The 72,089-nt window shown below is 42.4% G+C and overlaps 1 long non-coding RNA gene across 1 annotated transcript; it reads left to right on the top strand.

Annotated features, from left to right (window-relative positions):
• Positions 1–29,048: 29,048 nt before the first annotated feature.
• LOC140515381 (uncharacterized) lies at positions 29,049–50,483 on the top strand. The gene is made up of 3 exons (XR_011970995.1): positions 29,049–29,204; positions 37,256–37,346; positions 50,430–50,483. It is a non-coding gene; the product is annotated as an uncharacterized lncRNA (long non-coding RNA).
• The last annotated feature ends 21,606 nt before the right edge of the window (positions 50,484–72,089 follow it).

Genomic DNA, 72,089 nt, shown 5'->3' with positions numbered 1-72,089 from the left:
CGTCCTGATACCCAAATTAGGGAAAAATTAAAGCAACAAAACGAAATATAAAGCAAAAGAAGTAACGAAAATTGGTTAAAATGATCAATAAAATACTGGCAAAGAAACTAAAGTAACATACAAAAAAGAATTCATCTTATTTTAACCAAGTTGGATTTATACTAAAAATTCAAGTATGGTTCAACAGGAGGAAATCAATTAGCATATTAGATCACATTAATGAAAACAGTAAACACAATTCAACAATTACATGAACATATGTCAAAAAAGTCATGTGTAAAATATGTAGTTATTAATGTCAAAATACTAAAAATCATAGGAATGAAAGAATCTTTGTTTAATGTGATTAAAAACTCATCTACAATGTCTAAAATGAACAGTTGGTATTATCTGTAAAGGTAAAACATTGGGAGTTTTTGCAATAAGATCAGGAATGAAGACAAGATATTTATCACCTTTATTATTCCACAAAGTGCCAGAAATGTCAGTTTTCACAACAAGACAAAAATTGGCAAAGAACAGATAAAATTATCTCTCTGGGTAAATGATAAGATGGCTTACTTAGAAAAGTCCAGAGAAACAACCAAAAATTAGGATGAGACCTTCAGCAAAGTAGCAGAATGTAAAAAAAAAAAATGAAAACAAAAACGAATTCCCAGTTTTCACCTTATTACAGATTTCAGAATGGCAAATATGGGAAAAGAGGGGGGAAAATGTCATGTTGGCATGGCTGCAATTCACTGTTTGACCATTTGGGTAAGAAATATGATTCCCCAAAGAAGTTATTGACAAGAAGAAAAGGCCTAACTTTAAAACGTTATCTGTTACAGTTTATATTAGCACTGTTTCAGAGAGCGCTATAATGACCTCTTATTAACTAACATGCCGTAACTTTAGCCATGTCAACGAATGAAAGCATCATTAAATGGTGACAAAACTCTGATTAACAGAAATTTCTGGTGCTAGTGTTGCTTTCTTAAAATTAAAGCACACAGCCAGCCTTTTCCTAAAACAAATGATAAATTGGGAAAGTACACTATGGCATATTAGTTACAAGATTGATTAATTAACTAATTAATTAAATTTAACCTGTTAATTTTCTTGGTGTATTAAGTTGTGGAGATAGATGTAATTGTTGTATCTCTGATGCAGTCTCACTTTTGGGTAGTGTTTGGGGGAATTTATGACACTAGAGAAAATATCCAGTCTTCCATTTTGTTAGTTACAAGTCCCATTTGCGTTATTTTCCTTAGTCGTTTTCAGAGAATATACTAGGTATTGGTTTTGTATGTTTGTGTTTGCTTTTGTGTGTCTGCTGTTAGAGTAAGATTAATAATGTTCCCTTACATATTTCCCTAGTCTGGTTATCGAGACAATATTTTTATTGGTACGGTGGATAAAGCACCAGTGCAAGAATCAGGAGGACCTGAGTTCAAATCTCACCTCAGACACTTGACACTTACTAGCTGTGTGACCTTGGACAAGTCACTTAACCCCAATTGCCTCATCCTGGGTCATCTCCAGTCATCCTCATGAGTATCTGGTCACTAGATTCAGATGGTTCTGGAGGAGAAGTGAGGCTGGTGACCTGCCCAGCCCTCCCTCACTCGAAACAAAGTCAAGTACAAGTCATGTCATCATTTCTCTGATGGCATGGTCTTCTTTGGCAACGAAGGATGAACACACACCCAGGAATTTGGTATGGTGCCTTCTTTGTTTTTAAGCATTTATGTAGCATAGGGATTACTTCTTTTGTCAATGTTTGTTAAAATTCACTTGTGAACTCTTTGGTCCCGGAGTTGTTTTTTCCTCTATGAGAAGAAATGGGTTTTCTTGATTCTATTCTGTGATGGTTCTTGTCTTCCGGTGTGATTAATCATCTTCAGTTGTCTTTGCAGGATCATCTATGTCATTCCCCCATCCACCCACACACACACATCCTTGCAGGCTTACATATTTCCCAGAACTCTGGCCTGAACCCTCTTCAGAGGCAGCTGGTGACCCAGTGGACAAATTGCTGCTTCTGGAGTCAGGAAGACTCAAGCTCCAATCCAGCCTCAAACACTTATTAAGCTATGTAAACCTGGGCAAGTCATTTTATCTTTGTTTCCCTCAGTTTCCTCAACTATGAATGGGGGGGTGGGTAAAAATAGCATCTATCTCCTGGGATTGTTGTGAGGATCAATTGAAATAATATTTATAAAAGTGCTTAGCATAGTACCTGATTCATAGTAGACTCTATAGAAACGCTTATTTCCTTCCTTTACCCAGTTGTCTCCCTATATTCTCTTTGGATGATTTCATCAGTTCTCATGGTTCTGGCTATCATCCCTATGCAGGTCATTCCTGAATCTCTGGCACACTAGTTCTCATCTTTTTCCCCAGTTCCACTTCTATTTGGATGCCCCATAGGCATCTCAAACCCAACAGAAAGGAAACAGTGGTACAGGGGGCAAAGCACTCTAGGTTTGGAGTCAGAGACAAAAGAGAGTTCAAAGCTTGCTTCTAATGCCTACCAGTTGTATGACTCCAGGCCAGTCATATGAACTCTGTCAGATTCAGTTGTCAATCTGAAAAATGGGGATGACAATAATAGGATATACTTCTGATGATCAAGTGAGCCAACATAAGGTGCCTGGAGGTGAAAACATTATAGAAATGGCACCTATTTAATATGTGGCCCAAGAGTTGCTTCTAGAATGCATTTGTTTTCTGCATAGGCTGCTTCCATTTCTAAAACCTTTTATTGACCTTCTCATTAGGTCTGAATGATTGAAAATAAATCAAAACCACCTAGATCTTGAGATCTTTCAGGGCAAATGAAGCTCCCAGGTTCAGAAAGATATCACCATGATGACCTTTTAACTCATGTCAATGTTGTCATTAACATGTAGCCAGGGCGTAATACACAGGAATCCCAGGCCCAGAAAGATGAGTCACAGTGGGTAAGGACATCTGAAAAAGTCCACACACATGCTTTCTAGTTCTGTCCTTTCAGCTTTGGATGGGGCAACAAAGCTTCCTTCATTGCTGCTCTCTGCCCCTGAGCCTGCTCTATTCTTAGCATCTTTTGCCCATTTGAGGAACATGAATCACTTGCAGCTGGTGGCCAAGTAGTCCAGTTTGTCTGAAGCACAGAGTTCATATGGGGGAGGGGGAAGGGAAGAAAGGGATGAAAAGGTGGGAGGGGGCACGTTTGAGAGCCTCGAATGCCAAGCTCAAGGGCTGGGGAGGTAAGGCATGAGAGTCTGAAATGTTCCCTCATTACACAGCACATTGGACAGCTGCTGGACCAGCAGGACCACACAGGATAAAGCTGTCAGGGAGTCTGCCTTAACTAGCCCTTGTCCAGCTGATCTTCCTCCAACAGTGGAAAGAGCTCTAGATTTGGAATCAGAGGACTTGTATTCGAATCATAACTCTGACTCTCATCCATGTGATCTTGGGCAAATTACTTATCCTTTCTAGGCCTCAGTTTTCCCATCTAATGTAAAATGAAGGGGTTGAGCTAGATGATATGACAGAAGCAGCATAGTGCAGCGGGCAGGGTCCTTAATTTGGAGCTAGGAAGACCTGGGTTCAAATCCCATCTTAGACACTAACTAGCTGTGGGACCCTGGGCAAGTCACTTTATTTCTCTGTACCTCAGTTTCTGCATCTGTAAAATGAGGAAGTTGGGGTTGACAGTCTCTAAAATCCCTTCCAATTGTAAATCTCTGATCCCTGAACCACTAAGGTCCCTCTCACCAGTTCTAAAGCTGTAATCCTGTACTCCTGTCCAAGATGGGCAGTGCTGAGGGACACTCAATCATTTTCATTGGCCACTGTGTAGTTTCTGTTTCAATAAAAAGGGCAAACTGTCAGATCGTGTGCCTCACTGCTTCAGGAGATTTTTTTTTCAGCAGAGGGGGAGGCCAGGATTGGAAGCTCTTTCTTACCCACTCTAGTCAAGGCCTCTCAGAATATCCACCTCAGGGCAAGAAGGATGCTTCCCACCTCTATCACATTCTAGAGCCTCATTGTGGCCTCCTGAAAGCTCTTCTCTACATGATTCTAACACTGGGCTTCTCTTGCCCCAGGGGAATTATGGGAAGGATCTCAATCCTAGCTCTCTGAGCAAGATCCTGATCTCTCACTGAAACGGGTACAGTGCTAATTCTATTGTGATGTCACTGCATCAGAAGTAGGACTTCCTCTTGTCCCTCTGAAGAAACTGGCCTAACCAGCCACACAGGAAAATCCAAGTGAGTGAAGACTGTATATTTCCCAGAGTCTAACCCACAAGGGGAAGGAAAGCCTACTGAGGAACTCCAGCATGGGTACCTATAACTCAGACAAGCACTACAGGTGGTCTATGAGTTGTGTACAGAATTAACATGGAGGAAGAGGGTGGGCCAGAGTGCATTTGGGGAAGTGTACAGCTAAAGGAGTTTGTCTGAGAGTAAAGAAGGAAAAAATGGGATAGTTTGAGGCTAAAACAAGAATCCATACAACACAGCCAGTAATTCTTCTCCAAGATAATAGTCCTTGACATTCTATACCACTGAGAGGTTAACATGGTAAACTGTACACATGATCTCACTGAGCCCCACAATAGCCTCGTAGTCATTATCATCCCCACTTTACAGATGATGAAACTGAGGCTCAAGGAGGGTCAGACATTTGCCCATGGTCACATAGCTAATGACCATCACAAGCAGAATTTGAACCTGACTCCAGAGCCTCATAGAAAAGTTATAGAAGCATATGAGGGAGAATTGCCACTCAATTCAATTCAATATTTATTAAACACCTATAAACTAGAGCAAAGCACTGTGCAAGATTCTATGTGATACAAATATCCTTGCTGCCAAGGACATGACATTCTACTGGAGGAAGAAAATACTATCCAACATTGATCTAGTGCTTCCTATGTGCCAGGCACTGTACTGAGTGCTTTATAATTATTCTTTTATTTGATCATATATGAGGTAGGTGCTATTACTGTCCTTATTTTACAGATGAGAAAACTGAGGCAGAGGTTAAGAGACTGAGAAGGTCGAGGACACCAATGGGATATGAACTGTTCTCTCATCAGTGACATCACTGGCCCATCTTCCATTGTCTTCAAGTTGTACGGCAATGGAAAGAAGTCCAGGCTTGGATTCAGGAGACCTGGGTTTGAATTCCACCTCAAATACTTGCTAGATGCAAGTCATTTCAGGTCTCAGGACCTCAGTTTCCTTTTTGGTAACATAATAATAATTGCAGAAACTACTCCAAAGGATTGCCGTGTAAGGAAAGTGCTTTGGAAAACTTCAAGTGCTCTAGGAAAGGGAATGGGAGCCAGTTGGGGTTTGGATTATCTAGGCTGTGGTAGGGAACCTGTGGCCTTGAAACCACATGTGGCCTTCTAGGTCCTCAAGTGAGGCCCTTTGACTGAATCCAAACTTCATAGAACAAATCTCCTTCATAAAAGGATTCACTTTGTAAAACTTGGACTCAGTCAAAAGGCCACACCTAAGGACCTAGAAGGCCACATGTGGCCTTAAGATCACCTGTTCCCCATCCTTGATAAGCTCAGAGAATGAGGGTAGAACATGGGAATGGGAGGGCTGGCTCTGGAAACTCCCCCAGGAACCATTTGACTGTGAGCTCCTTGAGAGCAGGGACTGTTCTTTCACCCTGTTTTTGTATCCCTAGAACTTAGCACAATGTCTGACACATAACAGGTGCTTAATAAATGCTTAGTGATATGACTTCATTTGATCAGTACAAAGGGAGAAAACTGGCCCTGCGGTAGGATAGATACAGGTAAGACTGATGGAAGAGCTTTCAGAAAGTCAGTGTTGGGACACAGATTAACTGAGAAAAAAGGATGTGTGTGTGTGTGTGTGTGTGTCTGTGTGTGTGTTTGAATGGCGGGAGAGGAGGGAAAGGATAAACAGATCCCAGACCTGGCCATTGTACATCACAGAGACTGACCTTTTGGCCCATCTACCCTTTAGCCCTCTTTTCAGATACCTCTGGGATAATGGAAAAGGTCAGTCATTGGTGGTTAGGATATTTATTAATATTTGTACACTGGATTCAGAGGTCCTCTGCGGAAATGGGAGAAAAAAAAGGCCTTTGGGATAGTGACCACATAAGGCATAGTGATGCGCTCTGATGTCACTATGGTAACTGGAACTTTAAAAAGATTGGTGCTACGTCTGTGATTTCACTTCTGGGGGAAGAAAGAACAAGGATGGAGTCCACAGCAGATGATGGCTTATCCCTTCTCTTTCACTATCAAGTTAGTCTCTCTTCCCCCCAGATCGGGGAGTCTAGTCATCTTTCTACCTTAACCATGCCAAACTCTGAAAATGGGTATGTTACACGCAAGGAAGAAATGACTCCAACAACTGAAGACCATGAGAAAAGCTTAGTTCCAACAGTAAGTAGTCTACTGAAATTCCGGAAGAAAAAAAGGTGTGGTCATGGGAGAAATCGAGCCATTGGGTCAGAGGAAACCAGACTTCGGGCACTCAAGAAGCCGGGCTTTGGACACAGAAGGAAGCAAGGAATGATGTGGGAAGAAACTAGACTGAGATCATGGAAGAAGCCTACCTTCAGGAACAGAAGAAACGATTTTGTGACCATGGAGTGAACCAATTTAAGAGAAGGGGGCATGAGGAAAACCTTGGTTGTAGTCCTAGAGACAACTGGGCTACAGTCATGGAAAAAGCCAAGTTTCCAGAAGTCACACTGCGAGCACATACGAATTGGAATAAACATGGAATTCATTAACCCCCTATCACTGACTTGTATGTGGTTTTTTTTTTTGGTTTTTTTTGGTCATTACCAGGGAAGATGGCCAGGGTTGGGGAAGGCAGCACTGCGGGACTGGGGAAAAATGATTCTTTTTCTGGGGTGCGGGAGAGGAGTGGGAGAAGAGGAAGGAGGATACTGAAGTTCTTTGTATCTCCGTGTAAATGTAGTTGATGTACAAGATCATTATTATAAAGCCCTCAGGTGTCTATGCTCATTTTAGGAAGACCCAGGTAATCTAAGGCCAAGAATTAAACTTCCAATACTAGAGTGCTTTAAGGTTGGCAAAGAACATTCCCCACAACACTCCTGGGAAGCAGGGGAGGGTGGCATTGTAACACAAGCTCTGGTTTTGAATAGAGATTCAGTGAGAGGTCAATCTGGCTATGTTCTCAGAGGGTTATCACCAACCTGGGCACAGTGAGGAATTTTGGGACCCTGGGCACAGTCTAGTAAAGTTATCAAGGGATCAGAATTGACATTGGTAGATTGAGGGACCGCTAGTGAAATCATGATTGTTGGGAATTATTGAGAGTTAAAGGCCTGCTAGAATGGGTAAGGGTTGGTTGCTACTATACCAAATAACCAGTCCAGAAGACTTCAATGCTTGAGTTGTTCCCTGTTTGTGTTGTAGCTGGTCCAGAAAACCAAGGCAGTTTAGAACCCTGGATTTAACTGCCTCTCAGAATGTCAAGAATTACACAGGCTTCCAACTGTCATTACTCAGCACTTTCAGTGTGCCTGTCTCTAGCAATCCTCCTGTCTCTTACCCCCATGCCTAATTTTCTGCAATCATTAGATGATGTTGTGAAGAGCCTAAGAATCCCAGAAGATCATGATAACTTTCTCTCGAATAATTTATTCCCGTAGAGATGAAGTAAAGCTGACCTTGGGCATAAATTATATTGTAAGGGAGAACAAAAGCATCCCTTTATAGGGATAATGCTGCCAATTTCTGGCACTAAGATTTATGGAAAATCATTGCTGTTAATCGGAAGCTGATCAAACATTCAGCCCATGTGTTATGGTCATTTCCACTGGTTCATGCTGAGCTGCTGGAGACAGAACTCACAGGGCTCTCTCTCTGTGTCTCTGTCTCACACACACACACACACACACACACACATGCACACACACACACACACACACATGCACGCACACATGCTGAATCTCTTAAGCCTCCTTAGGCTCCCCTGAGAAGTATGCAACCCTTACACAAGAGCAAAAAAGAAGACAGAAAAGTCTCCACAGAGAATGCGCCGCTTCTCTTTCTCCCCTCATCTCTGGGCTACGTTTGGGTGTTTGCATGCCCAGGGACAGGTGACTCCTGCTTATTAAATCCCTTATCTTAAGGAAATTAAGATCCCAAATTCCCTGCAAAGTGCTTTATCTGCATTTCCAGAAATAACGTGTGCCTCAGGGGGAAAAGGTCAGAGAACAGCATTCATTATCAGGAATGGAAGACTGTAAGAGAAATTCTTGCATACAGCCCTACTCTGAAATGGAGTTTTGAGCCAAGCATAATAATTTCCCACCGTATTTTATCACATACTTAAAACACACCTTAACTTCTGGATAGCAAAGGGGGCTCGGTGGACAGGGAAAGGACACACAATGGGAAAACCATGTTCAATAATACCTTCCTGTGGTTCCAGTCTGGTCTAGTCATAATACAGATTTTCCGAATCTTAAGAGTCAGAAGGGGACTTTGAAGTCACCTAGTCCAGCCTCTTCCCCAGAATCCTCAAGGGGCTTGGATTGAATAGTTTGAGTGATGGAACACTCACTACCTCCCAGAACAGCCCATGTCCCTGTCAGACAGCTTCATCCCAAATCTGTCTTCAGTCTGACCCACTGAGGCTAATAAAGATTATGGCAGTGGCTGATGTCATATATCAAGGTTTACAGAGCACTTGGTGTACACTATTTTGTTTTTCTCCTTACAACTCCCCTCCCCCAATCCCCTATCTGCCTGACTCTAGAATTCCAGCCCCTTCTTTAAAGTCTGACCCTGCCGCTTCCTCCCATGAGAAGTCATGCTGGTTCCCCAGTCACTAATGGCCTTCTCTGCCTCAAACCTCCCAGAGTGATCAGTCTGCATCTATCACTCTTAAGAATTTATTCTTTTCTAATTGAAATCTTCGTGTACATAGACTACAAATTCCAACAGGACAAGGACTGTATCCTAGAGACTTTGCACCTCTTTCTAGTGAGTGCTAAGTCTCAACACTCATGAGGCACTAGGTACTGGATAGAGTGGGGGACTTGGAGAAAGAAATCCATCGGTTAAATCCTGCCTGAAACACTTACCAGTTGTATGACTCTGGGCAAGACACTTAACCTCTCTGAGACTCAGTTTCGGCATCTGTAAAATGGGGATAACAACAACAGCTATCTCACAGGGTTCTTGTTAGGATCAAGGAAAATAAGGAAATGAAGGCTCAGCTAGGTTAACCTCCTTGCCCAGTATCACATTGGAGCTGTGATTCCAGAGCAGATTGTCTTGACTCCAAGAGTCTGTCACTCTATGAACTCTATCACAAGGCCTCTTGGGTTTGCCTTTGGCACATTGGAATATGCCTCATTCCTCTTCCACAGGCCAGGACTTCTGGTATTCAAAGATTACTATTACATCACTGCCCTAAATCATCCCCTAAATCAGGCCCTTCATTTGATCCTTGTGTGGTGTGGTCCCAAATCCCTTTAACACAGATGTCATCTTGACTTGTTCCATTTTGTCAGTCTCTCCTCAAGCGTAGAACCAACCTGGACAGAATTCTCCGGACTTGACAAGGACACAATCATCCTTCCAATTAAGAGGTCTTGGGTTGAATTTATGGGTATTTCTTACATTTTATGTGACTTTAGGTAAGTCTCTTAACTGGGGCTCTGTTTCCTCATTGGCAAGGTAAGAGAGTTGAACTGAAGACGTTCTCTCTGTTCTAGGTCTTATAATCCTATGCATCATGTGAGTCAGAAATGCTCAGGGTTTAAAAGTTGGGAGTAGGGATAGTGGGTGCATAGAAGATGAACCTGAAAATTATGTGGACTGCACTTTGTCACAAGAAACAAGCAACCATGGAAACGTGTCTCTCATCTTAATTTGATATTGACTAGGTCAGGTACAAAGTGAGAAACAGAGCAGTCGGGCTGATACATGTCAAAACATGGAAATCAATAGTTTCTGATTTGTGCCCTCCTTGCAAGGCCAACCCCTTTTTACAGCTCAATATCCCCAAAGGTCTCTTTCGTCTTTTGACTTCATTTTTTCCCCCTAACTGAACAAAATAAGTATTCATCACTCACTAGTACTTTAGAAGAAAGAAAATACTAACAGACTCCCACCCTTCACCTTTTCTGCCCTATCTATTCAGCTGAGATGCCATTGCCATGATCTCTTTTGATTTAAGAAGTTCCCAAGAGCTTGGTACAAATCATCTGCTGAAACTTCAGGTTTCCCAATCACTTTGTGCAGTTAAAAGCCCTGCAGTGGCTGAGGAGGGGAGCCTGCAGGGAGGAGACACTCTCAGAGAGCCTTAAGTGCTTGGTGTGACCTCAGGACCTTAGAGAACCACAGATTTAGAGGGAGAAGGTCCTTACTCCTTTGTTTTCCAGAGGAGGAGATTGGCCCGCACAAGTGAACTGACTTGTCCAAGGTCACATCAGGAAGGTAGGAGGGGAGTCTGGTTGCAGCTGCCTTTTCATGGAGGACTGCTCCATGGATGCCTTTCACAGCATTTGTCATAGACAAGTCATTATCCTTCTTATTAACTGATGAAAAAGTGAATCAAGCTTGCCCAGCCACTGTGCTGATGAGGTAAATATAGTGCAGGGAAATAGGTGCAAACAGCAGTGACCAATAACTCTAAGATACCTTTCTCAAGGAAGAGTTTCACCCCTGGGGGATGCCACACTGACTCGCTCTGGTCATCTCAAATCCTATATGCCCACTGAGTGAGGGCTTGCAGCAAAAATGGGCTGATTTGTCCAGTGGTCCCCTTGGGGCCTGAAAGAGAATGCAGAGTACCCCTGAAAGTGCCCCCCTCATTATCTGCAGCAGCTGAAAACTCCAATGGATCTGGGATGACCTCAAGTTTGGAAGACCCTTCAACTATTGAGATCAGGGTCCATCCCTGTGGGACTCTTTTCTGGGTATTCCCATGAGCTTGTTACTTCACCATTTCCAGATCTGCAACACGCTTCCTTGGAGTCTCACAACACTACAGATTCTCTATTTTACAGGGCGTGGGGTAGGATTAGAGTGTCAGGTGAAGTGACTCACCAAGGGCCACACAGGTTAAAAAAAGATCAGAGGGGAAGGGGGAGGGAAGAGAATAAGCTTTCATTAAGCTCTCACTGGGTCAAATACTGTGCTAAGCACTTTACAAATGTTATCTCCTTGGATCCTTATGCCAACAACCCCGAGAAGCATACTGCCTGTTATTATCCTTGGTTTACAGATGAGGAAACTGAGACACACAGAGGTAAAATGACTTGCCCTGGATTACACAACTAGTAAGTTTCTAAGGCACCATTTGAACTCGGATCTTCCTGACCTTCAGATGAGATGATAATTGTAAAGCGCTTCATAGAGTGCCTGGCACACAGGATGCACTATATAAAGTTAGCTATTATTATTATCAGTGAATCTGAATATTTACCCAAGTACCTCATGGCCATACTCCATTAACATTTCTGTCAGTGAGATCTGAACTGAAAAATCTGCCACTCATTTTATGAAAAATATGTTTGTTGCAGTGTCTCCATAGTGGGGAATAGGTGGCAGGCCTCTGAGTCGGAAAAATCTGGGTTCAAGTACTGCCTCTAACACATACTAGCTTTGTGACCCAGAGCAACTCACTATACTTCCCAGTGTCCCAGTTTTCTTTCTGTGACTACAAGTAACAGGGAAGGTAATCAACATTAGTGGAGGGAGTTTCCACCCTGGAAAGTGCCCAGACTGATGAAATCACAAGTGTGGACCAAAAGGAGAAAAAATCCATAGGTAAGGTTCAGTATTAATAATTGACATGTCTATCCAGCATTTTACATGCATTATTTCACTGTAGACTCCCAACAGTCCTGTGGAGGTAGGGACTACAGGGATTTTCCCTAATTTATAAATGAGAAAAATGAAGCCAAGAGGGCTTAAGTGACTTGCCCAGGGTCACACTATTGGTTAAACTAGGAAGAAGGAATTAACCCTAGGCCTTTCTGACTTCAAGCCCAGCATTCTAGCCACTTCCGCATGTTGTCTCTCTGAATAATGCACCTTGGGATGCACTAGGCAGCTAGTGGTGGAAGTTGTATGAAACACAAAGTATTCAACAAAGTATAAATATGGAAATGAAATCCTGAGTGAGGATTTGGCTTTGGTGTGGGCGGCCCCAAAGCTGGGAGAAAGGCCAGCTGAGCTAATGCCTGGAGTAGAGAGAACTGATCTCTAAGGGGGAGTGGGATTTTTGGAAGATTGTATTTAGAAGTATTTACACAGTTTGGATCGGGGTGAGGTATAAATTTGGAAGGGGAAAACAAGGGATGAAGCATATGGTAGAGAAAAAAAGTGGCTTAAAGATGGAGGATCTGAACTCAAATGCTGAGTCTTGCCTCTGAGTACTTACTAGTGTGACCTTGGATAAGTCATATCTTCTCTCTGGCCCTCAGTTTTTCCATTTGTAGCTCTAAGTCCTATGATCCCAGGCAGTCTTGTAGGTATGGGCATATTCTGATCAATCAGAATCCCTCTTGATACCTATCCACCTGAATGACAAGAAACTACGTCCTTCCCCTCACCAATTGCTGTCACTGAGACTCCAATTTCCTTGTCCATGAGGTCACCAGATCTCTTTTAACAGGACATCGAATCCTGGAGGAATCTTTGTCCCAGGATTGAGTGCCAGGTGGGGGTGGGGGTGGAGAGAAAACTGCTAACACTGAGGCAGTGACTCACCAGCAGGCCTAGCCAGATGGAGAGCATACTCCTAAGCACAGAGTAAGACTTTCTTGGGGGGCACCAGCTTTATTCTTCTATGTGGGTCCTCTCATTCTGAGAATGAGAGTTGGGGACCTCTGCCCTCACCACTTTAGCTCCCCAAGTCTAAAATGCACTCACATAAACATAGATTTCAACCTGGAAGAAAACTTTAGAGTCCATTTAGTTCAACTGTTGCATTTGGGTCAGAGAGTTCAAGTGACTTTCACAGGCCATTAAGTGAATGGCAGAGCTAGGTCTAGAACCCAGGCTCTCTGACTTCCATGAATTAGGCCCTCTTCCCACTCAAACAACTGCCTCTTCTAGCACGTTCCCAAGTTAAAGACATAGTAATACTTTCCTATTATTGTTTTATATTTTTGTAAAATAAGATTTGAGAAGAGATTTGGAAATTCGAAGTTTTGGGGGTTTGTGGCTATGCTGCCACTGACCCTGAGTATGACTTTGGGGGGGGGACATCTCTTTCCTTCCTTAGGATTAATTAAGTTTATATATCTGTAAAATCTTTGGTTTCATTACTTACCATTTATCAAGTGTTGGGCAGAGACAGTGTTATAAGAAAAGCTATTATTCTGCTTTGCTTGAAGCAGCAGGCACTTTTATTGAAATAATGGCAACCCAATGCCAACTTCCCCATCGTTAATTATCTCTGTCCCTAAAACAATGACTGCTGGCATAGGATGATAGATTGAGAGCTAGAAAGGACCTTAGAGGTCATATAGTCGAGAATCTCCTCCTTTTGCAGAGGAAGAAACTGAGGCTTAGAGAGAGGTCAAGGGACTTGACCAAAGTCACATAGGGAGCTTCCCAAGAAAGCTGAGGGTATATTATAATGTATATGTATATGTGTGTATTTTTTAAAAGGCCTGGGGCTTTTAGGCTTTGGGTAAGGGTGGGGTGGGGAGGTAACTGTTCATCCATATGAGAAGAATTCAATAATTTGGAAGGAAGACAGTATAGTCTTACGTCAAGATGACCAACCTTGGAGTCAGAATATTCAGGCTCCTCTACTTCCTAGCTATGTGACAATGGGAAAATCACTTGACTTCTTTGAGACTCAGTTTCCTAACCAGTAATCAGGAGATGAGGGATTTTCCCTCCTCCCTTCCCTTCCAGGATTTTTGTGAGGCTCTACTGAAATCATGTACATAAAATGCATTGGAAACCATAGTGTGCTAATAGAACTGCTATAATCAAATGAGAGAATGTGTGCAGGGCAAATCTATAAGCATATCTAAGTGAGGGTCAGCAACCCGATGGGATATGGATTCCTGATAGAAAGGGCGCGCAGGTAAAGAGATTAAGAAGGAAGACAAATAGGAATGTCAAAGAAGATGTGAAATGGGGCATCTGAGGAGGGAGAGGAAAAAAGAAGAAAAGTAGGTGATTAAAGAACCAAGGACTATTTGTAAGGAGAGAGGCTGACACTCATATAATGGTTTCCAAAACGCTTTGAAAACATCATCTCTTTTTTGTCTTATTCCAACCCTGTGAGGTCAGACCTATGAGTATTTCCATTTTTCGAAAGAGGAAACTGAGATTCTCAGAAGTGAAAGTACCGGTCCAGGGTTCCAAATAGCTAATTAAGTATGGAAGGTGGAATTTGAACCTGGGTCTTCCAGGCTCCAAGTTCAGCAAAAGCAAACCACTCAAAGATTCGATGGGAAGAAAAGGAAAAGAAAAATGTGATCATTAAGCTATAGGAAAGTTAACAATGGAGCCTGAAAGACGCAGTCTGAGTGTGACAGAGGGGTCGCTAGTAACAGATTTTTCTAAGTAGCTGACAATACAGGAAGTTACTGAAACTCTGTTACTGCTAGAGAGAGCTGGAGAAGAATCAACAAGGTTGCAGAAGAAAAAAGGTGCTTTGGGGACGCAGACACAAAGCCAAGACGATCTTTTTTCTTTTTTCTTGTTTTTTTTTTTTTGCCTTGCCCAGCCCCACAGGGGAAAAAAAAAGCCCTTCCTTTTGTGGAAGCCTCCTGTAAATTCCTTTTTTTTTCTCCCTGTTTTCTCCTCCCCTTTCTTTTATTTGGAACAATGGTACCTCTGGGCTCATGCTAGGCTTCGTCCTCCTGCTGCCTGACCCCATTGTGTCCAAACAGGCTGCGCTGCCTGGCCTCATCTACACAGAGCCTTATTCAAAATCAAACATCTCCCAAACCAAGAGGCAGCATGCTGAATGAAAGCCAGTTTGATGTTCACCAGGGATTCTTCCCCGGGCACACTTTCTCTAAGCAAGTGGACACGTATGTTTGCGAATTTAACTGGGTATTAGTTCCAAAGAAATACATAACTTGGATATCATCAATAAATTAGAAGAAAGAAAGAAAATACCTTTCATATTTCTGGACAGGGAAAGAGTTCATGACCAAACAAGGCACAGAGAAGATTACAGGAGATAAAGTAGACAATTGTGATTACACAAAATTAAAGCGTTTTTACTCAAACAAAATCAGTAGAGCTAAAATTAGAAGGGAAACAAGTAACTGGGGGGGAGGGGAGAATTATAGCAATTTTCTCAGACAAAGGTTTCACATTCAGATACATGACGAACTGAATCAACTTATTGGTTCAAGAGCCATCCCAAAAATAGATGAGTGGTCAAAGAACATGAAAAGATAGTTTTGAAAGGAATACAAGCTAGAAACAAATATGAAAAAAATGCTCAAAATCTCTAATAATTAGAGAAATACAAATCAAAGGAACTCTAAAGTTCTACTTCATATCCATCAGATTGATTGACAAAGATGATAAAAAAGAAAAAAAAATATGATTGTGGTAGGGGCTGCTGGACAACAGGCACACTAATGCACTTTTGGTGGAGCCATGAATTGGATTTGGAATTATGAAAATATGCCTATCCATTGACCCAGCTAGATCACTCCTAGACCCTAGATATAACCCAAGGAAAGTCAAGAAAGAAGAAAAAGTTTTATAAGTATAAAAATATTTATAGCATCTCTTTTTGTAGTGTCAAAGAACTAGAAACTAAGGGGATGCTCATCCACCTGGGAATGGTTAAACCAAGTGCAGTATGTGAAGGTAGTGGAATATTATTACACTGTAAGAAATTACAAAAGAGATGGTTTTAGAGAACATTGGAAAGACTTGGATGAACTGATGAAGAGCAGTGAGCAGAAGCAGAACAATTTTTCCAGTAACAATATTACACATGCAAACAACTTGGAAAGACTGAAGGATCAAATTAACGCAATGACCAACCATCATTCCAGGAGACTGATGCTGAAGCATGATACACATTTCTTGTCAAAGTGGTGATGGACTCAAGATGTAGAAGAAGAAATACATCTTTTAGACAAAGCCAATGTGAGAATTTGTTTTACTTATATATACGTATATATGTATGTGTGTGCATGTGCATATATATATATACATATATATGTATATATATATATATATATGTATATATACATATGTTTCAGAAAGGCTTTGGTTTTTCTTTTTCCAATGAGGATGGAGGAGGCAAAAGGGGAGAATAACTTAAAAAATAAAGAAAAAATATAAAAAGAACAAAGAAAAGAGGGCCATTAAGTCATCTTTTTTTTAATGTACAGAAGAGAGTACAAGGAACAGTCAGGCTGGACAGTCAAATTTATTATGTAATTAAAAAAGAAAAGTAAGTATATGTAATAGAAATCCAGTTTCTTTTTCTGTTTTCTGTTTCTATGTATATGTAAATGCTCATTTTATCTAGTGTTTGTTAAGCTCAGAATAAAAATAGACATTAAAAAAAAAACTTTAACCGTTTTTTTTTTTAAAGCAGGTTTCACACAAGGTCAGACTCCCTTTTTATTCCATCAAATTTATTCACAGTTGACAGTTTAGTCCATGACTCCAGTCAACAAACATGTCTGTATGCTGGTCTACCAGGGGCTCTGAATGGTAGCTTTCTAAACCCATGAGAGCCTCATAATGTGAACCCCAAGGGAATGGAACATGGCACAGTAATGGCACTACCAGGCTTGAGAGTCTGGAGAATCTAATTCTCATTCAGTTCTACCTCTGACTCCAAGTATGACAAATTATTTATCCCCTATGGACCTCAGTTTCTCTATATGTAAAACAAGGGGAATGTATGTCAGCTATGATGTCCTAGACTACAAGATTTTTGAGAGGTAGCCATAACAGAGTAGATAGAGCGCTGAACTCGGCATCAGGAAGATCTGGATTCAGATCTCACCTCTGACACTTAGTAGTTGTGAAACCAACCATGAACAAATCACTTCATCTCTCTGAGCCTCAGCTTTCTCATCTGTAAGATGGGGTTAATACTCTAGTCACTGATCTTACAAGTTTGTTGTGAACTCAAATGAGATACAAAATGTTTATCAATTTTCAAGTCATTGTTAGGTGACATTTGTTAGCATTCTATCTCCCGTTATGATTTCTGTTCTTTGATGACCAGGCTCACTACTTCATGAAACTATATAGACTTATCATGACATTTCCAAAATTTACAGATTTCAGATATTTTCCCAGTTAGGAGCCAATAACTTCATTTACTCTATGATGTCTGATTTATCACAGAAAACTTTTTTTTAAAAAGGCCTAGGAGGAGATCTCTTGCCACTAGGAGTGCTCCAGATCTGCCCTGAGAGTTGGGCCTAGCCTTTGCCAAACTATTTGCCCTAATGAACTCTAGAGCTTCAGATACCTCCAGATGGGCACCAAGTGTGCCTACCCCGTCTTTGAAATGAGAAATCCCTCATTATCCCAAATTACAGATCCATCACCCTGCTGGCATTCCTTCAGGATTCTGTGCCAGCTTTCTCCTTAACAATTTGAAGCACCCGATTTTCCAAAATAATGCCAAGCATAGTCGTTCCACTCCTGGCTACTCTTAGGATCTAGTCCCTCTTACTATTAAGACAGGCTTTAGCAAGGAATTGTGGAAAGGATGCAGGCTTTAGGAGACTCCAGCTGGAAAGGTTCAAAACCAGACTCTTGGATGAGCTATTTCTACTCTTAGAGTCTGTATCCTCACGTGTCAGAATGAAGTTGGGAGTTGGGAGGAAGCTCCTCCGAGGTCATCAGATCTAACCTCTTCATTTCACAGTTGAAGAAACTGAGTGCCAAGAAGGCTGGCTGGCTTGCCAAGGGTCAAGGAGCTAATAAGTATCTTAAGTAGGATTTGAATCCAGGTCTTTGTGACTCTAAGTCAAACCCTCCAATCACTATAATATTCTGCCTCTCATAATAATACTTGTCCAGAATAACAATTCTTTAACAACTTACCTCTTAAGGTTATTATGAGGAAGGGGCTTTGTAAATCTTAAAGCAAAATCTAAGTAGGAGTTGTTATTCTTATTAGCTATTATTGGCCTTGAATCCCCAAGATGGGAATTTCTTATGGTCACTGATATAAAGCCCTGGCATAGCTCTTTCAAATGTCTCTTCAGAGCCTCAGTCACAATACTATAGCTAAAGTCAAATTGAATCTATAGGATTCAATTGAATTCAAGAAATCTTTATCAAGTACTTACTACATGCAAAGCCCTGGGCTAGGCACTGGGAAGACAGAGAGAAAGCAAAAGTTGAAAGAAAGAACTTATATTCTATTGGTGTCTGCAGAGAGGGATACAAAACGCAAACACATAAGTAAAGAATAACCTGAGGATCTGGAGAGTTCCAACAACAAGGGGAGGGGTGAAGTGGAGGGGAAGGAAGAAGTAAAGGCCTGTTGTAGGAAGCTGAGACTTGAAGGGAGGTCAGGCTTCTAGGAGGGAGAGGTAAGATGGAAGGGTTTATCAGGCATGAGGGACAACTTGTATACAGCCCTAGAATTCAGAGACTGAACACCAAATTTTCCTAGGAGTCAATATTTTTTATGTCCAAAACACTGAGTAAGTGAAGGGGAGTAATATGAAATAAGTTTAGAAAGTTAAGATGGAACCATATTGTGGAAGGTTTTAAATGCAAGGCTGAAGCACTTCTATCTCACCCTAGAGGTGCTAGGAAGCCACAGAATGTTTTGGAGCAAAGGAGCAACATGGTTAGTGACAGAGTGTAGGAAGATTACTTTGTCAGCTGAGTGGAGGATGGAACAGAGAAGTAAGAGCCTGAGAGCTGGGAGACCAACTAGGGGATTTACAATATGCTAGGCAAGAGCTAAAATCAGTAAGTCAGCCTAAGGAGGGTGAAGGAGGTGAAGGAAGAGTCAGAGCTAATTCTGAGGCTATGCTTTCCTTATTGGTGATACTTTCCATACAAGTTTGGAGGGCAGGGTGGGGAGGTGGGAGTGAGAATAAGTTCCTTTCTGGATTCATTTAGGTAGAAATGCTGATGAAACAAACAAGTGGAAATTCAATTGTAAATTCCAATAGATGATAAACTCTTCCATTAGATTGTAAACTCCTTAAGGGACTGTCCTTTGCTTCTTTTTGTATCCTCAGTCTAAGCACAGTGCCTGACAGATAGCAGGTGTTTAATATTAAATATCTACTGATGGACCAGGGATTTTGAAGATGAGAAAATTGAGCCATGGTAGCTCTGACCTGCCTAGGATTATTGATGAGTTATTTTACTTTCTAATTTATTATCCTGGCTTTCTCCAATAACAAGAGGGTCACAGAGGCATAGACTCTCTGAACTGAAAGGACCTACAGTGGCCAGATAGTCTGACCCATACCTGAATAAAAAGTCTCTGCGAAGCATGTTCAAGGCAGGCCATCCCACTTGGGGACAGTTCTTGTTAGGAAGCTTTTCCTTACTTTAAGCCTGATTCTGACCCTTAGCAACTTCCATCCATCGTTCCTGGTTCTAACCTCTGAGGCCTATCAGAACAACTAGAATTCATTTTCCATTTTACAGTGCTTCAAAAACTTGAAGACAGCTATCATGTGTCCCCTTCTGTCCCCCTCAAGTCTTATTTTCTAGGTTTTAAATCTCCAGCTTCTTCAATTAATCCGCATATGGTATGGTACTGAGGTCCTGCACAATCCTGGTTGCCCTTCTCTGGACATTCTCTAGCTTACTGATGGCCTTCCTGGAGTGTGGCACCTGAAATGAACACTCCAGATGGGGTCTGACAAGGGAAGATAAAGTGGGACTATCACCTCCTTATTATTGGAAGCTATATTTTTAACACAGCCTAAGATTGTAACTTTTATTAGCTGCTATATCACCCTAAGGTTAATTGTCTTTAATGCTATGTCACGTGGTTGACCCATGCTGAGCTTTCATTCCACTAAAATTCCCAGATCTTTTTCAAAAAAGGGACTGTCTAGCCAGACCTCCTCCATTTTGCACTTGTTGATTTTGTGAATCCTAAGGATGACAAGCTCACTTTCCATGCACTTGCAGCCTAAAGAGCACACCAACTAGACCAATATCCTCTACTCTAGTAGAGATCCAATCATGAATTGACATATATTCTAGTACACGTCAAAGGTTCGATTCTAATATTGGAGAGATAGTCTAGCACAGAAATGCTAGATAACCATTCTACCAGACATTTTAAGCTTTATCTTTGCATTGCTTTTTTTTTTTAATGTTCCCAAAGATAAGGGGGTGAGAGTGGTCCAAACCCAGTGATTTCATCCCTGTGGGTAACTCCTAGCATGGAAACTTCCCTTATAGGTGTAGATCAGCAACTTGTGTGTAACATCCTTAAACTTGATCATTTTAGAGTTTCCCAGGAGGTCCCTGAGAGGCAGAGTGATTTGTTTGGGGTTGCAGAACCAGGATGTGCCATAGGCACATTAGCCCCAGATGTTCTTGAGTGCAAAGCTGACTCTTTAGCTACCATAACAGACTCCTTAAATCATATTATCAGAAATCATGGATTGTAGACATTTCCTGCCCTTGCCTCCTTCAGAAATAGCATATAAAACACACATGAATAATGGATTACTTCCCATCAGCTGCTCAGCTTGGTTTCATGCTTCCCTTCAGATAAGCTCACCTCCTCAGCATTCTCAGTTACCTCTCCCCTCTGATTGGAGGGCTCAAAGCCTGCTCCAAGAATATCAAGTGCTTATCAGGCTTAAAGTAAGGAAAAGCTTCCTAATAAGAACTGTCCCAAAGTGGGATGACCTGCCTTGAACATACTTTGCAGAGACTTTTTATTCAGGTATGGATCAGACTACCTGGTCACTAGAGTTCCTTCCAGTTCGGAGAGTCTATGCCTCTGTGACCTGGTACCCTCTGGCAGCAGCTTCTCCCAACCCCCTAATCCCTTTCTTTTCTTATTGGATTATAAGCTCCTCAAGGGTAGGGAACGCATTTTCTTCTTTTTATTTGTATCCTCAACACTTAGTACTGTGTATAGCACCTACTATAAATGTTTACTGACTACCATTATTCATACACACACACACACACACACACACACACACACACACACACACACACCTGCTTATTTTTTTTCAGTATAAAAAATCTATTTCTTTTCAAATGGACATTAACTATCAGAAATGTTCTGAACAATACATGTGGAACCCTGATCACAAAATGCAAAGAATTCTGAAGTCTCACTCTGTTACCTCACTCTAGAGAAGAGGCTTAACCTGGAGACCATGAACTTGACTTAAAAAAAAAAAAGTATGATAGCTATATTTTAGTATAACTGGCTTCCTTTGTAATCCTAAGTACTTGATTTTACACACTTAAACCATGATTCTGAGAAGGGCTCCATAGACTTCACCAGACTCTCCAAGGGGTCCAGGACCTCCAAAAGGTACAGAACCTCTGCTTTAGTAGATTATTCAAATAATCTAATGGACCAGTGATCTCATCAATTTGAGGATGTCCTCCAGCGACACAGATTTCAACCTATCCATGCTACCCATCTTGTGTGACTCATTCATTTAGTAGAGTAGGTTTAACGTATGACTAAAAGCTAGGGAGGCAGCATGGCATGGAAACAAGGCTATTGGGCTAGGGTTGGAGGGATTTGGATTCCAGTTCCAGCACTTACAATGTGATTTGAGTGCAGTCCTCTGTGTACCTCAGTTTCCTCATTTGTAAAATGAGGAAGCTGAACTAATTCAATAAGTATACAGTAATTCAGGCATTATGCTAGGTACTGGCTTTCTGTGATATTCTTTTCCCTTCACTCTCTTGGTATCTCTCATACTACTCTTACTCAGTCCCCTTTCTGGATCATTACTGAGTATTTGTGAAACACTTATTATGTGCCAGGCACTATGTGAGATTTTGAGAATTTGAAGATAACAATGACACTGGCGCTGCCTTCAATGAGCTTACATTCTAATAGGGAGGTAAAATGAACATAAATTGTATACACATAACAAAAACAGGATGACTAGAAGGCTTCTGTGTGCATTTTTGCCAACTCTCCCAGGTTCAACTCTAGTGGGAATGGAGAGTATTAAATTCTCCAGGGAACGCAAGAAGAATGAGAACTGAGGAAAGGTCATGAGGCTTAACAATAAAGATATTCTTAGGAACCTTGGAGAGAGCACTTTCAATTTAGTAGGGGTGGAAGCTGGATTGTAAAAGGTTGAGAAGAGAATGAGAGGTGAGGAAGTGGAGGATATCAGTGCCTATAAGGGCCACCAAAGTCTCTTTGAGCTTTCTCCAACCTTGAGTGTCTATTTACAGACACCAAGTGACTATTTAGATACCAGGGGTGGTCATTTAAATAAACATTTATTAAGCACTTACTACGTTCCAGGCACTGGGCTTCGAGTTGGGGACGTAAAAAGAAGCAAAAGATAGTCCCTGCCCTCAAGGGGTTTGTCCTCTAACGGATGGGGCAGGTCTTCAAAGATAAACTTCAAACAAATGTATGGTATTAACAGCAACAACTTCAACAACGTATCCCAAAGTCTCTTCAGGTCACTGATGTTTACCACACCTTCTTGAACCTCTTTCCATCACAACTCTGGGTTATTCTTCAGTACATTGTCATTTCTCTCTTCTCTTTTCCAATGGAGATTTTTCTTTGTAGAGAAAAGTCACTCATACTGTTCGCATAGAATCAAAGGTGAGTTGTCAGCTTCAGGTAACAAAGGTGTTGTCTCTGAGTTTGTGATTACATACATCCTGCCTTAGATACATGTGGGAGCATGGACGTGCACTCAGGCACTCACATGTCCCATATACATCCCCCTGAAACCAAAGTGCACATACAACACACACACACACACACACCATACACACACACCATACACACACACACCCTACACACATCACACACATCACACACACACACACACACACACACACACACACACACACACACACACACACACACACACTGAAACCAAAGATGCCAGAGACCCAGATACCAGGTGAATCTGCTACAGTCTATAAATAGCAAAGATAATAAGGTACTTCAGCTCTGCTAGTAAAACTTTATGTATGGTCTTAGTGACTCAAATTATAGGCATTTAGAGTGTCAGGAAGGAAAAAATTTATTATAGTCAAATAGCACAGAGCTTGTCTCTTTGTAATAGCTATGGGTTTTTTCCCCTTCTCTTAAAATAACATGGTTTTATGAGCTTATATATAATACCTGCTGGAAAATAAGAGGACTGTGGCATTTTGCAGCTCATTAAGTGTTGATTACGTAAGTGTTTCTGGGTGAAGCATCATTTGAATTTTCTTCCAAAAGCAAACGGGACAGGTTTTCTCCGTCCCCTTTGTTATTATTTTCTCAATTACGTGTTTGCAAAGTGCGTAATTACTCTTGGCTATTATTTTGGGCATTCGTTTTCATAGTTGGGAACAATGCCGGCCTGACAAAAGTTTTCCAAAAGAAGCAGTTAGTCTGAATTAGCATTTATGAATATTTTAGTTAATTCTTCTCCAGCTCCTTTTTATTAGTGCCACATTCTTTCCTCCTAGCCTGGCTTCATCTAAATCCATACGGAAATGAGTTAGTTTAATTCTCACTTCAAGAACACTTATGGAAGTATCATGATTGTCCATATAACTCAGAGGGAACCAGGGTGGGCTAAATCAAAAAATATTCTCATCCCCACTGCCGGCAGTTACCATAGAGTCGGAGCTGGGCTGGCTTTTTGTACATAGTGTGTAGGAGTGCTCAGGGAGAGCTGTCTCTAATAGACACAGGTATCCTTCTGTGAATGCTTGGGCTGCTGGTGAAATATTTGTAAGAATCTTGTTATATTTGGTCCCCAAGTGTCATTCTGCTGGAGGGCAGCCGCTGAAGTAACAGATTAATGAGAGTGAAAAGATGGGGGCCAGGTCAAGGGGTCCAATTAAAGGAGACAAGAGCCAGGACTGAGAAATGCAAAACAGTGAAGTCTCTCAGAGGGCGATTCAGGATGGTGTCTTTGCTAAGACCAAAGCTTAGTGGTCTCAGGGCTGCTCTTAAGGGGCAGTGGCCAGAGAGCTGTACTGGGAGCTGGAGAACCTGGCTTCACCTTCTTGCCTCTGACACTTAATACCTGGGTGACCTCTGAGCCTCAGTTTCCTCCTCTGCAAAACAATGATCTTAGACTTGAAGTTCCTCATTATGAAAGCTCTGATCCTTCCACCTTTAAGTGCTGTTGGGGGTGTAAGCTCAGTTCCATGTGGACAGTCTTGGGCAGGTAAAAGTGAGGACTTCTAAACCTTAGAGTTCTCATGAGACCCCCCAGGGAACAGCTGGGAATTGAGGTGTGAGACCCAGGCTATCTCGTGCATCTCCGCCTCTTCTCTGTGGGATACGTGCTGGGGAGAGCATCCCGACCTCGAGATTGCCCCAGGGTCTGAGCACACCTGTTGTTGACTAACAAAAGGCTGAGAGCACGCCCGGTATTCACGTGCAAACTATGTGGCGGGAGAGCTTAAGTAGGGTCAGGAAAGCCTGAAGGCACTCTTAGCGCTGAGGGGCCCTTAGAGGACAGAAGGCCCCTCTTCCCTCTCTCCTCTCTTCTCTCTTCCCTCTCCCCTCTCCCTCTCCCTCTCCCTCTCCCGCTTCCATTCTCTTACTGTAAGATCTTTGCCTCCTTGGGAGATTCCTCTCTCCTCAGGAAGAATTCCCCCTGCACATGTAACCAAGACCCTGAATAAAGCCTAACCCTTGTTCTCTGGAAAGTCTCTTCTCTCATACGTTTATCCGGTTTGGCCAGCCGAAGACCTGCAATAGGTAAGGTAAGACTCGGGTAGCCCTTGGGCCTCTAGGCATGACAAAGTGCCACTTCCATTCATGAGAACCTCTATAATCCTTTGTACATCAGAACGTACAGATATCAACAAATACATACTTATCACCAAGTACTCCTAATGGTGACTTTTTCTATTTAACATCAATATGTGCCTTTTTCCTTGCCTTGTATCATCACAAAATCATCTTTAAAAGATATAAAAATGTTTAATGTAACCCCAAAAAGGCATGGCCAGAAAAAAATGAGTTCAACTGAGTTGTTTATTACTTCAGACAAGGTTCTTTGTGTATGGGCCAGGCACTAGATTATACATCTATTGTTTCAGGACCAGTCTGCAAGAGGCTGAACAGCAAACTGGCTGCAGTGGAATTAATATTATACAATTGTGTGAGCATTTAAGGACTCACTACTATGTACCAGGCAGTATGCTAAGTGCTTTTATTCATTCGATCCTCATAACCCTATGAGGTAGTTGCTGTTATTATCCTTACTTTACAGTTAAGGAAACTGAGGTAGCCAGAGATCAAATGACTTGCTCAGCTTGTGTTTGTCTGAAGTCATTTGTGAACTCAGGTCTTCGTGACTCCAGGTCCACTGTGTGATCTTGTTGCTTAGGATGACCTTTTCCCCAGACCAGAAGTTCTCAAAGATTGGGTACAGAGCAGTGGAGGGAGTGCCCTGCACTGACAAAACTACAGAGGTCAAACTCTTCCTCCCAACTATAAACTGAGGATGTTGCCAAATCAATGCTGGAAGAATTCGTAAAGATCCTCAGAGGTCAGCCTGTTTAACCTTGACCTGAAGAAGAAACTCTTCTATGTTATCCTAGACAAGGGCTCATGCAACCTTGGCTTGAAGTTCTCTAGTGAAGATGGACCCAGTATGGTGCAGTGTCAAGAACACTGGCCTGAGAGTTCAAGGTCTTGGGTTCAAGTCTTTACTCTTATATTTTCTACCTGAGTGGCCTTGACTAAGTCATAAAAAATATAGCTTCCAATCTAATCAAAAAAATCCAGTCCAATAAACATTAAGCACCTACTCTGTGCCAGGCACCATGCTGAGTGCTTTCCTGACTGGCCTCCTTCAGGAATCAACTCAAGCTCCACCTTCTGAAGGAGGCTCTTCCCAGGGCCCCCTGCTGCTAATGCCTTCCCTTCGGTATTACTCCTCCATTTAAACTCTACACATTTTGTATGTGAAATTATCTTCACATTAGGATTGAGCTCCTTAAGGGCCGGGATTGTTATTCCCTTTATTTGTATCTCAGCCTTTAGCACGCTGACTGGCACACAGTAGGAGCTTAATAAATGCTAGTGGATTGACTGACTTCATCTACTGAGGATCCAGTTTCTTCATCTTAAAAGTGATGGGGTTGGACTAGGTGTGGGGAACCTGGGGCCTCGAAGCAACATGTGGTGCTCTGGGTCCTTTAACCCTTTAGGGCTGTACTTGAGGACCTAGAGGATTACATGTGGCCTCGAGGTTGCGGGTTCCCTACCCCTGGTGTTACACTAAATGCCCTTTGAGGTCTGTCTGTTCCAGTTCTAGGCCTAGGGCCCTACAAAGCAGCCCATTCAACTCAATTTTGTAAGGAAGCTTTTCTTTATATTGAGCTGTCTCTCTTTAATTTTTGCCCAGGTTTTATAGTTCTCCTCTCAGTGGACAAGCAGAACAAGAGTAAGACATCTTCCACATGATGGTTTTGTCAGTACTTCAGAGCTAGGCCCAGTAAGTCATCTTTTCTCCAGCCTACTACCAGTACCAATCTACCCTCAAACTGCATTGTTCTGGATCCACTGCTTGGATCTTCCGCAGCTGATCAATGTACCTCCTAAAATTGGTTTGACACCTAGAACCAAACACAATACTCCAGAATAGGGCCTGACAAGGCAGGGCATTGTGAGGCCATCGCCTGCTTTCCCTAACAGAGTGTAGGACAACATTTGTTTTTCTAGCTGCCAACTCATATTGTTGATTCATTTTGAGCTTGCAATGCCAGGTTGTGATCTGTTTCCCTTCGTCCTACCTAACTGTGTACTCCCAAGACAATATGCTTCCTGTTTCTCCCTTTGTTGAGTTTCACTGAAATACACTTGTCACCTTATGGGTCTTCTAATATAAGTGTAAATCATGCATATATATACGTATATATGTATATATACACATACATATATACATATACATATATATAAATAATATCAATCATTTAAATATATTATTTGCATAAAATACCAATGCCTTTTACTAGCTTGTTCCTTCTATATTAGGTATAATTTTCCATGGGCAATGATAACTTAAGAGGTGCCAGATTCACCCTGATGCTTCTTTATACTTTGTGTATTTATTTGTGCACACATATCTGAAGCTGTGGATTTTGATGCTGACTTTTTCCTTTAAAAGTTTCTCTGGACCCAACATAGTGTTAAGGAATCAGTTCTTACCTGTGCATATGTCATTTTGTGCATATGTCTGTGAACCCACGGGATACTATTACACCAAATGTCTGATGAAATATTTTTAATCCTTTTTACTTCCCCTCATGTGAGTGTCTGTGATGACAATGGACAAAATCACGGATAATATAGTACTAGGTCCTCTCCAAGGAGTTTGAACAATACAGACAAGTGATTCCCAGTCAGATTATTGTCAGGTAACAAAGAGAAAAGACCAAGGAGAACTGGAAGATAACCTGCCTCTTCTCTGTGGAATTATAATAATAGCCAAGGTGAGATGTGGTCTTTTGACATTTATCTCTCCATATTCCCTCTACCCTATTCACTTTTTGTTCAGGATTGATTATCTAATCAATAACACTAGAGTTTGTTTGAAAAGTGTGACAATATACATATAATTCATATCTATTTCTATCTATCTGTCTGTCTGTCTGTCTGTCTATCTATCTATCTATGTATCTACAGCTAAGGGGTTCAGTGGATAGACTACCAAGGTAGGAGTAAGGAAGACTCATCTTCCTGAGTTCAAATCTGGCTTCAGACAGCTGTGTGACCCTGGGCAAATCCCTTAACTCTGTTTGCCTCAGTTTCCTCATTTGTAAAATGAACTAGAGAAGGAAATGGCAAATCACTCCAGCATCTCTACCAACAAGTATATACCTATATCTCTGTGTGTATGCACATGTATGTATGTATGCATGTATGTATACACACAGATATATAAAAAGAAAGCAAATTTCCTTATCTGTGTGCATGGTGTTTTCCTCCAATAGAATGTAAGCTCCATAAGAGCAGAGACTGTTTCATTTTTATGCTAGCACATTGCACAGCACACAGTAGGTACTAAACAAATGCTTAGTGGATTAAAATGAAGAGTCATGACAATTATTCCTCCCTTCCTGCTGAAAGGTACAGTTGTCCAAGATGAATAAGGGATGAGTAGTACCTGGTCTTCTCTTCCCCCTTCTTGATCATTTTGTGCCACCACAATGCCAGCTGGTTTCTCATCAGCTAGTCTTTAATGTTATCAGATCCCCAAGGCAGCAGGCTAAGGGAGATGGCCAGGAAATGCCTCCCTAACTGCTGATCTCCTGAAGCACTGTGGGTGTGGAAGGGGATGGAAGAAGACTGGAGCAAGGATAACAAGATGTAAAATGTGTAGATGGCCATGGCCCAGTGGAAAGAGTTTTGGATTTGGAGTTAGAGGACTCAGGTTGTAATTTTCACCTCACTCCCTGTATGACCTTGTACATGACACTTGTCCATATGGGCCTCAGTTTCTCCTCATTTGGACTAGATGACTTGAGGTCTTTTGCAACTCTCTATCTTTTCTCATGACTAGGAAGTCCAAGGCGCTCCCCTCCTTCCCTCCCCTGACAGTACTTCCAGGAGGGGATGAAGCATGGGTGACCCAATGCTCTGGGCCTGGAGAGCAGACGGGCCACAGCTCTATTTTAAGGACGATGCCATTCCTTTACATCAGCGAGCGGAGGAGGCCTCACTTTCCCAGATTAGCACCTTCACGAGGCTGACGTGTTGGCTGACTTGGGGTGAGGGGGTGGGGGGGAAAACAGCGTGGGACGAAAGGGGCGGGGCCATAAAAGTGACGTGACGAGATCCCATTGGCCAACCCTCTTGCCCCTCAGTTTGACCCTACTAGGCAACACCAAATGTCAATCTTCAGGGGGCTGAGCCTGTTGCCTAGCAACCAGGTGCAGCCCTCTCATTGGAGGGCTGAGACGGAAGGAAAGGCCCGAGCCTGAGGGGAGAAGAGCTCCCGCCTTGAGACCGACGGGCATCGAACTGGAAGCATTTCTGCTGGCTAAAGCTGTGGACTCTCATCAGGCAAGCCGCACTTCAGTAACGGTAAGGCCGACACTTGGGTTCCAACTTCTCAAGTACAGGATAGACGAGGCAGCCCGTCACCTTGGGAGAGCCCCGGGTGGGGGAGGGGAGGGGACGTCGCCCTGGAAATTAATAATAAAAATAGCTAGCTTCGATATAGCACTTAAAAGTTTGAAAGGCGCTTTGCAAATATTATCTCATTTGATTCTCATGACAGCCCTGGAAGGCAGGCGCAGTTATGGTCCCCATTTTCCAGATGAGGAAACTGAGGCAGACGGAGGTGAAATGGCTTGCCCAGGTCACACAGCTAGGAAGTATCTAAGGCCAAATTTGAATTCAGGTGCTGCTGACTCCAGGCTGACTCTAAATTTAATCACCAACTCTTGTTGGATAGGTTGTAGCCAGACTCCTTGGTCGGGTACAGGTTGGACAAGATGGCGGCCTCCAGAGTGCCTCCCATGTTTCATACTTCTCCAGTGTTGACTCCTACTAGCATCCTATGTGAAATCTGTGCCATTCGGATTGTTCTCCTCACCATCCCTCCAAATAATGCATGCGTATTCTTCTGTGTGCCTTTGTTTCCCTCTTTTGCTCTCTCAGTGCCTCTCTGATGGACTAAGCCCTTCCTTTCAAACCTGGTTTTAGTTCTGTTTTCTCTTTCTTCCCCTTTTTGAGCACCCCAACCCTTGTGATTACTTCCTCCTCTGAATGATTATTATCTACACAGCTTTCATTTGATGTTCATCCCTCACTTTCATAAAGCACAGAACAGAGACTGTTAGAGCCTGGGGGTCCTTAAAGACCATTGAAACAAACCTCATTTAACAGAAGGGACCTCATAGCTACACAGTTAGACACAGAGCCAGGTCTAGAACCCATGTCTTGGTCCATCATAATTTTTATTGGATTTTTTTATACGTATGTCTTTTCCCCCTAATTCTCCTGATCCCAAGATCAGTATATACAGTGCCCTTTCCACAGGAGGGTCATGATAAAGCTTTGTTGTTGATGAGGAAGATGGTGATGTAATAAATGACTAAAAGGTCAAGGAACACAATGAATTTCCTTCCCACTGACTGCCCCTATTAAGTACCTGCCTCCCCTTGATATTGCTAAATGGTTTGGCAGACAGGGCTGGCTCTGGTAAAACTGTGAATTTGGCCAGATTTGTTTTTGGCTTTCACAGGCTCACCTTAGTGTGTCCTTCCTACCCTCCCTCTTCTCCCTTGCACCCCTATCCTCCCTTCCTCTTCACTATCTGCTCTTTGGAAAGGATCGGGATTACCCATTTCCATCTAAATACTAATATGTCCATATTACCTTTCCCATCAAAGCTTTGCATTTTGAGCCTGTTCTCTTATTATGGAAACAAATGCCCTTGTTCTCTACTAAAGAAATTTTAGGCTTAGTAAAGCAGTTCAGGCAGAATTTATTTATTTATCTATTTTTATTTTTTGGAGGGAGGGTGCTTCTGGATATATTTGTAAATATAATACATAGGTGGCTACATGCCTTAGTTACATTGAGATGCCGGAAGGATTAGATGGATTCTGCAGGACTGATGATTATTAATGGATTTTATCATTTTATTGAATTCCCCCCCCCACCACCAATAATACAGCTATTCATCACAGCTCAGTATTAGATTGTTGCAATATGTGATATTTGTTTATTGATTACTGTACAGCTAAGAGATGCAATGAGATAGAAAAGAAAGCACTGAATCTAGACTCCCCTCTTCTTCATCTGACTTCACTCAGACATATTCTTTCCTCCCCTTCCCCACCAACATTTCCTCTTTCATTCTGGCCTCAGATGAAGAGGCAGCCCTTCTCCTTGTCAGGATTAATCTCTTTCTATACACCCTTCATCCCATACTCTCCAGCAGATTGTCCCCATTATTATATCCACTCTCTCCTCAATTCAGTCTCTCCCTACCTGCTCGCTTGTTCCCTGCTGCTTACAGACATACCTATGCTTCCCTATCCTAAAAACAAAACCATAAATAAAACTCACTTGATCAGATTGTCCCCACTAGTTATCCTCCCATATCCCTCCTTCTCTTCTGGTTAGACTCCTTAAGAAAACTGTGTACCACCACATTCTGTCCTCTCACTATCTTGTAAAGCCTCTGCATTCCAACTGTCCATGAACTATTTTAAAAAATATTTTATATTTTATAACTGCTTCAATATAATTAGTTTCCTTTGTATCCTATGTATTTCATATGTTTAAAAACATTATTCTCAAAAGGAGTCTTTAGGTTTCACCAGACTACCAAAGGTGTCCAGGACCCTAAAAAAGTTAGGAACTCCCACCCTACACTCTCTCACTTGGTGAACTCAATAGTTCCCATGAGTTCAGTGATCACTTCTGTACAGGTGAGTCTCAGATTTATATATGCATCTCTCTTCTCTCTCCTGAGCTACTATCCCACTGTCCCTGTAGAGTTGTGTCTTTTCATGCTTCTTCTTTGAAGCTACATTCAGGTATGATTTCACAACATTCAGTTTTAATTATTTGGTTGTTCTTGTATACTGTTATAGTCTGTGCATCTATTGTCTTCTTGGTTTTGCTTACTTCACTTTTTATCCATTCATCTATGTCTTACAATGCTTCCCTGTATTAATCACATTCATTTCTTTCTCACAATACAGTAATATCACATTACATTGGTATACCACAGTTTATTTAGTAGTTCTCCAGTTGATTGGCATATGCTCTTTTCCAGTTCTTTACTACTACAAAAATGCTATTATAAATCTTTGTTATATACAAAGGTTTTTCTTTTTGTCATTGACCTCTCTGGAGTATATGCCTAGCAGTAGAATCTGTTGGTTAAGGGGTATAGGCATTTTAATAACTTCCTTAGTGTATTTCCAAATCACTTTCTAGAACATCAGAACCAATTCACAACTTCTACCACCAACTTCTTTTGATCAGGATTTTATTTAACATTTTTGAAAAAATATTCATTAAGGTTTGTATTTCTTCCTTGTATTGGTTTAGGTATTAGAAGGCCATTTGACTCAAATGGAATTCAATAGAACATTTTCTTTGTCCATTTTCAGAATAATATTTTGTAGTATATGTATTAATTGTTCTTTAGAAGTATGATAGAATTCTATAAATCCATCCAAACCAAGCTTATTTCCTTTGATAGCAAGTCTCTAAGAGGTCTTCTTACCTCCATCTTCTTTTTCCCTCCTCATTCTCACCTCCAATCCATTCTGCTTCCAAAATAATTGTCTTTATACTCCTGGCATTTTTGTCCTTAATCATATTCAGCACACTAGGTTGCTTCTTGAATCAAGTTCAGTAATCATTGCCTGACTGATACTCAAGGCTCTCCAGACTCAGGCACTAGCCTCCTTTTCCATCCTTATATTACTTCCTTCTACATATTCTAGACTTCAGCCAAACTGAAGTACATACTATCTCCTGAATTCAAATCAATTGACTTCCCTAAGTATTTATGAATTCCTTACTACGTCCAAGGCACTAAGCGATTCTGGGTGTAGAAAGACAAAAATAAAAATAGTCCATATCCTCAAGCAGTTTACATTTTTTGTGGGGGGGAGGGAAGCTAAGTACATAGAGATAAATAAATGTAAAATATTTACATTAAAGAATGGGGGATATATAAATACCTTTGTTCATGCTACCCTCTATTTACAAAATAGCTTTTGTCCCTCTCTTTTTCTGTTGAATTCTTATCCATCTTTTAAAGCTCAACTCCACTGACATTTCCTTCTGAAAGCCTTGCCTTCCATTTCCACCAAGTCAGTAATGACCTTCTGCCTTTAACCCATTTGGTACTTTGTTTTACACATCTCTACTGTATGTACCACAGACTGTTAATTACAGTTATCTTTCTGCATCTCTTCCTCCTACTGGACTGTAAGGTTTCTGAAGTCAGAGACCATGCCTTATGTGTATTTTGTACCTTCCCTAGTGTCTGCCTGCCACAGGGCTCTATACACAGTAGATAAATGATGACAGAATGCAGAATCAATTAACTTTATCTCTCAAAGTTCCAGTTTTATCATCTGAAAAAACAAAAATAAAAATTCCTGTACTACTTAACTCATAGGATGGGAATGAAAGAGTTCTTTGAACTATAAAGTACTATAGAAATATGATCTATTGGTAACATTACATATAGTTCTACATAAATAATTTGCATGGTAGGTTTGTTTGGCTTATTCCCACTGCATATTTTTCATCCCCAAGATCCCAGAACAACAAAGATGAAAATGTACATACATGTACATATTCAAAGATGTACTCACAGTCACGTTCATTGACTCATGCATTCATCCTGCAAAATATACACAGACATAGTCATCTCCCTGGTCCTGAGGGATTCCCAGTTTTGCATAACAGAAACTAAAACTGGAGCTTCCCCTACGACAAAGACAGGACTGGATGAATTAGATTGTAGAATTTCAAAAAGGATTTCTCCTCGTCTAAATGGGGAAACTGAGGACAGCGAAAGGGGAAAATGACTTGCCCAAGACTGCACAATACATAGCAAAGCCTGAATCAAGTCCAAGTACTTTTACCACATTTTGATTCCTGGAACAAAGACATACTATATATGCCCCAGAATGCAGAAATCGTAATTAAGATTCCTAACTAACAGGCTCCTTCCCTGTACAGCCCCATCCCCCAATGCACATTCACCTAAGAGACATCATCAGGCTTCCTGAGCTGTCCCAAGCAGATTCAGATTCTTTGTGATAGCACAGGCTAGCTCCATGGCCTGGCCCCATGAACTTTTGCCCAGACAGTTCCAAGGATGGAGTCCAAACTTGGTAAAGCAACAGAGTGGGAATGACCAGACACAAAGGCTCAATCCGTTAAAATTAACAACGTGAGCTAGAGGACAGAGAAGTGTTTCCCTTGGCACTGATGCTTATTAGTTGCATGGGAAAGGTCACAAGACTGGGGTGGTTTATTGTTCAATAGGTTGGAAGTCTGATCTGGGATTCAAGCCAAGGTCTGGGTACTGCCTTGTTGGAGAATACTTAGAATAGGCACTGATCAGTTTGTCACTACTTTTCTTTTTTTGGGGGGGGGGGGTAGGGTGAGGGGGAAGGGAAAAGATGGTGCTATAGCTCATGTTAACTTTTTAACTCCTTCCTTCCTAAAATGCTAGAATCACAGCCTATGGAATGTGATAAAGGATGCCAGATTTCCCATGACCTGGAGGAAGGTAAACTGCTGCAGATACCCACCACCACCTAGTGAAAGCCTATACCTAAGGTCCCTTTGAGTTTTAAATCTAAGATCCCAAGAGCATGAAGAGATCTTTTGAAATCCACAGCTGATGAAATAGTCTGCATCTTGGATGATCACATATTTTGACCTAAGTAGTGGAATATAACACATATATCTTATGCAAAATATTTCAATGGATACTCTCCCTTGGGTTTTATTCCTCTTTCCTGAATACACAATAAGTCATCTTTCTACTTCTTCCTAAAGGGGCAAATTTGTCTTTCCATTTTGTTTATTTTTGTGATTTTTCAGTTGTTCAGGGGGAAAATAATCATAACAAAACAGGGGTTCAAGAGATTTTAACCGCTATTTATATAGCACTTTAGAGTCAAAAGCCCTCCTATGTGCATGATATTGAATGCAGTCCTATGTCACTGAGGAGATTACCTGGCAGCCGGAGACTGGATTATTCTGCAACTCCAATCCTCATTTGTCCAGGTTCACTTAGCCAGTAAGTGGCCAAATGAGGTCTCAAAGCCAGGTCTTGGGGCCAGTTAGGTGATGCTTCAGTGGATAGAGCACTGGCCTTGGAGTCAGGAGGACTTGAGTTCAAATCCAACCTCCCTTACTAGCTGTGTGACTGTAGACAAGTCACTTAACCCCATTGCCTCCCACAAAATAAAGAAAGAAAAGGGGAAAAAAAAAGGCAAGTCTTCAGCCTCTGATTCCAAGACTCTTTCCACTCTATCGTGTGACCTCTCAACAAATCTTCTCTATCCATTACTAGATCTAGACCTTGATTGTGTCAGGGTAAGGACCAGGTGTAGTTTATCTCTCTATCTCCTCCAGTTCTTGAAACAGTTCTGGGCACATTCAATTCAATTTGACAAACATTTATTGAGTTCCTCCTCTGTCTGTGCTGGAGCCTAGTTGTAAAAAGACAAAAATAAAACCAGTCCCTATCTTCTAGGAGCTTACTTAATCAGAGCTTACCTTTCAATAGCTTTCAAGGTTCTTTAAGCATGTGATGTTATTTGAGCCTCACCACAAGCTTGTGACAAAGGCAGCATGGGTTCATTAGCTTCATTTTCCAGACAAGGAAAGAGAAACAGAGAAGTTAAGGGACCCATATCCCAGGGTCTCTCGGTTCATATGTGTGTGAGGCAAGGTCCTGCCTCCAAATCCAGTGCTCCATCCACTCTATTCACTGCCTCTTTGGCTACCAGGAGATGTGATGTGTACTCAGATAGCTAGGATCCAAGGAGAGCTGAGGAGGGAGAGAGCACCAACAGCTAGGGAGATCAGAGGTGCTTCAAGGAGACTGGAATCTGAGCTGAACCTTGAAAGAAGACAAGAATTCAGAGAGGCCAAGATGAGGAGGAATGTGGAATGGGTCATACAAATGCACGCAAAAAGATGGAGTTTCTAGTTTGAAAGAAGAGCCTTGAATGCCTAGCTAAGGAATTTGTATTAGGTGCTTAATAAATGTTTTTAAATAAATGCATGAATGAATGAATGAAGAAACCACACAGTGGGAACAAATAAAAATGATGGACTCAGGTCTTGGCCAGTGTGGGGACAAGTGAGCAATTCAGGAATATTCTTTAAAGTCAAGATGTGGGACAGCCTCATTAGAAAAAGTTCGGAAAAGTCTCAGAGTGTGTCCTTTTAATGAGTTGTTATTCAGAGTTAATCATTTGCATTTGTGTTTAATGTTCTCTGCAGAAACATCTGCCTCCTTAGAAAGTAAATGGGAAACAAAAGCCTCAAGTATTCTTTGGAGAAGAGTTTTCAAGAATGTCCAGGTGTGGCTAACAAGTCAGAGCATCATTGTGGGGAATTGACTTGAGCCAGACTTGTTATAATGTCTTTGATAATGTCACTGAACCTTTCCCAGATTCCCTTCCCTGCCTGTGGAATATAGATAACAATGCCTGCCTTTCAGGCACTTGGAGTATCTCCAGGGAAAGGGTTATTTAGTAAAGGCAGCTAGGGGAGAGATCCGGGCCAGTGCATTCTCACGACTCCATGCTCAGATTCTCTAGAACGTTTTCTTCCCTCAGCAAGCAGGCTCATCAAATTAAGAAATGCTATAGCTAAACCAGGAGACATTTGTGACAAATATTGGAGGTTAAAATCATTCCATCCTCCTGCCATAGCCTGTTAAGGTAAAGCGCACCTCCTCGCTGATTAGTTATAATGCACTTAGAGTTAAATATATTGTTGGCTTTCCATGCTGCCAGGTGTTAAAGTCTTCCAGAGTTAGACACATTCTAAGAAAGGGAATTCACCATGTACTTCCCCTTTAATGATTTGAAATCTGGACCTTTAAAAGCTCTCTGCTGTGTTATTCATTATTAATGCATGATAGTAAAGTTGTCATCCTGCTTGGTGCAAGGGATTTTGGAGACAGAGTGAACGCTTCATTTCTTATGGTATCGCAAAATTGTGACTTTGTAATTCAGCCATCTCCTAATTCAATATAGATAAAACGTAGAAACAGAGAGATATCGATATAATAAATTCAGCAGAAACCTGAATATACCCATAAAATACTATTATGAAAGCAAGGTATGTTGTCAAACCAATTCCTCTTGTTTTTTTCCTATTATCTCACTCATTTTTTCCCTTTTTTCCTGACTTCTCAAATCATATTTAATAGCCTCAAACTTCATGAATTTCTAGGTGCACGTCCATGGATCATTTGCTCATTTAAGCCACCTTCATAAGCTCTTGAACCTTGGGAACTACATAGAAACGCACCCAAGGCTTCCCAAACACTTGGATGGGGACAGTTGAGATGGGAAGATCTCAGAAGTCACCATTCAATCCAACAATCTCATCTCCAGGTGTCCCCAAGAGGAGAAGTGATTTGCCCACGTCTACAGAGGAAGGTAGTGGCAGAGTTGGCAACTCGAACCTGGATCTTCTGAGTCACAGGTTAGCATCACTACACTTTCTTTCAGACCCCACAGCTTTTGTGCATTCTACTCTATTCCAAAACACTATAAAAATTGTTTTAACATATCATTGGGGAAACAAATAAAATACTACATTAAAAGGAGAAGAAAATATGGTCAAGTCACTATGAGACAAGCTGGCATTTCTATAATGTTTGGCACACGTGATCTCATTTGAACATCACAACAACTCTATTTTGTGGGTACTCCAGGTGTTTTATTTGCATTTTATAGATAAGGAAACTGAAGCTCAAAAACTCATTCATGATCACATAGCTAGTAAGTGTCACTGAAGAAACTGAGGCAGATAGAGGCTAAGTAACTCACCCAGGATCACACAGCTAATAATTGTCTGAGGTAGGATTTGAACTCTGGTCTTCCTGAATTCAAGCCCAGTGCTCTACCCACTGTGCACCCCAGATGCCTAGCAAGAGCCCATTTCACTTTTGTATACCTATGATTGTTACAACAGCTTTGCTTATACAAAGTCTCATATATCTGCCTCTCCTCAACTTCTACACAGTGCTATGAGTTCTGCCTTCTGGGGCCAAGCCAAGCTAGTTTCTTCCTTTTTCATGTATCAGCCCTGCTAATACTGGAAGAAAGCTGATATGTACTCCTTAGGGCTTCTCCTCTGCACATAAAAGAGCCCCATTTCTTTCCACTGATCCTCATGTAATGTGTGGTCTCCAGGCACATTACCATCCTGGTTATCCATCCTTGAGATGCTCTCCAAGTTACCCATGTCTGGTGCCTTATACCCTTTAGCCAGCTTTCTGTCTAACCTCCTACTCTCTCTGGAATCTGGCTTCCTAGCTGTATGTGAGCAGTTTCCTTCCTCCCCCAACATTTTTCCTTTTTAATGCTCTTGATCTGATCCACAAGTCTGGAGGCAAATTTATATATATATATATATATTTCTATGTATTTACATATATATATATATTTCTATGTATTTACATATATATATATATATGTACACACACACACATCAACCAGAGCTTGCTAGATGTACTACATGCGTGACCAAAGGCCTGCTCTTCTATTTTAAGTTGTCTTTCAGAAGGCCCAATCCTTTTCATTATGTGGTCAGCACATGATATCCTCCCCAATTCTGGTGCCCAGTGATCTCCCACCTCTCCATTCCGGGGGAACAGGAGCCCTCAGAGGGACCAGCTCCAGCATTTTCAACAACCTCGCTCTCTGGTGCTAACAATTCAGCACTTCCTTCATTCTCTTAGCTATCACTGGGCATCAGTCCTGGAAAACCAGAGTGCCTTCCTCCAGTTCCTTCCCCTTCTTCTCAAGTGTGGCAGCACTTTTTGCATTTGAAGTCATTACTTACAACTGCCAGGAACCCAAACATATCCCCAAAACCTTTGCAAGTCATCGGAGCAATCCCCTCGTCCTCCGCACGGGCTAAAGAGGATCCTCAGTTCAATGTGGCTTTTGCTACTAAATCTAAGTAGACTCTATGTTTACGTGACTCTTCCCTGGGGAGTAGAGGGAGTGGGAATGGAGGAGAGAGGGACAGTGGTTCCTAAGAGGCAGCTTTTGAGGCAGATGGCTTTTGCACCCTTTTCCTGTTATCTCTGCTACCTGGCTCCTGTAAGTACCCTAATGTAATAATATATAGCTCTATTATACACCAAGCACTGTTAGGCAATTTCCAATTATTATTTCATTGGGTTCTCACAACAACCCTGGGAGATAGGGGCTATTATTAACCTCATTTTATAGTTGAGGAAACTGAGGCAGACAGGGGTTAAGTGACTTGCTTGGAATCACATGACTAGTAAGTCTGAACTCAGGTCTTTCTGACTCCAGGCCCAAGGTTCTGTGCTCTATTACCTAACTGCATGATATCAGCTAAGTGAGAGAGGTCTTCTGTAGAAAGCCTGTTTCCCCACCCCTTCTTGCCTTTTCTTTTCTCTTGCCTTCTTCCCTATCACTGTTACTCAGACTTCAGATGCAGTCCACTTGGGCCTTGCTTCTTGTCATGTAAAGTTTGTTAATTTTAAGAAAAAAAAACCCTAAATGTATGAGAATGATAAAGACAAGGTACCTTATGGATTGAATCTATTTTACTAAAGGATATGGCCCAGTTTTGAGGATTTTTGCACACATCTCCACGAGTGTATGTCCACACACACACACACACACACACACACACACACACACACACACACACACACACACACTTGAATAAATAACCTGTGATTTTGTGGGTGTGGTTCTCATTCAAAGGTACAAACTGAAATTCCTCTGTTATAGGGAATCCATGAACTTGAATGTCACCAACCTCAAACTAAAATCTAGCACTTCTTTCAGTTATTTAAAAACACTAATCTGAAGAGTCCCTAGGCTGTACCATATTGCAGAGGGGTCCATGATACAACAAAGGTTATGAACTCCTACTCAATAGAGGATCTTAGAGGGTTAAAAAAAATTAATTGCTCAGTGACTACCCTGTCAATAAGATCCTTAGATATGTCCAGGCCTCTTCATATAACAATAATGACAATAATATAGATACACGTGTATATATATATATATATATAAAATTTATATTTATATAAATATATAACAATATATATAAATATATATTTGTATAAATATATAACAATATATTTATACAAATATATAATATATTTATATATTATATATATTTATATAAATATATTTATCTATGTATGTGATATATATATATATAATATAAATATATATTCACTTAAATAAAAAAACTGAACGGAACTGAAAAGTATCTTTCCTAAAAGTACTTCATGCATGTATGCTACAAATAATCATTTCAGTGAAATGATTTTTTCTGCTTATAAATAATCATATACTAATAGCTGATACTTATATAGTACCTTTGGGTTTGCCAAGACCTTTCGGGTCTGGCTTCACTCCTTTGCTCCTCATGAGAGCACTGTCAGTGATGGAGCCTCTTCCTTGGATTTGGCAGACTATGATCAGTCCCCAGTAGGCTGTAAAGGGCCTTGACTTCCAGCACATGGTGTCATGTCGCTTCCTAAAGATCAATGAAGTAGAAGTTTGTTATTGGCTATTGTCATCTGAAAGAAAGATGGAAACTCACAAATGGAAGACTAGGAGAGCTTTGAAATAACATGCTTTTCCCTGTCATCTTTCTGCGTTGAATTGAAAAAAAATGCAGAAAGGTAAAATTCATGTTAAGTAGAGAGCAAGTCTTGCAATCTGAAACTGCTTCAAAAAGGATATCTCAGTTTTTGTGCATTTTCTAACTGCTATGCTTTCCCTTTGTAGCACCCGTGGATAGCACTGGGCAAAGTACTCCATCTTTCCTGCTCTTTCCTCCTTTCTAGAAGCGGCATAGCTGAACCTCACCTAGGCCTTGTCTACTTCTATCCTGCCCTATCTCCTTTCTCATCTGAGGCCTGAGGGGTAATTAGCCACACTCCTTGCTACACCATCTAGCTCACTTGTAGCTTAGGGGCAGCATACCACCTTCAGGTCCTTGCAACTCCTTTCCCAGCTTTCCTTGGAGTTCATATCAGATGAAAATTTACTAGTGTACTCTAAATAGTACAGAGTCCCTGATTATAAAAATCTCTGACATTCAGACAGAGGTTTGGCTCTCTGGCCTCACATAAAGTTTTGTGCATCTTCCTAATCCCCTGGTGTCTTTATGTTTGAAGCCAAATAAGGAAACAGAAAACATTTAGGCAAAAAAAGGCAGCAGAATTTAATACATTATCGGTTACTTGATAGGCACAGGGCGGGAAGCTGGAGAAAAAGTCAACCTCTTGGGGGAACTTCCTTTAGGCCTTAAAGCATTGACTACAGCTTCCAGTATTAGTAGGAATCCCGCTGGGAGATACTCACCTCTCTCCCTCCCTTCTCCATGGCATCTCATCTCTGGTTAGTGTCTCCTTTCAGTTGTGGCCTCTGTGTGCCAGATCTTTCTAGCTTGGCTCCTTGAGCTCAGAATGGGGCCCAGGATGACTTCTCTGCCCTGCTGCTGCCATCTCCTACCAATTGTTGGGATCTCTGTAAGAATTCCTCAGCCTGATTTAAGTTCAACTTCTGGCTGAAGAATGATGATAGTCCCAGATTGCTCTCAGAGGTGAGAAGGAATGGCTTGTCCCTCAGGAATACAAATGGCAGACTGCTAGTCAGTTCTCAAACCACTATTCCATCTTAAGAATATTACAATTCTTATAATAATAACTGACATTTATATCAGCCTTTAAAGTTTTCAAAATGCCTTACTGATCTCATTTAAGCTTCACAACAACCCTATAAGAGAAGTATTTTTTTAGCCATGATTTTATTTGTCCATGTCCATTTATTTAACCATAATTTATTCTGGCAATGCAGATCAAAGCTGTTCTCCAACTTAGGGATATTCTAGAGTTGTCTGGGATGCTGTTAGGTGACTTGCCCTGAGTCACATGGCCAGTATGGGTCATAGATCAGGATTTAAACCCAGGTTTAAAGACCAGTCCTCTCTACCCATCATACCATGCTCCCTCTCTCCTGTCATTAGTACTACATCTAAGGCCATCTCTTCTCTAAACCCCCTACTCCTATAACCTGGATAGGGTTTGAAAACTGCACCATGATTTCTGCTGAAGGCTTGGGGCCTTCCATTACTATATTCCATGTGATGCCTCATCACAAAACAAATACCCATGAACCATGTAGAGAGAACTATTCCAGTAATCCAAATAGGTACAATTAGGAAAAGTCTTTTGCATGATCCTTTACTTTATGTTCTGCTCTAGGTCACTGGCTTTTTTTCTTCTTCTGACACATTCTTCTCTCTCACAGTCTCAAGCTGGGATTTCATTTAAATTGTTCAACTTTAATTTTAGGTTTCAGTTTGCTAAAGCTCATAGAATAATGGGTGAGAACTCAAAACAGTTTTCTGTCCTCAAAAATCAAAGGCTTCTTGTTACCAACAGTTCCATTCACATTTGTAATTGCCTTGCCAATAGGGAGTCTTAGGTTAAGTCCCAGAGAGTGTTACATAATAGGATGGGTGGAAAATGACCTTATGATCATGGTATTGGGTGATAGACTTTGCTAAAAAAGAAGTATCCATCAGTAACCCACCTCTGAAAAGTAACCCACCTCTGAAAATTAATCTGATTATTCTTGTTCTTGTAACCCAGGATGCTCAAAGACTACAAGGTGATACCTATGAAAAAGATGATTTCTAACATGGATGGTCAGGGAAGGCTTTATGGAAGAGGTGATATTTGAATTGACCTTTTAGGGTAGGCACAATTTAGCAGACTCTAATACCTCTGATAGCTTCCTCATGGAGATCTTCAGAGATAAGGACTCATTATTTCCCAGGACACTTCATTCTACTTTAGGACAGCTCCAATTGTGAAAGAGTTGGTTCTTATAATCAAGGCCAATTTTCCTGTATGAATTTTCGGCCTGTTGCTCCTATTTCTGCCTTTTGATGCCAATCAGAGTATGTCTAGCTTCTTTTGCACTTGACATCCCTTCAAATACTTGAAAAGAGCTATTATATTCTCCTTAAGTCTTTGGATCATAGGATTATAGACCTCAGAGACCTGCTAGTCCAACCCCTTCTTTTTTTACAGAAAAGGAAATGAATGTGAAGAGGCTTACCCAAGACTGTACATACTATGTTTTGCTGCCCTAGTAAATATAGTGTAGCAAAAATACTTTAATGAGTTCCTTTGATGACTGAGGACTTCAGAGTCTGAACATTGATTCTCATAGCACAGTGCTATAGATGTAGAAAGTGTAGGTGATTGGGTTGAACATATAATGATAGAACACATCCCCGGAAAGCATTTTACTTCAGAGTAAATTCAACAGATTTCACAAGTAATTCAAGAAATATTTATTACGTGCATAGCATTGTGTTAGGCACTGGGAGTAAACATGAAATAAAACAAAAAGTTTACAATAGAGTTGGGAAGATAGCATGTGTATGAATAACTATAATAAAAATAATCCACATGCTTGAGAGGTATAAGCAAAGTACTAAGAGTCATTCTGAGAGGGAGGTGAGGGGCTAAGAGGGCTGGAGGCCAGAAGTCACTTTCTGCCATGAGAACTAAAGAAGACTTTGTGGAAAGAGGTAGAGCCTAAGTTTTATCTTAAAGTCAAGGTATCCCAGTACCTGGAAAACAATCCCCTCTACTAGACACCCAGCAAGTGGGTCATCTAGCCTGTGCTCAAAACTCTCTAGGGAAGGGGAACTTCCAGAGCAGCCTTTTCCATTTTTAGCCAACTATAATTGCTAAGAAGTTTTTCATGACATCGAGCCTGTATTTGTCTTGCAAATTTGCACCCTTGTACCTAGGCCTTGGCTTTGTTTAACCCTCCTTTCCACACTTATCATAGTATCATCATTCTATAGCTGGAAGAGGCCTCAGTGGTCATTGAGTTCAACCTCCTCATTTTATAGATGAGTAAAATGAGGCCTGTGGAAGAGGTGTGACTCTCCTAAGGTCCTACAAATACTGAATGGCAAAACCAATATTTGAACACAGGTCTTCTGACTGATCCAGCATCCTTCCCATTATGCTCTGACAGCCCTTCAGATATCTGAAGACTAACTGATACTGTGTGTCCCCCCCAACCCATTCCAAAGTATAGTTGGATTTGGATTCAGGTATCACCTCTGCAACTTCCTAGTTGTATAAACAAGACCAAATCACTTAACATCTCTGAGCCTAGATTTATCTCTACAATAGGGATACTGATACCTATGGTTCCTACCTCACAGAGTTCTTCTTTCTCTCTTCCTTTAACTCCCATTTCTTTTCCAAGAACTGAACTGACCTGAACTGACTATGCTTGCTTTTCCCTTTCTTCATCCTTTGGTGAATCAACTTAACTCTACTTTCCCGTGCCACCTTGCCCTATAGCCAGTCATACCTGGCCAAGCCCCAAGCCTGGATTACTCTTCTATCTGCCTCTTTTGCTCCTATTTCACATACTGTTGAATGGAGGTATTAGAAAACATGAAATTGTGCAAATTGGGTCTTCTACAAATTTAGGTTAGCTAATCTCAGCTGTATTTTCCCTGCAGCAAGGCAGTCATCTTACTCCTTCCTAATTGATTTAGTATCCCACTCTCCAAACCTCATCTCTTTTCAAGTCTCCCATGGTAATTCCCACCTCTACCCTATGTGCTATGAGTCTCAACTCTTACTTTTCTGAAAAAAAATTGAGGTTATTCACCAAAGATTCCCTTTTTTCTTCTCCTCATCGTATCATATTATTCGGACATATTTCCCCCCACTATCTTCTCCTTCACTCTAGTCTTTGACGAAGAAATGGCCCTCCTGCTTGCCAAAGCCAACCCTTCTACATGTATCTGTGAACCAATCCTCTCCTGTTTTTTTTCCCCAGCAGATTTGCCCTCACTCTCTTATCTGCAGTTTCTTCCTACATACTGGTTCCTTCTTTGCTATCTGCCAACATATCCATGTTTCCCCATTTTTTAAAAAAAAACGCCCTCACTTGATCCTTTCATCCCCACTATCTCCTGTCCCCTATCTCTCCTCCTCTTCATTGCTAAATTCTTTAAGAAAGCCATCTATAATTGGTGCCTCCACTTCGTCTCCCTTCTCCTCTCAATTCTAAATACTTTATGGTCTGGCTTCCAAACTCATCATTCAACTGGAACTGCTCTCTCCCAACTTATTAACAGTCTCTTAATTGCCAGATCAAATGGCCTTGTTTCAGTCTTGATCATTCTTCAACTCTTTGTAGCATTTAACACAATAGTGATCATCTTCTTCTCCTGGATATTCCTTTCACTCTTGTTATTAATGACACAGCTCTCTCCTGGTTCTCCTTCTGCCAGACTAGTTGCTCTTTTCTAGTCCCCTTTTCTGGATCTTTATTCCTGTCACACCCACAGACTGTGGGTTTCTGCCAAGGCTGTGTCCTGAGCCTTCTCTTTTCTCCCAATACTATCTCACTTAGTAGTGAGATTGTTTAGTTGGCATTGTTTCAAATAACATTTCTATGCAGATGGTTCTCAGCTCTATATATCTAACCCTACCTAGTTCATGGAATCGAGTTGCTGTCTTGTCCTTTGTCTCTTTTTCTAAAATGCATCTTTGAGAGTCCTATTAGTTTGTATTCTGGGAAACTGAGGCTTGACTGGACCTCTTCTCACTCAGTCATAATGTTGCTACTGCTCAGATCCCAGGTCAAGGACTTTGCAGGTTTGAGTGAAGGAGGTAGTATATGAAATGCCATTTCATTGTGAGCAGAATGTTTAGACTCAGGGATATGATTGGGAAAATGCTCAAATAATTTGTGGGTGTGGCTCTTTAAAATTTCCAAGTCAATACGATTCAGGGGCAAGCTGAAATGACAAAGAATGGGGATTCTCTCTGGAAGTTACGATTTGAAGTGAAAGTCATTGGTCACCTGACTAGAGAACCACTTAATGGTGATCATTGGTACTCTCAGGCTGTTAGAGACCTTCTTCAGGCATACTGTGATTATGCCTTCATTATGAACATATGGTGCTCTGGGGTGCCATGATGCATATTCTGAAGCTCAATGGAGTAGCAGTATCACAGAAGGGAAATAGAATGGGACCAGATGAATTAGGTCAATTAAATGGAGCTATTTCTGGGACTAGTTAAGTTTATCCACACCAAAATGCTGAGTTAGTAGAAGCCATATTTGACCAAAGCATTTTATTATGAGATCTTCATAGGATTTGGTCTCATCAGTGTGAGAAGAGTTATGCTGTAAGTAACACAATTTGATCATTCTTTTTTATCCATTTTTAAAATTTGGGGAAATATACTCAGTAGTGAGATCCCTAGGTCAAAGCATGTGGACATTTAATGGTTTTTCTAGTCCTATATTGTTTTCCAGAATGATTGTACCAATTCATATCTATGCCAACGTTATATTAGTATGTTTATCGGGGAAGATAAGGCCTCTACCAATGACTAGTTCCATTTTTATAATGTTTGATAGGTAGGAGGTAAAACCTTAAGAGTTGTTCTGATTTACATTTCTCTTATTACTAGTGATTTGTAGTATTTTTTCATATAGTAGGTGATTATTTGCTTTTTTTCCTGAAAACTCTTTGTTGAGATCCTTTGACTGTATGCCTATAGGGAATGGTACTAGGCCTTGTATATTCATTACTTATTCTGTTGAGTGGCACCATTTGCAGTTGCTTGCCTTCCAAAGAGGATACTCCTCTATTTAAACTAAACAACCCTTAGGGCATCTGTTTTTGTTTAATGTAAAGCAATGGTTTTTTTTTTTCTGATCATTAATTTGCCTTTGAAATTCTCAGTCCCCTAAAATTGGCATTTTAATTTGAACTAAAAATATTCAGCATCTTCCAGAAATGTATTGGGTATAACTATGCCCATAGGCCTTTCCGGGTACCTCATTGTCTCTGTAATCTGACTATGTGGGTACTTCCTCCAGTGGTGCAAATCACAGCCCAACCATGCCTTCTCATCCTGCCCATGTCCTCTTGTCTGTGTTCTCCTATAAACCCTCCATGGGAGGGGGGGAGGCAGTTCCATATTCTGGAAACCTTTTCTGGATCTTTTGACACTGTAGCTAGCAATGAAGGGTGGAAGTGATCCATTATTTATCCCAAATAAAGTCCAAATTCCTCAGCTTAGCATTAGAGGTCCTCTATACTTTCAGCATCACCCTACGTTTTTAGCCTTGTCTTACATTACTCCATTTCACATCCACTACACTCAAGCCATACTAAACTCATCACTGTTTAATTAAACAATTGAATTAAAGAACCATTTCCTGTGCTTTCCCACCTTAGATCTTATCATTTCCAGTGCCTGGAGTACCCTTTAAGACTTACTTCCAATCTCACTTCCTCTAGGAATCCATTGCTAATTCTGCCAGTCATAAATGAGGAAGGCTAAACTTGAATTCACAGTACCTGAGTCTGTATCCCAGCTCTGCTATTACATGTCTGACCTTGGACATACAATTTAATCCCTCTTTGACTTAGTTTCCTCATCTGTAAAATGAGCCAAATGTGCTAGCATGGTAGAACTTAGTGGGGCCTATGTTTCACTGAAATAGTCTTTAAAAATCCACAATGAGGCACTGAGGAATAGGGTAGTCTACAAAGAATCACAGTTGTGAGTGATCCAGTCAGGAATGGAGACACTCATGGGGAATGGAAAGTAGGAGTAGCTTGAGCCATCTTCCAGGAAATGTATAGTTGGAATAGGAGGTGGACTGGTGATATAGCAGAAGAGTGGACAAGAGATGACCAGATCAGGTGTTGTGCTGATACCCTTGGAAGGTTGAAAGGCCTGGACAAGTCTTCGAGCATATTGGGTAAAGCATTTACAGGAGAATGGGGACAAGAAGTGTACAGGGGCAGAAGGCATGGGAGGGAATGCAATCTTCACCAAAGGATGGAATGTCTATATTGATGAGATCATGGATCCTTCAAAGTATTAAAACATAAGTACTTAGTAATAGGAGAAACAATGACCTCCTCCCCTTTCAGTAGCTGACTTCTCCTTCCATTGCTAAAAGCTGCAAAAAACTTCAGAAGTGGCAGTACTGCACAAGTAGAATCCCCTTCCTCTCTAATCTCTCATATGCCTGGGCAAACATAGCTTGGTATTGTCCAGCATGGCTTTTTAATCCTCACATATTGATAACTCCCCATGCAGCCATTGCCTAAAATGGACTTCATACTGTAAAGATTTGATTCCTGGAACTAAGGAATTTAATTTGACAGTGATCATATTAATGAACAAACTGTGACCTGCATACTCCCTAGTCTTGCATATATTACTGAGAAAAAAATGGTCTGTCCTGTATAAGTTTGAGAATATCAGTATTCATCAGACTAAGTTAGTTTGGACTGGCTTCATCAAAGGAATAGAAGGTAGGTTTTCAAATTAAAATACCCACCCATTTATATTTTTCTCTTGTGAGCTTGGAATCATTACACAATTTTCAATATATACAGGAAATCAGAACAATGAAATTTATACTTTACCATATCCTCTTTTCCTTTCAATCATTGGTGATCAATTGGATATTGGACTTCTCAAAATAATAGTAAGATAGGGACACAAAATGACATTGTTTGGATTCCCAAGATTGGGGAAATAAGCTCATAATAGGAGGTGAAAAAAACCTTTGCATTTTTGAAAGGCAACAGTCTGAGAGAGGAAGTAGTGGAATTCAATTTCCAAATGACATGTCAAACTTGTCTTTAAGTCCAACAAAGCACTAAATATTACCCCTTCATTCTAAATCATCCCAATCACCTTTGGCCTTGGTCCAACAACTGCGAATTTAGAAAATTGGTATATCATGAAATCAACCTGGAATACCAATTTATAGGTTTGGAGAAGTAGTTATGCTTTAGGTTAAAGAGCATATATTTGTGCTGCAAGAGAACTGGGTTTTAGCCCTGAAATTTAGGTTATTAGCTGTTCGACCTTGAACGAGGTACTCCCCATTCTGATCCTTAATTTTCTCATGTGCAAAATAGGGGGTTGGATGAGAATAGGGTTCCTTCAAGTTTAAATTTTCACATCATTTTACTTTGAATTCTGGTCATTTATAACAGATTAAATTCTAGTATTTAAAATTTAAAATTCAGTTCTACAACAGATACTGTATTGAATACTGGAGCTCCAAAGATGAAAAATGGTACAGTCCCTGTCCTCAGGGAGTTTTCAGTATAGCAGAAGGCTTAAACCTAGAGTACCTAGCACAGCTAGGTGATGCTGCAGGGGATACAGGCCAGGAGTCAGGAAAGCTCATCTTCCTGAGTTCAAATATGGCCCCAGACACTAGCTCTTTGATCCTGGGCAAGTCACTTCACCCTGTTTGCCTGTTTCCTCATCTGAAAGATTAGCTGGAGAAGAAGATGGCAAACAATTCCGGTATCTTTTCCAAGAAAACCCCACATGGGGTCACAGTTGGACATGACTGGAAACAACTGAACTACAGCAGAAGGCTTAAAGCAAACACATAAATAAATGTGATGAAAGGTAGTGTGGATAAGGATGGGTGAATTCTCCAAATCTCAGCCTCAGCTTTCAATATCATCTAATCCAATCTTGGAGCCAGGAGCCCCTATGTAGCACTTTTTTATTATTTTGTTTTCAGTGTTCTAAATCACTTCCATATATCTTATATTTTTTTCCCCTCCCTCCCCCCCTTCTCCCCTACCTCCTTTCCCCCTCCCTGAGATGACATACAATTTTATATAGGTTCTACATATACATTCCTATTAAAGACATTTTCACCTTAGTCATGTTGCATAGAAGAATTAAAATGAATGGGAGAAATCATAAAACAAACCAAAATGTAATACAAAAGAAAATGATCTGCTTCATTCTGTAATCCAATTCCATAGTTCTTTCTCTGGATGTGGAAGGCATTTTGCCTTAAAAGACTATTGGGAATTTTTTAAGTCCTTGCATTGCAATGAAGTTTTAAGTCTACCAGAAAAAATCCTTACACACTGTGGTTGTTGTTATATGTGGTGCTTTTAAATCCTTCCGGTTGGATCCTTTTTTGGGACTGAGTTATTCATGTACGATTGCACTGTTTAATGATGGAGTGAGTGGGAGGAGGGGCAGCTTTTCTCTTCTAAAGGAAATCCCTAGTACCTTAACAGAGTGACCATAACCTGGGAAACAAAACTCTCCAAGGTCCCAGATGGAGTAATTTGGTTAAGTACCTAAATGAAGACGAATATCCAGAAAGGAACAACAAATGTTTTCCCTGACACTGTTCGTCAACTTTTAAGCAATAGTGAGTTGCTGGGCATGACCAAGAGGAAAATGACTCAGTACTTCATTTACCATGGTGCTCAAGGTTCTCCTTGGGAGATATTTGCAGAATTAAATTTCCCAGAAGGCACTATGTCTGGTCATAGAGCATATATTGCCACCAGGTAGGGACTCAGATTAGTAAGTAGTCTTCTGAAAGATGGAATGTTTAAAAAATGAGTCCATCATAGATGCCAGAGTAAGCAAGGTTGGCCTAGTTTTAACTGTGCTTTTCCACCATTGTTTTTTCTCAGGTCTGCAAACTGTTGGTGGATCTCCTTTAAAAAATCTGGAGCAGATTGCAAGGTAGACCCCCCCCCCCTGCTGTGAGGGCCTGGCCCATGGATGGAATTTTGGGGAACATTTCTTTACTCTCTGCCTGGGGCTAGATTTCAGGTCCTTTTGGTCCCTCTGCTCCTTACAATTGTCCTGGGAAGACATTCAATCTATGGGTATATTTCTGTGATCTCTGCCAGAGCTTACCCTTAGGCCCCCTCCTGTGAACAATTGAATTCTGACTGAATTTCGGCTGTCCATTCCCCTTTCTTGACCAGGGGTACACTATGTGGGCATCCTTGACCTAATTCTGGCTGTGCTTTTCCTTCATTAGACTTTCTAAGTTCTTCAGACTATTGGTGGATGGATATGAGGGAATCTGGTCCAGAGGACAATGTAAGCCCCCCTGTTCTGAAGGCCTTTGGTTTAGATGGGATTTAGTGGAAGATTCCCTTTCTCTTTCCCTGGGCTTCCATTTCAGGTGCCTCTGGTCTACTTCATGCTTTCCCTGTAGACTGAAGGATTGTCTTGGGACCACGTGTAGTCAGTGGAGACCTTTCTAAGGTCCCTTGTAAAGCCCAAGTAGCCGTCTCACTAATTACTTCTGCATGGGCTTTCTTGTGCTTTGACTGTCTTTGGCTAGGAAGCTAATTTAGGGGATTCTGATTGAGATCCCATTGTTAATCATGAGTGAGGGAATATCAAAGGACACAAGACAGATTTGACAGATTTGAGGGGATCTGTTCTGTGGGTCATGGCAGGGTCCCCTGCTGTGCCTTTGTGCTCAAACTTTGTGGCTTTGCCTCACATTCATCCTGTATTGTTCCATGGCACACTTAGCAGGGAATTTGCCCCACCACTGATGCACCTCCATATCCAGGAGGCTTTTCCCAGTACCCAGAATATCCCCGGATCCATTTCTGTGGGGTTCCCTCACCATAGCCCCTTGGCTAGTCCACATGTTCCCATGTGTATGTCAGTGTGTCCCCTTCTGTCTGTGTGTCCCTATCTGTCCATGTGTCTCCTCTCTGTCCATCTTTCCTCATGTGTCTGTCCGTGTGTCCCCTGTCTCTCTGTGTATCCCTCATCTGTCTGTCCATGTTTCCCTACCTGTCTTTGTATCCGCATCATTCTGTTGGTGTGTCCCGATCTGTCCATGCATCCCCATGTGTCTATGTGTCCCCATCTGTCCATGAGTCCTGTATCTGTCTGTATATCCCCAGTATGTGCCTCCACGTGTCCCCACCTGTCCACGTGTCCCCATCGGTCCATCACTAGAGCCTCTTGGAGGACCTCCTGCTGTGGTTGGTGGTACCTTTGATGGTTCCTGTACTTTCTTTTTTAGGGCATTGAGGCCCATTGCTTGTGTTTCTTTGAGCATGACTCTTTGTCTCTAGTCCCTATCTAGACTGTGGCATAGCATCAGTGTCCCTGCATCCAAAATTTCTCTGGGCCTATTTGTTTTAACCAATTTGTTACCAAGTTGGATTTCTTCCTGCACATTTTTCTCCTTTATCCCTGAGGAATTCATTTGGGGGATTGTGGCCTAGTTCCTGGGGTCTCTATTGACCAAGGGGCTATCTACTCTCAGAGTGACTGTTTATGGATCATTTTAGTAGGTTGCTACTGGGATGTCAGTTGGGACCCCATGCTGTGAATCATAGATCTTCGATTTTTCTTGTGCAGATTCAACTTCTATGTCCTGGGTTTCAATTTCAGACCATTGTAGGTACTCTTATCATTTCCATGTATACACTGGAACCCTCTTGGGCTCATAGGCAGTCTGTGGATAGATTTCTGGGTTGTCTGCTAGAGCCCATCCTCAGCCCCCCACTGTGAGTGACTGAATTCTGGGTGCATTCTGGCTGTCCATTCCCTTTTGACCAGGGGCATACTTTGGGGGGGGATTCGGGTCTAGATCTGGCTGTGTTTTTCCACCATTGTCCTTTCTCAGGTCAGCAAACTGTTGGCAGATACCCTTTAAGGAATCTGGCCCAGATTGCAAGGTAGGCCCTCCAATGTGAGGGCCTGGCCCACGGATGGGATTTTAGGGAAGATTCCCCTACTCTCTGCTGCGTCTACATTTCAGGCCCTTCTGATGCCTCTGCTCCTTTCCTTATACCCAGTGCAATTGTCATGGGTAGACATACAGTTTATGAATAAATTTCTGCTATCTCTGCCAGAGCCCATCCTCTGGCCCCCTCCTTTGAATGATTGAATTCTGGGTGCATTTAGGCTGTCCATTCCCCTTTCTTGACCAGGAGCACATTTTGTGGGTATCCTTTGCCTAGCTTTGGCTGTGCTTTTCCTTCATTTGACTTTCTAATGTCTGCACACTGTTGGTGGATGGATGTGAGGGAATTCAGCCCATGTGTGCAATGTAGGCCTCCCTGTGGTGAAGGCCTTTGATTTGTATGGGATTTTCTGGAAGATTCCCTTTGTTTTTCCCTGGGTGTCCATTTCAGGTACCCCTGGTCTACTTCCTACTTTCCCTGTAGACCAAGTGATTGTCTTGGGATCACGTCTAGTCTCTAACGACATTTCTAGGGTCCCTTGTAAAGCCCAAGTAGCTGGTTCACTGACTACTTCTGTATGGGCTTTCTTGTGCCTTCTGACTTTCTTTGGCTGGACCGCTGATTTAGGGAATTCTGATTGAGATCCTATTGTCAGTCACGACTGAGGGAATACTGAAGGTCGCAAGAATATCTTTTGACAGATATGAAGGTATCTCTTCTGTGGTTCGTGGAAGGGCTGCCTGCTGTACCTTTGTGCCCAATCTTTGTGGCTTTGTGTCATATTCATCTGTCCTCTTTTGTTGTATGGCACACTTAGCAGGGAACTTGCCCCACCACTGATGCACCTCCTCATCCAGGAGGCTTTTCCCAATACCCAGAATATCACCAGAACCATTTCTGTGGGGTTCCCTCACCATAGCTCCGTGGATAGTCCGTGTGTCTCCATGTATATGTTGGTATATCCCCTTCTGTGTGTCCTTATCCGTCCGTGTTTTTCCTCTCTATCCATGAGTCCTCATATGTCTGCCCTTGTGTCTCTTGTCTCTCTGTATATCTCACATCTCTGTGTCCATGTTTGCCTACCTGTCCGTGTGTCTGCATCTTTCTGCCCATGTCTTGCCTTGTTTGTCTGGGTGTCCCCGTCTGTTCGTGTGTCTCCTATCTGTCCATGTGTCCCTATATGTCTGTCCGGGTGTCCCCATCTGTCCATGAGCCCTGTATCTTTCTGTATATCCCCCATCTGTCTCTCCATGTATCCCCATCTGGCCATCACTAGAGCTGGAGGACCTCCTGCTGTGGTTGCTGGCACCTTCGACGGGTCCTGTATTTTCCTTTTCAGGGCACTGAGGCCCGTTGCTTTGAGGATGACTTTTCTTCTCTAGTCCCTGTCTAGACTGTGGCATAGCATCACTGTCCCTGCATCCGTAATCTCTCTGGGCCTATTTGTTTTAACCAGTTAGTTACCAGGTTGGATTTCTTCCTGCACGTTTTTCTCCTCTTTCCCTGAGGAATTCATTTGGGGGATTGTAGCCTAGTTCCTGGGATCCCGCTTGTCCAGGGGGAGTGTCTACTTTCCAGTGATTGTTCATGGATCATTTTAGTGGGTTGCTACTGGCACCTCAGGTGGGACCCCCCATGCTGTGAATAATTCCTTAGGTCTTAGATGTTTTTTGTGCAGATTTCTCTTCTCTTTCCTGGGTCTCAATTTCAGGCCATTGTGGGTACTCTGGTCTTTTCCATGTAAACCCTGGAACCATCCTGGATTGATAGGCAGTCTGTGGATATATTTCTGGGGAGTCTGCTAGAGCCCATCCTCAGCCCTGCATTGTGATTGAATTCTAAGTGGATTCTGGTTGTCCATTCCCTTTCCTGACCCCGGGGCATACTTTGGGGTAATTCTAGTATAGTTCTAGCTGTGCTTTTCCACCATTGTCCTTTCTCAGGTCTGCAAACTCTTGGGGATACCCTTTAAGGAATGTGACCTAGATTGCAAGGTAGGCAGCCCCTGCGAGGGCCTGCCCCATGGATGGGATTTTGGGGAAGATTATTCTGTTCTCTGCCTGTGTCTAGATTTCTGGCCCTTCTGGTGCCTCTGTTCCTATCCATGTATGCACTGCAGTTATCCTGGGCGGACATACAGTCTGTGGATAGATTTCTGCTATCTCTGCCAAAGCCCAGCCTCAGGCTCCCTCCTGTGAATGGTTGAATTTTGGGTAGATTTGGGCTGTCCATTCCCCTTTTGTGATGCGGGGAACACTTTGCAAGTACTGTGACCAAGTTCTGGCTATGCTTTTCCTCCATTGGATTTCTAAGGTCTGCACACTGTTGCTGAATGAATGTGAGGGAATCTGACCCAGAGTGTAATGTAAGCCCCCCTGTTCTGAAGGCCTTTGGTTTGGATGGGATTTAGTGGAAGATTCTCTTTCTCTTTCCCTGGGTTTCCATTTCAGGTGCCTCTGGTCTACTTCTTGCTTTCCTTCTAGACTGAAGGATTGCCTTGGGACCATGTGTACTCAATGTTGACATTTCTAGGGTCCCTTGTAAAGCCCAAGTAACTGGTTCACTGACGCCTTCTCAGTGGGCTTTCTTGTTGTACCTTTTTCCCTCTATAATTGGGCAATGGATTTAGGGGATTCTGGATGAAATCCTATCCTCATTCATGACTGAGGGAATATTGAAGGTCACCAGAACTGATTTGAGGGGATCTGTTTTGTGGTCCATGGCAGGGCTCCCTGCTGTGTCATCATGCTCCAAGTTTGGGGCTTTGCTTCAGATTCTGTTTTGTTGTATGGCACACTTAGACAGGAATTGGCTCCACCACTGATGCGCCTCATCCAACAGGCTTTTCCCAGTACCCAGAATGTCTCTGGATCCATTTCTGTGGGGTTCTGTCACCGTAGCCCCTTGGCTACTCCATATGTCCTCATGTCGGTGTGTCCACATCTGTGTCCTTATTTGTTAGCGTGTTTCCTATCTATCTGTGTGTCCTCAAGTGTCTGTGTGTCCCCTCACTCTCTGCCTATCCTTCTTCTGTCCGTCCCTGTTTCCCCACCTGTCTGTTTCCGCATCTTTCTGTCCGTCTGTCCACAGATCTATGTGTCTCCATCTGTCTGTTTGTCCCCATCTGTCCGTGTGTCCCTTTCTCTCTGTATGTCCCCATATGTATCTCTGTGTGTCCACATCTGTCCATTTGTCCCCATGTGTTTTTCCCTGCATCCCCATCTGTCTGTGTGTCCCCATCTGTAGGTTTGTCCTGTCTGTTTTCCCAACTGTCCATGTGTCCCCATCTGTCCATGTGTCCACATGTGTCTGTCCATGTGTCCCTATCTATCCATTTGTCCTCATCTGTACATGTGTCCCATCTGTCCATATGTCCCCATGTGTCTGTCCATATATCCCCATCTGTGTCCTCATCTGTCCTTTTGTCCCACCTGTCCTTGTGTCCCCATATGTCCATGTGTCCCCATGTGGTCTGTCCATGTGTCCCCATCTGTCTGTGTGTCCCCATCTGTGTGTCCCTGTCTGTCTGTGTGTCCTCATGTGTTTGTCTGGGTATCCCCATCTGTCTGTGAGTCTCATATCTGCCTGTATATCCCCATCTGTGTCTCCATGTGTCCTCAAATTACTGGTGTCCCCATCTGTCCATCACTAGTGTCTTTTGGATGACCTCCTGCTGTGGTTGCTGGCACCTTCGATGGTTCCTGTATTTTCCCTTTCAGGGCACTGCGCCTCCTTGCTTGTGTTCCATTGAGCATGACCTCTGTGGTCCCTCTCTATGCCGACCAGTGTCTCTGCATCCAAAATATCTCTGGGCCTATTTCTTTTAAGCAATTTGTTATGGATTTGGATTTTTTTCTTTCACATTCTTCTCTTTCCCTGAGGAGGTCATTTGGGGGATTGTAGCCTAGTTTCTGGGGTCCCTCTTGACCAAGGGGCAATCTATTCTTGGAGTGACTCTTCATTGATCATTTTAGTGGGTTGCTACTGGGATGTCAGTTGGGACCCCATGCTGTGAATCATTCCATAGATCTTAGATTTTTCTCCTGCAGATTCCCCTTCTACATCCAGGATCTCAGTTTCAGACCATTGTAGGTACTCTGATTATTTCTACGTATATATGGGAACACTCTTGGGCTCATAGGCAGTCTGTGGATAGATTTAAGTAGTGTCTGGTACAGCCCATCCTCTGCCCCCCCCCCCCCCCCCCACTATCAGTGACGGGATTCTGGGTGCATTCTGGCTATCCATTCCCTTTTCCTGACCAGGGGCATACTTTGGGGGAATTCTGGCCTAGTTCTAGCTGTGCTTTTCCACCATTGTCCCTTCTCATGTCAGGAAACTTTTGGTGGATACCCTTTATGGAATCTGGCCCAGATTACAAGGTAGACCCCTCCCCCACCTGGGAGGACCTGTCCCATGGATGGGATTTCAGGGAAGATTCCCCTACTCTCTGCCTGCGTCTAGATTTCCAGCCCTTCTGATGCCTCTGCTCCTTTCCATGTACACAGTGCAATTGTCATGGGTAGACATACAGTCTATGGATAGATTTCTACTATCTCTGCCAGAGCCCATTTTCTGGCCCCCTCATTTGAACATTTGAATTTTGGGTGGATTTGGGCTGTCCATTCCCTTTTCTTGACCAGGGTCACCTTTTCAGGTACGTTGACCTAGTTCTGGCTTTGTTTTTCCTTCATTCAGCTTTCTGTGGTCTGCACACCATTGGTGGATGGATGTGAGAGAATCTGACCCAGAGTGCAATGTATGCCCCCCTGCTGTGAAGACTTTTGATTTGGATGGGATTTTGTGGAAAATTCCCTTATTCTTGCCCTGAGTCTCCATTTCAGGTGCTTCTTGTCCACTTCCTGCTATCTCTCTAGACTGAAGGATTGCCTTGGAACCTCATGTAGTAAGTTTTGACATTTCTTGGGTCCCTTCTAAAGCCCAAGTAACTGGTTGAGTGATGGCTTCTGTATGGGCTTTCTTGTTGTGCTTTCTCTTTTGCTGGGCATCTGATTGAGGGGATTCTGGTGGAGATCCTATTGTCAGTCAGGTCTGAGGGAATACTGAAGGTCACAAGAACTTCTTTTGACAGATTTGAGCTATCTGTTCTGTGGTCCTTGGCAGAGCCCCCTGCTGTGTCTCTGCTCCAAGTTTGGGGCTTTGCTTCAAAATCATCTTTTGTTCTATGGTGCACTAAGCAGGGAATTTGCCCCAACACTGATTCACTTCCTCATCCAGGAGACTTTTCCCAGTACCCTGAATGTCCCCAGATCCATTTCTGTGGGCTGTCACCATAGCTACTCTATATGTATGTTGATGTGTCCCCATCTGTCTGTGTGTTTCCTATCGGTCAGTCCTCATGTGTCTGTTCATTTGTCCCCGTCTCTCTTCGTATCCCTCATCTGTCTGTCCATGTTTCCCCATCTTTCTATCCATGTGTCCACATATCTGTCCATGTGTCCCCTTGTGTGTGTCCATGTGTCTTCATCTATTCATTTGTCCCCATGTGTATCTGTGTGTCCCCATCAGTCTGTGTGTGCCCACCTGTCCGTGTGCCCCCTTGTGTTTTTCCATGTTTCCCCATCTATCTGTATGTTGCCATCTCTCTGTGTGTCCCTGTATGTCTCTGTGTCTCCTGTCTGCCCTTGTGTCCCCATGTGTCTCTCCGTGTTTCCCCCTGTGTCCATTGGTCCGGTGTCTGTCTTCATATCCCCCATCTGTCTCTCCATGCTTCCCCACCTGCCCGTGTTTCCCCATCTGTCTGTCCATGTGTCCCCTTCTCTGTGTGTCTGCTTTTGTCCCTGTGTCCCCACCCTACCGTGTGTCCCAATATGTCTGTCTGTGTATCCACATCTATGTATCTCCATTTGTCCATGTGTCCCCATGTGTCTATCCAGGTGTTCTTATCTGTGTTTCCCCATCTGTCTGTTTGTCCATATGTGTCTGTCCGTGTGTCCCCATGCATCAAGCTGTGGGTCCCCATCTGTGTATGTGTCCCCATCTGTCTGCATGTCCCCATGTGTCTGTGTGTCCCCATGTGTCTGTCCATGTTTCCCCATTGGTCTGTGGGTTCCCCGTCTGTCTCTCCATGTTTCCTCACCTGTCCATATGTCCCCATCTGGCTGTCCATGTGTCCCTTTCTGTCTCCCCTTCTGTGTCCCCCCCATCTGTCCCTGTGTCCCCATGTGTCTCTGGGTTCCGTATCTCTGTATATCCCTTATTTGTCTCCCCATGTTTCCTCATCTATCTGTGTGTCCCTATGTGTCTGTATGTGTGTCCCTATTTGTTTATCCTTCACCTGTCTGTCCATGTTTCCCCATCTGTCTGTCCGTGTGTGTCTGTCTGTCTATATATTTCTGGGGTATTTGCTAGAGTCCATCCTCAGCCCCTCAATGTGAGTGATTGAATTTTGGGTGGATTCTGGCTTTCCATTCCCACTTCTGGACCAGGGGTATACTTTGGAGAAATTTTGGCCTAGTTCTAGCTGGGCTTTTCAACTTTTGGTGGATACCCTTTAAGGAATCTGCCCCAGATTACAAGATAGGCCCCTCTCCTGGAAAGGCCAGGTATATGGGTGGGATTTTGGGGGTGATTACGTGATTCTCTGCCTGTAACTAGATTTCAGACTCTTTCAGTGCCTCTGCTCCTTTGCTTGTATACAGGGCAATTGTCATGGGCAGACATACAATCTGTGAATAGATTTCTGCTATCTTTGCCAGGGGCCTTTGTCAGGCCCCTTCCTGTGAACGGTGCAATTCTTGGTGGATTCTAGCTGCCCATTCCTCTTTCTTGACCACAGGCACACTTTGTGGCTACCCTGGCCTAGTTCTGGCTCTACGTTTCCTCCATTGGTCTTTCTAAGGTCTCCTCACTGTTGGTGGATAGATGTGAGGGAATGTCGCCCAGTGTGCAATGTGAGCCCACCTGCTGTGCTTATATTTTGGATGGGATGTTGTGGAAGATTCCCTTTCTCTGTCCCTGAGTCTCCATTTCAGTAGGTTCTGTTCCACTTCCTGCTTTCCTTCTAGTCTGAAGCATTGCCTTGGGACCACGTGTAGTCATTGTAGATACTTCTAGGTTCATTCTACAGCCCAAGTAGCTGGTTCAATGATTGCTTCTGCATAGGCTTTCTTGTTGCTTTCTCTCTTTCTCTGGGTAGCTGATTTAGGGAAGTCTGGTTGAGATCCCATTGTTAGTCACGATGAGGGAATATTGTAGGTCACAAGAACTTCTTTTGACAGATTTGTGGGGATCTGTTATGTGGTCCATGGATGGGCCCCTTGCTGTGCTCCAAGTTTGGAACTTTGCTTCAGATACATCCTCTTTTCTTCTACAACACACTGAGCAGGGAATTTGCCCCACCGCTGCTGCACCTCCTAATCCAGGAGGCTTTTACCAGTACCCAGGATGTCCCTGGATCCATGTCTGTGGGGTTCCCTCACAAGAGGCCTTGACTAGTCTGTGTTTTCATATGTATTATTGGTGTGTCCCCATCTGTCCATTTGTCCCCATTGTGTGGCTATGTGTCCCCATCTGTCCATGTGTACCCATCTGTCTGTATGTCCCCATGTGTCTGTTTTTGTATCCCCACCTGTATTCCCATCTGTCCATGTGTCCCAATCTGTCCGTAGGTCCTGTATCTTTCTGTATATCCCCCATCTGTCTCTCTGTGTATCCCCATCTTGCCATCACTACAGCTGGAGGACCTCCTGCTGTGGTTACTGCCACCTTCGATGGTTCCTGTATTTTGCTTTTCAGGGCACTGTGGCCTCTTGTTTGTGTTCCATTGAACATGACCATTAGTCTGTTGTCCCTCTCTAGGCTGAGGCACAGCACCAGTGTCACTACATCCAAAATCTCTCTGGGCCTATTTCTTTTAACCAATGTTATAGAGTTGAATTTTTCTTGCATGTTCTTCTCTTTCGCTGAGGTGTTCATTTAGGGGATTGTGGCCTACTTCCTGGGGTCTCTCCTTTCCAAGGGACTGTCTATTCTCCACTTACCATTCATCGATCATTTTAGGGGTTTGCTACTAGCACCTCAGGTGGGATCCCCTGCTGTGAATCATGCCTTAGTTCTTAGACTTTGTGTAGAATCCCCAATCAGTTTCCTGCGTCTGGATTTCAGGCCATTTGGGGTACTCTGCTCCTTTCCATGTATATACTGGAACTGTCCTGGACAGATAGGCATTCTGTGGATATATTTCTGGGATGCTTGCTAGAGTCCCTCCTCAGCCTCCCACCATGAGTGATTGAATTCTGACAGTCCATTCCCATTTCTTGACCATGGATATACTTTGAGGGAATTCTGGCCCAGGTCTCTCTGTGCTTTTCCACCATTGTACTTTCTCAGGTCTACAAGCTTGTGGTGGATCCCTGTTAGGGAATCTGGCCCAGCTTGCAAGGTAGATGCCCCTCCTGGTAGAAACTTGCCCATGGATTGGATCTTGGGGATGTTTCCCTATCTCATTATCTGGGTCTCCATTTCAGGTGCTTCTGGTCCACTTCTTGCTTTCCTTCTAGACTCAAGCATTGCCTCCCACCACTTGTAGTCAGTGGTGTCATTTCCTGGGTCCCATGTAAAGCCCAAGTAGCTGGTTCACTGACTGCTTCTGCATGGCCTTTCTTGTTTTTTCTGACTCTTTTCAATGGGCAGGTAATTTATGACATTCTGGTGGAGATCCTATTGTCAGTCATGCCTCAGGGAATATTCAAGGTCACAAACATCTTTCAACAGATTTTAGGGGATTTGTTCTGTGAGCCATGAAGGGGCCCCCTGCTGTGTCTGTGTGATCAATGTTTGGGGCTTTCCTTCAGATTCATCTTTTTGTTCTATCCCATACTTTGTAGGCAATTTGCCCCACCACCCATGTTCCCTGTTATCCAGGAAGCTTTTCTCAATCTCCAGAATGTCCCTGCATCAATTTCTGTGGGCTTCCCTCCCTAGAGCCTGTTGGAGGACCTCCCACCATGGCTGCTGGGACCTTGGAAACTTCCTCCATCCCCCTTATGGGATATTCAGGCCCATTGCTTTTGTTCCTTCCTGCATTACACTTCACCTCTAGTCCCTGTCTAGGCCATTCCATAGCACCAGGGTCCCTGCATCCAAAATCTCCCTGGGCCTATTTCTTTGAAGCAATATGTTATCAGGTTGGGTTTCTTCTTGCACATTCTTCTCCTCTTTCCTTGAGGGGTTCATATGGGGGACTGTGATCCAGTTCCTGGGGTCCCTCTTGTCCAAGGGGCTGTCTACTCACTGCTTACCGTTTATTGATCATTTTAGTGGGTTGGTACTGGCACCTCAGGTGGGATCCCCTGCTGTGAATCATGCCTTAGTTCTTAGACTTTGTTTGTGTAGAATCCTCAGTCAGTTTCCTGCGTCTGAATTTCAGGCCATTTGGGGTACTCTGCTCCTTTCCATGTATATACTGGAACTGTCCTGGACAGATAGGCAGTCTGTGGATTTATTTCTGAGGTGCCTGCTAGAGTCCATCTTCAGCTCCCTACTGTGAGTGATTGAATGCTGGTGGATTCTGGCTATCCATTAGCATTTATTGACCATGGGCTTACTTTGGAGGAACTCTGGCCAAGTTCTCTCTGTGATTTCTGCCATTTTATATTCTCAGGTCTACAAGCTTGTGGTGGATCCCTGTTAAGGAATCTGGCCCAGCTTTCAAGGTAGGTGCCCGTCCTCACAGTATCTTGCCCATGGATGGATTTTGGGGAAGATTCTTTGTCTCTTTCCCTGGGTCTCCATTTCAGGTGCTTCTGGTCCACTTCCTGCTTTCCTTCTAGACTGAAGCATTGCCTCCTACCACATGTAGTCAGTGGTGTCATTTCTAGGGTCCCATGTAAAGCCCAAGTAGCTGGTTCACTGACTGTTTCTGCATGGCCTTTCTTGTTTTTTTCTGACTCTCTTTTGATGGGCAGCTGATTTTGGGCATTCCGGTGAAGGTCCTATTGTCAGTCATGACTAAGGGAATTTTGAAGGTCACAAGAACATCTTTTGTCAGATTTGAAGGGATCTGTTCTGTGCTCCATGGAGTGGCCCCCTGCTGTGCCTGTGTGCTCAATGTTTGGTGCTCTCCTTCAGATTCATCCTCTTTTGTTCTGTCCCCAACTTTATAGGGAATGTGCCCCACCACTGATGCTCTCTCTTATCCTGCAGTCTTTTCCCAGTCTCCAGAATGTCTCCGCATCAATTTCTGTGGGCTTCCCTCCCTAGAGCCTTTTGGAGGACTTCCTCCTGTGGCTGCTGGGGCCTTGGAGAATTCCTCCATCCCCCTTAAGGGATATTCAGGCCCATTACTTTTGTTCCTTCCTGCATTACACTTCATCTCTAGTCCCTGTGTAGGCCATTCCATAGCACCAGGGTCCCTGCATCCAAAATCTCCCTGGGCCTGTTTCTTTGAACCAATGTGCTACCAGGCTGCATTTCTTCTTGCACATTCTTCTCCTCTTTCTTGAGGAGTTCATTTGGGGGATTGTGGCATAGTTCCTGGGGTCTCTCTTGTCTAGGTGGCTGTGTGCTTTCCAGTTTCCATTCACTGATCATTTCATTGACAGCTCATGTGAGACCCCCTGCTGTGAACCATTCCTTTGTTTGTCTATACTCCTCATCAGTTTCCTGTGTCTCAATTTTAGGCCATTTTGGGTACTCTGTTCTTTTCCTTGTTTTTTCTGGAAGAGTCCTGGGCAAATAGGCAGTCTGTGGATACATTTCTGGGGTGCCTGCTAAAGCCCATTCTCAGCCCCTGACCATGAGTAATTGAATTCTGGGTGGATTCTGGCTGTCCATTTGCATTTCTTGACCACGGGCATACTTTTGGGGAATTCTGGCCTCATTGTTTCTGTACTTTTCCACCACTGTGCTTCCTCAGGCCTACAACCTTGTGGTGTATCCCTGTTAAGGAATCTGGCCCAGCTTACAGGGTAGGTGCTGTTCCTGGTAGGACCTTGAACGTTGATGGGATTTGGGAGAAGATTCCTTATCTCTTTCCCTGGGTCTCCATTTGAGGTGCTTCTGGTCCACTTCCTGCTTTCCCTCTAGATGGAATCATTGTTCCTTTGGTCCCTCTTGTCTAAGGGGCTGTTTACTTTCCAGTGATTGTTCGTGGATCATTTAATGGCTTGCTACTGGCACATCCTATGGGATCCCCTTCTGTGAATCATTCTTTAGTTCTTAAGACTTTTTCCTTGCACATTCCTCTTCTCTTTCCTAGGTCTTGTTTTCCTTCCATTGTGGGCACTCTGGTTCTTTCCATGTATATATTGGAACCATCCTGGCCTGGTAGGCAATCTGTGCATATATTTCTGTGATATCTGCTAGAACCACCGCCCCCCCCTCCCCCCCGCCCCATTCTGAGCGATTGAATTCTGGGTGGATCCTTTCTTTCCATTCCATTTTCTTGACCAGGGCCAGTTCCTCTGGGGGAATTCTGGCCTAGTTCTAGCTGTGTTTTTCCACCATTGTCCTTTCTCAGATCTGCAAACTTTTGGTGGATATCCTTTAAGGAATCTGGCTCAGATTGCAATGTAGGCTCCCCTGCTGTGACAGCCTGGCCCATGGATGGGATTTTGCAGAAGATTCCTCTGCTCTCTGCCTGGGTCTAGATTTATGGCCCTTCTAGTGCCTCCACTTCTATTTATGTATGTGGTGAAATTGTCCTGAGCAGAAATAAAATCTCTGGATAGATCTCTGCTATCTCTGCCCTTCTACAAATGATTGAATTCTGAGTGGATTTTGGCTGTTCATTCCCCTTTCATGACCAGGGGTACAGTTGAGGCACTTTCATGTAGTTCTGGTCATGCTTTTCTTCCATTGGACTTTCTGAAGTCTTCAGACTGTTTTTAGATGGATGTGATGGAATCTGGCCCAGAGCTCAATGTAGGTCCCCCTGTTGTGAAGCCTTATGGTTTGGGTGGGATTTTGTGGAGATTCCCTTTCTTTTTCCCTGGTTCTCCTTTTCAGGTACTTCTATTCCACTTTCTGATTTTCCTCTAGACTGAAGGAGTGCCTTTGGACCACGTGTAGTCAGTGGGTCCCTCATAAAGTGTCCCTTGTAATGCCCATGTAGCTGGTTCACTGACTGCCTCTGCATGGGCTTTTGTGTTTTGTTTTCTTACTCTCTTGGGCTCGGCATCTGGTTTGGGGGATTCTGGTTCTGATCCTATTGTCAGTTACCCCTGAGGGAACTTTGAAAGACACAAGAACATGTTTTGACAGATTTGAGTGGATCTGTTCTGTGGTCCTTGGAAGGGCCCCCTGCTCTGCCTGTGGGCTCCATGTTTGGGGCTTTTCTTCAGATTCTTCCTATTTTATATTAAGGGACATGTAGTAGGGAATTTGCCCTACCATTGATGCTCCCTGTTATCCAGGAGAGGTTTCCCAGTATCCAGAATATCCCTGGGTTCATTTCTGTGGGGTTCCCTCATTAGAACCCCTTGGAGGACCTCCTGCTATGGTTACTGGCACTTTCGATAGATCCTGTATTCCCTCTTTCTGGGCACAAAGGCCCATTTCTTGTGTTCATCTGAGCATGACACTTCATCTGTCTTCCCTGTCTAGGCTGTGGCCTAGCATCAGTGTCCCTGTATCCAAAATCTCTCTGGGTCTATTTCTTTTAACCAATTTGTTACCACGTTACAGTTAAGAGAAGAGACATGGAGGCAGGAATTTGCATAGGAGTGTGACTCTTGCATCTCTAAACCCAAAGGTCTTGGTGGAATCCTGATGATTCTGATGCCCAGCTTAGGGTCTTCAACAGATTTAGCCTGTCTTGAGAGATCGAGGCAGCTCAGACTTAAACCTATACTATTTTCACTGTGATCTGTCTTTGCAAGTTTCTATATAATTCTACTTGGGACATGGAGATTGAGGGAGGGGTGTTAGTGGATTTTTCAAGGATATTAGTGAGAATTAAATTATAATTACATATGAAGCCTATATGCAAGTTGCACCCATTTGTGCATGGGTGCAGAAAATGATTCTACTATTTGATTCCCTCTTGTTATTTACATTATATTTTATGTCTTAATTGAATTGCTTTGGCTATTGGATTTACGGCTTGAATGACCTTTAAATAGAGAGTATTGAATTGGTGGAGACTTGGACCATGATTTGTGAAGCTAATTCCAAACAGACCACTGAACCCAGGAAAGCACAAGGAGTTCCTGATCCAGCATTCTCAGAGATGTTAGGGTCCTGGTCTTAAAACTATACTAATAACAAAAGTAATAATAATGCCTCCCATTTATACATTACTGTAAGGTTGGTAAAATGCTTTCTTCAGAAGCAGTTCCCTACAGCACCACAGGATATCCCAGAAGGATTCTGATCCTGAGAGAAAAATTGGAAATAGATTTGGAAATTAGAACCTGAAAAACACAAATGAGAATCATAGAATCATAGTGATGGAAGGACTGTAGTGAACATCCAGTCCACCCACACCACCCCCATTTTGCAAATACGGAGATTTATCCTTAAGAACATTAATAGAATTCAATAACAAACCTTCTTTAAGCACCCTATGACTTGTAAGGCAGAAACCTGACAGCCCCTGCCATGGAGAAGCTCACATTCTAATCATTAAGGTTACTACTGTATATCTCAGTATTTGCCAACTCCTGTTGTCCTTAGGGGACCTACAAAGATTATGTGTTTGTGGGGTTAGTCAGCTTGGATTCTATGAAGTGGGACTGTCAGAGCAGCATTCCTTCTCCTCCTCCTCCTGTGAAAAGCCAGTGTTTTTTACTTCTGTTCACAACAGATGAAAGTATCTTGGGTCTCCCTTTGCCAAATCCCAGGATGTCAGCATTTGGAGACACCTCTGTGCCCATCTAATATAACGCTTACTTGATGGACAAGCCTCTTTGGGGCATTATTGAGTAGCGGTCATCCAGTCTTTGTCTGAAAACCACTAGTGAGGGAAGCCTACTACCTGTCTCCTCACCTCCACCCCCACCTCCACTCCATTTTTGGATAGGCCTAATTGGGAGGAAGTTTTTTCCATATATGGCAATCAAAGGGCCTTCTCTGCAATTTTGATTCATTATTCCCAGAAAGTACAAAGGCATAGAGAGGAGAGATGTTGTTTGAGAAACTGCAGGTAGACTAGTCATTGTAGCTGGACTATAAAGCATGTGGAAGAGACTAAGATATAAGAAGACTGGGAAGGTCGATGGGAGCCAGAATGAAGAGTTTTAAATGCTTTATATTTGATCCTGGAATATGACTGGAGTCATTGAGTGGGAGGGCGATGTGGTCAGATCTATAATTTAGAAAAATCTCCATGGCAGCCAAGTGGAGGATGGATTGAAATGAGAAGAGACTTGAGCCAGGGAGACTGGTTAAAAGGTTTTTGCAAAATTCTGGACCAGAAGTGATGAGGGCTTCAACTATGGTGGTGAAGACTGGGATATATCTTACACATATAATCTATACTGACATGTGTGTATATGTGTGTGTGTGTGTGTGTGTGTGTGTGTGTGTATACACATATATAGGTATTTGTGTCTATATATAGGTATCTGCATGTAGGAATATATATATATATATATATATATATATATATATATATATATATATACATACATATGTTCACATATATATGCACATAGATATCGATATACACACATAGGAGATGTTGTGAAGGTAAAAATTACAAAGTTGGCAAAGGATTAAATATGTAGGCTGAATAAGACTGCAACTAGTCTATATTTTATAGATTTTGCTCTCCTTTTCCCTTCTTTTCTTCCCTTTAAAAAACATCAAGACTCATCATGCACAAATCAGGCAGGTGGTAAATTGGCCAAAATAGTTACACATTGTCTGTCCTCCACTACACTGTCAGTTCACTGTTTGTCAGGAAGCATTTGGATCTTCTCTATTAGCTTATATTGAGTATAAAACAAAGTGCTGTAATGCTGTCTTTCCTTGACCCCTAAATCAGACTTGGGACCTGACTTGATGAAACATTGCAGCCATTAGCCAGAGTAGCTTTCATTGTGACCAGTGCACAAAGATGAGTTCTCTGTCTAGGTCATCAACTGCTCCCATCAAAGTGTTTTTAACATTCCTGACCCAGTAGGTGACAATCCTGTTGTGGATGGTGATTTACCATATGTTTATTTCCAATTGGGCAAATGTCCCTAGGCCAGTGAGGAAAGCTGTTTCTACTCTGCTTAGTCCACAGGGTACATTGACTTGGAGGTGCTGTGATTCTGCCCCACCATGTTTAGGAGTATAGATGTACCCTGGGGAGCTGACTTCCTAGGAGCCTTGTAATTTCCCTTTTTTAATAGTCTGTAGCTGTTGCTTTTCCTATAAGGTTTTTGGCATCCTCCCAGAGACAGAAAAACTTTTGAGTCTCTTTTAGGAGACTTTCTGAGACTGAAACATATGGCTGCCAGATTGGGCCTTCTGATTCTCCATGCACCGTCATATATCTATACCACTCACCTTTATATAGGTGAGGTCATGTTTTTTAAGTTTTTTTCCCCCAAGAACTCTTTATGTGTTTGGGGCCTATTCAACATATCTCAATGAAAAATGAGTTTTTTTAGCTCCTTTATCTTTCTCTGTATATGAACCCAGATCTTCTCTATCCCTATAGTAACTATTAATGGTTGGGTTCTTTCTCCTTTGCTTACTCATTTTTATTCATTTCTTTTTTGTTTTATTTTGTTTTTAGCAGCTATTAGTGTAATCAAGTTGTTGTCTGGAAGTATGGGGAATGACGCCCCAAGCCTCAAGTCCTCCTTACTATTATTTTCTGAGGTATGTCTTGGCACCCAACCTTGGGCTCTCCTCCCTACGCCTAAGGCAAAAGCTAGGGGCCCCAATCCCACTGTCCCCCACATCATCTTGCTCCTTGCAGTCCCTCCAGTGGCTGCAAGCTGCAGCTCTCCTCTGTACCCTGGAACCAAAACCAAGGACTCTGCTCCCCTGTGAGTGCCCACAGCTAGCAGAGTCCCCACCCCTGGCTACTGCACTCACCAGGTATGTGTGAGCTCATTCTTCGTGTAACTGCAGCCCGGGATGTGTCTGGTCAGCACGCTTGGAATCTCTTGAATAGTGAAAGATCTTTCAGCCTTCTCCTCAGCCTTCAGAGCCCTATGCTGTCTGCAAAATGAAAGTTTCTAAGGCTGAAGCTACCTCTCAACCCAGCTGCCCCCAAGCCTTGTTGATTCTGCAAGTGGGCTGGGAGGTGTTTCCACTTTATTCAGGCTGAAACTCCTGCCCCTCAAGGTTGGGTCTTTCCTGGAGTCTTCTCAGATTGTCTTAGGAGGACTACTGTTTTACCCCATGTTTATTTCTGCTGCTCTGAGGTGATGTTCTATCTTTTTTTGTGGAGGAAATTTGGAGAGCCGAAAGTTTTCTGACCTACTCTGCCATCTTCCCAGAATTCTCCCATTTTGTATTATTTCTTCAAGGATGTACAGTGTCATCAGTGTGGGTACTCCCTCCATAGGGGCAGATAACAACCCCTCCATACCATAGTACATGGAAGTTTAAAGAGTTATAGCCAAAAAAATTTATAAAGCTCTCGTGAACTTAGCTAGAGTGGTAGAGGACAGAAGTATGGTCTGTTGCCCAGCAGAACTTTATTTGTGCTAACATCTAATGACTATCCACCCCCTTCACTGATTTTCTTTTTTTTTGCCAACTAATTTTCTAGAGACAAAAAAGCCAGTCATATTTTGAGTTGGCTTTGATCCTTTGATCCTGGTAATGATGTGGGTGTGAGTGTGGGGGAGGGAAATAGCTGAATTTAGCTGCTTGGCGGTTTATATAGCAACTTTGACAGGATTAGAGTGGGAATTTTAAAGAAAACATCATTGTTTGAAGCTGTAGGAATGGTGGGGTGGGGATGCTTCACGTTAGCTGAACTAGGATCCATAGTGATCCCTGGTGTAGAGAAGTCAGAAACTGGGTTTCATTCCAAGCTTAAAATGTGTTACCATAAAGGAGTCTCTCTGATTCTCCAGATTAAAGAATAATATTCTGAGGGTAATTGATGAATTAATTAATGTAATACTTTCTTTTAAAATGAGTCATTCTCGTTTGGAAATAAATAAAACTCCAAAGAGTGAATGTAAAATTCAGTTGAGCTAAACGTTATTGGTGGGCCTAGTGAGTTAGCTTTTTCATGTGAATATCTTAGAAAGATATTCATGAGAGACAGTGAGCTGGGTTCAGGGGCGAGAAATGGGAGGAAATGGTTTAGATCGCCTTTTGAAATTCAGCCACCCTTTCAATGCTTCCCAAGCAGCCACCTTTTAAACACTTAATAACCTAGAGTTTTAAAATTTTCTCTTTTATATTATATGGCTGCATATTGTAGAGTATCATAGTCCCAGAAGAATCAAAATTACCAGTAATCCAATGGTAAGGCATGGATGTCAGTAGGCTATAGCATCCTTCCTAGTGACTTACACAATAGACACCTGGATGACAAGAAAAAAGAAGTGGGCAGGTCATATAGAACAGAAGTATCACATACATGGCCACCAGCAACATGTGTGCCCCCAACCAGATTAAAATATAATTGGGAAATATTTAACAAAATAAATAAAAATGCAATAGAAGACAGATAATGTTAATGCAGGATTTTCTAAGTCAACATGCACCTCCAGGGATTTTTATGTACTGGACCCTATTTTTCCTTGAGTTTAACTCCATTGGTACAAGACAGAAATTGATCTATAGCTGCACTGATATCTCTGGTATATTAAAAGCACCAGAGGAAGGCATCCCGTGTATTAGACAGATACTCTTTTAGAGAATTTATAGAAAGGCACAGACAATAATCGCACAGGATATGAAGTCATGGAAGGAATGCAATCTTTGCTGGCGAAGAGTTACACACACTGACGAAATCATGGATCAATCAAAGGACAAAGACTGACTGAGGCATTGCTATTCTTGTCTCAGCATCTAACTTGGTTGCCTTTTGAATTCTGTGATGCTGACAAGGCCAAGTTCTTAGATTCAGAATCCAAATAGGTTGGTCCTCAGGGCCACTCCCATCCCACTCTTCCACTTGGACTAGCTATGTCAAGAGCATGAGTGGTTTCTTTGCAAATTTATTACAAAGGCTGAAAAAGCCACTCATCGGTGGCCAGCAGTCAACTTCCTAAATGTAACCCATCACTTTATTCTCAAATAAGGCATCCCATTTGGGTACCTCTCCTCCCTGTAGCTACAATGCCACTCTCTCTACATATAGATACCAGACCTCAAGAAAGCCTTCATCTCACAGAACCAGTCAGCTGACTAGAAACCCATTTGAATCTTTACCATTTCCCTGTGAGATTTGCAGGGGCAGCAACTATGACCACCTCAGGAATCAATTCAAAACAATAAGATGGAGAGCAGTAGATTAAAGGTGATCTACATAGCTTTTTGGAGGACATTTCTGTTTCTTTTGGATCAGGAATTACCTGTCCCTAGAGTGTATCCTGGTTCAAGGGGTATTCACTCTTTGGGCAAGGAAATGGCTATTAGCTAATGATTCAATGAGTAGTTCTGTAGCTGGACCCACAGAAGCCCATCAGCAATCTTGCACAGTGCCTGGAACGTAGTAGCTGCTTGACAAATGCTTGACTGATTGCTAAGGATGAGGCTGGGACTTCAGTCCAGATGAATGAACTTTATGTCCACAGAGCCTGGGTAGGACATGGCCAAATTCATTGAGGGGTATTTGGGAAGGAAAAAAAGAAGCTTTTCTTCTTTGAGGTCAGATGGGAGCAAGATGCTTTGGGGCCCCAGGGGGAATCTTGGTGTACTGCTTCAGCCTGGGGAAATGTTAAGGTATCAGGATAGTTTAGAAAGCTTACAGACCACTTAGTCTGATTGCTCAGGGAGATTATTAGATTCCTTTTGTTATTTCTGGATATACTCTTTTCTCTGTAAATAATGACTAGGAAAAAATCACTTGTGCCTTGAATTATATGATAGGAGGTAAATGAAGGTCTAAAGAGGACTTTGCGGAGTGGGAACACCAGATATATGGTGGCATCAGGTACTTTTCGGAGGTTTAAGGGCCACACAAGATCCAAGTAAGTCGGAATGTTCAGAGTTAGTTGACTTACCTTCATCCAGCTAGAGAAAGTGATTTCTTCAGAGGACAAGAAAGGAAGAAAGCCTGAGGCCAAAGGGGCAAGCAGGGTAGTAGTCCCTTCCTGGACCAGGTCATCTCAGAGAAAGAGCTGATTCTCTGAGAACATGAGGCCCACAGGTTTATGGCCTAGGGTGGAATCCTCAGAGGCAGAAATGAAGTCATAGGCTCAAATCTTGAAGACCTGGCTGTGTAGACCTCCCAGACAAACCATAGCTTAATACTGGATATTTTATCCTTCTCTTGTAAAATCTTCCCTTTATGAACTGATTTTAGAATAAGTGTATTAATGGTATTCGGTTTTGAAAATCACAGCTGTCAATTCAACCAAAACTCAAAAAAGCATTCTGAAATTCCCTACTTTGCCCTGACTTGTAGCCTGAGTACTTTAGAGGGAATGGTTCTAAGAACTAAGAGGAAATTCAGATCCTACCTCCATTCATTATCTGCCTTTTCTGTGAAAACTGCCATTCATTAATGCCAGCTGGAGTAATAGATTTGTT

Source organism: Notamacropus eugenii, chromosome X (genome assembly GCF_028372415.1).
Source record: "Notamacropus eugenii isolate mMacEug1 chromosome X, mMacEug1.pri_v2, whole genome shotgun sequence".
NCBI classification, from domain to species: Eukaryota; Metazoa; Chordata; class Mammalia; order Diprotodontia; family Macropodidae; genus Notamacropus; species Notamacropus eugenii.
The sequence above is the reverse complement of the archived record's forward strand: the minus strand, read 5'-3'. Positions and strand labels throughout refer to the sequence as shown.